The 70,889-nt window shown below is 38.7% G+C and overlaps 7 protein-coding genes and 1 long non-coding RNA gene across 13 annotated transcripts in view; 5 read left to right on the top strand and 3 right to left on the bottom strand.

Moving 5' to 3' along the window:
• Nucleotides 1–901, bottom strand: part of LOC131321145 (uncharacterized) — a 2,687-nt gene extending 1,786 nt beyond the window's left edge. Inside the window, exon 1 of the mRNA XM_058352152.1 lies at nucleotides 787–901. Within this exon, the coding sequence (XP_058208135.1) occupies nucleotides 787–901 (115 nt within the window). The remainder of the gene's footprint in view (nucleotides 1–786) is intronic.
• A 1,355-nt stretch (nucleotides 902–2,256) lies between these two features.
• LOC131318699 (uncharacterized) lies at nucleotides 2,257–7,294 on the top strand. Of its 6 annotated transcripts, none has more exons than XR_009197791.1 (7): nucleotides 2,257–2,529; nucleotides 3,159–3,245; nucleotides 4,341–4,444; nucleotides 5,811–5,898; nucleotides 6,138–6,195; nucleotides 6,311–6,408; nucleotides 7,098–7,294. XR_009197791.1 is itself a non-coding variant. In XM_058348635.1 (4 exons), the coding sequence occupies exons 1-4, from the start codon at nucleotides 5,781–5,783 to the stop codon at nucleotides 7,105–7,107; spliced, it is 306 nt and encodes a 101-aa protein (XP_058204618.1). In that variant the 5' UTR covers nucleotides 4,497–5,780; the 3' UTR covers nucleotides 7,108–7,294. The 6 variants fall into 6 exon arrangements, 1 of the variants encoding a protein (XP_058204618.1); XR_009197789.1 differs by having other exon boundaries at nucleotides 3,159–4,228; XR_009197790.1 differs by lacking the exon at nucleotides 2,257–2,529 and having other exon boundaries at nucleotides 3,021–3,245.
• A 6,224-nt stretch (nucleotides 7,295–13,518) lies between these two features.
• Nucleotides 13,519–18,257, top strand: LOC131318698 (phenylalanine ammonia-lyase-like). Its single transcript, XM_058348634.1, has 2 exons — nucleotides 13,519–14,194; nucleotides 16,334–18,257. The coding sequence occupies exons 1-2, from the start codon at nucleotides 13,806–13,808 to the stop codon at nucleotides 18,081–18,083; spliced, it is 2,139 nt and encodes a 712-aa protein (XP_058204617.1). The 5' UTR covers nucleotides 13,519–13,805; the 3' UTR covers nucleotides 18,084–18,257.
• An 18,583-nt stretch (nucleotides 18,258–36,840) lies between these two features.
• Nucleotides 36,841–38,088, top strand: LOC131321144 (uncharacterized). Its single transcript, XM_058352151.1, has one exon. The coding sequence runs from the start codon at nucleotides 36,841–36,843 to the stop codon at nucleotides 38,086–38,088; it is 1,248 nt and encodes a 415-aa protein (XP_058208134.1).
• A 2,247-nt stretch (nucleotides 38,089–40,335) lies between these two features.
• On the top strand, nucleotides 40,336–40,922 carry LOC131321143 (uncharacterized). Its single transcript, XM_058352150.1, has 2 exons — nucleotides 40,336–40,433; nucleotides 40,526–40,922. Exons 1-2 carry the CDS (start codon nucleotides 40,336–40,338, stop codon nucleotides 40,920–40,922), a joined length of 495 nt encoding a protein of 164 aa, XP_058208133.1.
• A 23,447-nt stretch (nucleotides 40,923–64,369) lies between these two features.
• LOC131318697 (uncharacterized) lies at nucleotides 64,370–65,653 on the top strand. Its single transcript, XR_009197785.1, has 3 exons — nucleotides 64,370–64,439; nucleotides 65,078–65,425; nucleotides 65,511–65,653. It is a non-coding gene; the product is annotated as an uncharacterized LOC131318697 (long non-coding RNA).
• A 1,877-nt stretch (nucleotides 65,654–67,530) lies between these two features.
• Nucleotides 67,531–68,112, bottom strand: LOC131321142 (uncharacterized). Its single transcript, XM_058352149.1, has 2 exons — nucleotides 67,757–68,112; nucleotides 67,531–67,671 (listed from the first exon to the last, which is right to left on the bottom strand). Exons 1-2 carry the CDS (start codon nucleotides 68,096–68,098, stop codon nucleotides 67,531–67,533), a joined length of 483 nt encoding a protein of 160 aa, XP_058208132.1. The 5' UTR covers nucleotides 68,099–68,112.
• Nucleotides 68,113–68,994: 882 nt separating this feature from the next.
• LOC131321141 (uncharacterized) lies at nucleotides 68,995–70,295 on the bottom strand. Its single transcript, XM_058352147.1, has 2 exons — nucleotides 69,827–70,295; nucleotides 68,995–69,707 (listed from the first exon to the last, which is right to left on the bottom strand). The coding sequence occupies exons 1-2, from the start codon at nucleotides 70,293–70,295 to the stop codon at nucleotides 68,995–68,997; spliced, it is 1,182 nt and encodes a 393-aa protein (XP_058208130.1).
• Nucleotides 70,296–70,889: the final 594 nt, after the last annotated feature.

The following is a 70,889-nucleotide window of genomic DNA, read 5'->3' as shown; positions in this document are numbered from 1 at the left end:
GCTGAGTTACGCCAAATTCGATTAATTCTTAGATTAATTCGGGCAAAGGAAGTTTGGTTGTTTGAATTTGGAGAATTTTTTAAACTAAGAGAAATAATTAAATGGAAAGTTTGTAACGATTGGAGAGAAAATCTAGGGTTTGAATCCACCTCAACCGCATAACTCCAACATGCATAGGCGAGATTAATTATTCGAATCAGAAGGGATTATTATTAGGGCTTGCAAACCCTAGCAATAATCTTCTAGAAAATAATTGAGTTGTTAAAAGGTATAGATTATCCCATAGCATGAACCGTCTCAGAAGTACGGTGTAGCCGCCTAATGGCACAGCCCGTCTTACGAGTATAATCTATCTCAGAATTCCAACCACAATCGATGAAAACCATTGTATAACTCGTATTTGAAAGCATGCATACAAATACTCAATAGATTAAAACCATCAAAATCATTCCATTCAATTGAAAGGGAAAGGGTTCTTAGTTATACAATCGATCCGAATAATAAACCTACAATTCATACATAAAATAGAGTTACTTGGTGCGAAGTTTCATCTTCCCCCTAGACAAGGGATTTAGCCGGCCATGAAAACGTGCGTAGCTTTTTCCTCAGCCGAATGGTCCCTTGTTCGCAGCCCTGGTCCGTCCTTCGTTCTCTGTTATTCCTGAAGTCCCCAATAACGAAACTCTCTTTTTCCTTTTATAATGCTGCTGCCGATTATATTTCCATAAAAGAAAAGACTTCTTTTCCTATTGCAACTCCTCGCTTTTATGGTAGTCCTTTTCAAACCAATTTCTTCCTTGTATATGCACTGAGCCAACCAATACAAGTATAAATCATATTGTATTGCTACCAATTGCACTTCCACAGCCACGTGCACAGTAGGAGCATTTATAGGGCCCATCTCTATTGCTATTTTATTTTTCCACCACCGAATACTAGCCAATTAATCTTTACGGCAACTCTCCATAAGACCTTCCAAACTGCACGTTTTTGCACCTATCGGTCTCAAGGCCTGCAAACACTGTAAAACACTAAATCACGTCAAGTAACAATGTAAACAAACCAACAAGGCATAAATTAGAAGGATTAAATGGGTGCTTTCAGCACCTATCACAATCCCTTCCGCTGGCCTTCGCTGCATGCATCCACACCCCGCAGTGGCGTAGCCAGGATTTGGATTTAGTGGGGGGCACCATATACCATTAGGCTAGGGAAATTTAATTTCCTTTGGGCAAGATGTAATCAAGTGAAATGCATTTTGTATGTCTATAAGTAAGTTTAGCACAAAATCAACCAAATGAATGAAATTTTAAGAGTAGATATATTAAAACTCTTCTAATATTATAAAGCACCATAGTAACCATTATACACTAACACTAACCAAGAGAACCTTAAGCTATGTAAGTGTGAAAGTGAAAGAAAAAAAAAAGAATCAATAAAACAACCAGATAGATGAAAATTCATAGAGAAAACAGAAAACCAGTACTCATCAATGGCTAAAAAATAGCATATGCATTAATACATGGAACAGATTTGTAGGGCAGTGCTTTCATAAAGGGAAAGAAAACATGAAGCATTACTCTTACATAAGAGACATATAGTAGTATATAACTAAAGGGGATAAACTAGAATAGTTCCTAAATATTGTAGGCCAATCTGTAATTATTAAAAGTAGAATGGGGGCACATGCCCCCACTGGTCTTCATGTAAATCCGCCACAGACGCCCCCGTCTTTGTTAATTTTGACGTACCCATCTAATGGAGCTACCCATAAACCACTGCCCCGAGCTGCATTACCACTTTGTCGATGACTCACTGCCCTTTCCCTGCATCCATCGATTGATCGAACAAATTTCGTTCTTTATATATATATATATATATATATATATATATATATATATATATAACAAGGGAGGGATTTTTTCCAATATAATATTTGTTCCCAAACAAATCTCAACCCTCCATTCTTAAAAATCCAATGGTCTAATTTTATCCCTCTCACAAACTAACTTTTGGATGGCATTTTCGTAAATAGTGTGTCATACTGGGGCTAAGAACAAAAATGGCATTTCAGGAAATATCAATAAGATTTAGGGCAATTCTATAAAAGTGGCAAATGGCATTTTGGTAAAAACTCTGCTTTTGTTTTCAAAATTTGAAAAACACGTACATATTCCTAAAATTGCTTTTACTTTCCCCTTTCTACCTTCTCTCTTTCTCTCTCTCCGAGGAACAGAGTTCACCTTCTCTCTCTCTCTCTCTCCGAGGAACAGAGTTCACGGAGAAGGTCTCCGGTCTGAACGAATGAGGAGCTCACCATGGTGGAGCGCAACCTCCTCTCCGTCGCCTACAAGAATATCATGGGCGCCCGCCGCGCCTCCTGGCGCATCATTTCCTCCATCGACCAGAAGGAGGAGTCCTGCGGCAACGCCGTCCATGTTGCCGCCTCTAGCCCTCCTCGATCTACGAGCTGCTCGATTCCAAGCTCATCCCGTTCGCCACCTCCGGAGACTCCGGAAATCACTTTTGGTAAGTTCTACGAAATTATTTTCTCAAGTTTTGTGATTTTTATTGTTACTCAGGCTTTGGAGTTCTGTAGTTTGTGGTTGTGCTAAAGTGCATGGTCGAAATTTTTGGCTTCGGAGTTGTGTAGTTCGTGGTTGTGCTAAAGTGCATGGTCAAAATTTTTATTGTTACTTGCTCACCACATGTTTGGTAAAAGTCCACAATGGAAGCAATTCCTGAAATTGACCACATGGTGGATAGATACAGAGAGATAGTTGATGAGCACATAGTGGTTATATTTTCTTTCATTCGAAAATTTTGAAATCGAAGGCAATCTGGATTGTGGCTTTCAGTCAAGGGCCAATTTGAACCCATACATATACTCTTAGAAAACTACCAATTAAAAAAAAAGTTCCTTAGAAAATCCATAACTGTACCAATACTCTCATGTAGGCAGGTAGAATGTTACTTGGAGCCTAAGTAGGACTGGCTGTGAGAAGCTATAGTCATTCTATTTTGCTTTCTACAATCTACTTTGATTAGTAAGCTGTAAACTAGAGTATTGTCCTTGAGTATTAATATTAGTTCGTTGGCTACAAGTTTCTTCGTTTGTGTATTTTGGTTAGGTTATTCTAACCAGTTTGTGCATACAGTTTTCTTCTCTTAGCAAGGACAATGGGAATTTGAATCCTCACGCTTTAGGAAATGGAGAAAGAAATGGTGTGGACACCATTGAATAGGTAAGTCAGTTGGTTCATTTGTTTGAGAGATTTTAGATGTGAAGTTTACTTTTAATTTTTGGTTGTTTGCTTTGGTTTCTTTTATCATCGGCCTTATTACTCAAAAGTATAGATTGACACCATTGAATATAATTCCCAAAGCTGTGGATGGAAAATCGAGTGCCACATTGACTTTCATATACAATCAATCATTACTTCAATTTTTTTTAAACTTTGAGTGCAGAGTGCATCTGGTCCATTTCCCCTTCTCCTTTGTCTCCCATCGGCATGGGAGCGAGGTCAAGGAAGGACTAGCAGAACACTCTTCTATCTCCTCTTTTTCTCCATATCTACTTCTTCTCCTAATCTTTTACGGACACCACCATACCTACACTGCCCAAACTGCAACATTGACTGTTGAGTTCGTTTTACAGATTTTGGGATTTGGAATTAATTGGATGTATGAATTGGGTGTATGAAAAATTTTCTTTTGTGTAGTATCGGTCTGTCTTGGCTCTGCGTTTGTTTGCCGAATTCGCATGATTTTCTCTTTTTCATGTTCATCATTGTAGGGTCTTGGTATTTGTGAAATTTTATTGGGAATAAAGAAATGAGTCGAAATCCCTTGGGCAAATATGAATTTTGTTAGTACTTTTGTTGGCTATTTTTTCATTTCTTTTTTAGATCTTTTTGTCCCCTCCAAGAGTTGATTCTTTTGTGCATTTGTGGCCTTCTTGAAGTTGCATTAGACATAAACAGTTCTAAGGGAGAGAATGCGTAGTATATATCCAAAAGAAAATTCCTTTTCTTTCAATCTTGACTCTCCAATTCTACACATCCAAGGGTCCAAAAAATGTCCCTCTCACAAACTAACTTTTGAATGGCAGTTTGGTAAATAATCTGTATTTTTTAAATGTCAAAAGAAGGAAGTGGTTAAGGGCTAAGATTGAAACCAGGAGGCTTCATGGTTGAGGTTTCAAAGCCCTAGCTATAGTTTTTGTGAGGTTTGAATTCTTCTCCTTATTTTTTCCGTCTCTTTTTTCAGTTTAAGGAGTTTTATCGTTCACATCCAGCATGGCATGATCTTTTTTTTTATCAGAAATTGGTGGTTAACAGGGTGTTTGGCGAACCATCAATCCTGCCAAAAGTCGACCACTTCTGTTGCTCTCAGAGGAAATCGTTGGGTGGCCAAACCCATGCATTTCAAGAGAATCTAACAGGTATAGCTTTCCTATTAATTAGATGATTTTGTTTTACATCTAATGGCTCATTTGATGTTCCATTATTGTAGACTTTACATTGCTACTTCTGAATCATTGGGTATCGGCTTGATTTACTTGCCATGGCCCGTTAATGTACAGAAACACTTTCACAGTTTTTGTATAGTGATTTGTGCTATACTTTGTAGCAATTTTCATGTTCGGATTTGAGAATAAAAAATCATCATTGGGTACACATTAGACAATGCAGACCATAATGGTGGTTATGCACTGCACATTCTTCTAAACAAAAATCATCAAGTTTCTTTAAAATGTTGATAATAGCGGTCATTATACGAGCTAATTTTTGTTTGTCCCAATTAAATGTACTGCATAAGACCTTAAGCAAAGAGGAAGAAACGGCTTAAAGAAGACACAACTTCTAAGATAAAGTCATTGGTCGATGAGGTAAAGTGAGGTTGCACTGGCCTTTATGTCCATGTTCTTCTGGTCTGTTCTTTTGCTATGGGAATATTGACCTAGCAGATCTTTGCAACATATTGTATATTGTTAGTCTTACCTCTTAAGAAAGGTTTCCTCTCTTGAGCAATTTTGTGACTTTGTGGAGGTTTTTGATGTGGGAGGAAGTGCATAGGTAGGGTTTTTCTTTGTGTTCTTTCTCTCCTTTAGATGGCAGTCTACAGCTATCGCAATTATCTAAGATTCTAAATTGTTGGAGGGCCTATTTGTTCTGTCTATTAGCACTAGCATAGATTACTATCTGTAGCACTCCTGCATATACAACATGCAAAAATTCAGTGAAAGAGTTGGTGTGCTAAAATTACGACAATCCTGCGTAATTGTGTTCTTTTCTTGAGGTGTTGAATGGCTTTTTTTTACCGATACCTTCTGTTGAAGTCTAGGTGCACTAATCATCAGAGATTTGGAGATCATGTATAATCATTGCTCTCTTTTTGTGTTATGGTCTGTGCCCATGGATTACTTTTGTGTGCCATATTGGAAAAAGAAAGAATCATTTTATGGCATCCTGTGTTCATATTACTCCAACATTGCATTTTGGTTGTACCTTGCTCAGCTTTTGGAATAAAACTTACATTCTCCATGCCAAATGCTTTTTGGTAATGATTGATGAGTCAAAGTCAAACCGCTTGCTAATTCATATCCCGTGGGACTTTGGTATAGGGGAAGTATGAACAAGAGAAGAGCGGTCGGATACATTTCAACAACTAAAACTGAAGGTTGGAGAGATCTTCAGTTCTTGACAGATCAAGCTTGAAGCTCAGCTTGCATTTTTTCCTTATGGTCTTAGCTACTGTGCTTTTACTATTTTTAATGAATGACTTTTTGTCTTTTGGATATTCTGCAGATATCAAAAGAGGAAGGTAGATTGAAGAAGGATGAAGAAGAGAAAAAAGAAAGTGTGAGCATGAGGAGCAGTGGGTGCCTTCAAGAAGGTAATTTTTTGAATCCTTCAATTTATATTTTCCAACACGGTCGTCTTTAAGATTCCTAGCTATGTTCTTTGTTCAATTTATGTGTCCTCGCTTTTGTACAGTAGATTGGCATATTAATATGCACTTCACTTATTGCATATCGTGCTTAATGAGCTTTCTGCCCTTGGCTTTTAATTTTTTTTAAACTTTATACACTGGCATGACTAAAACACGGAAGCACTTTTCACTGTAAACTGTAGACGAAGGGCTACAAAAGGCTACCAAAAGAAAGTCAGCTTCATCCCCAAATCTGAAGCAGTAAGCCATCTACATTCTCATCCTCCCCCTCGCCGTCTCCATAGACGTTCTCTTTTGTTGTCTTTCCATTTCCTTGCTTTGTTTATTTCAATTTTTTCCTTTTTTCTGTTTACAGTTAGTATTGCCGATTGCCATGGTCTTCAGCAGTATCTACCCGTGCATGTTGAGGAGGCATTGCACTTGCGAGAGATCGAATATGCAAGTCGAAAATAGGTATGGTTTTGGTTTTTAATACAAAAGTTTTTTATTTAGACATGTATGTAGTCGCTCTTGAAACAAGATTTCTGAATAGTTAACCATCCATTGTTATATGGATTTAAAGCACGTCTAAGCTCCACCAAGTAATACTTCACAAAACTTCAACCTTTTGTATGTTCGAAGTGCCTGACAAAATGTAGAGCATTCTATGCTTTAGTTGTAGTGGATTCAAAACGGGGTGCTGTATGATCTCTTTAGTCCATTCAGGGAGGTCCGACGAGAAATCCAACACTGTGGTCCTTTTTAATAAAAAATTCAACATTCTTTTAAATTTAATGGGCACGCCCATATGTGTCGTCAACATGGTGCATGTCTCCGGAGTGTCCAACACGTGACATTTGTTAGTTTAGCATATTTTTTGTTAACATGGAAAGCGTACCTATGCTAAGACTTGATGTGCATTCGAGCCGCTACGGATTGTATGATTTTTCTGTAAAAAACACGAGCATTAGCCTCAAAAGTATAATGGCCCCATTGGCTTTCTATAATACACATCAAATACACAAGATTGATTTGCATTCTTTGACTCTGGCAATTCTTCTATGAAGTATAAAAATAAAATTCATATTTTGCCTCTCATCTTAAGCTTGTATTAGGTAACCCTTCTTACTGACATAAATATGATTTTTATTTTATTTTTTCAGATGTCAATGATTTTGGAGATGGAGCTATTGGGTCCTTTGTTAGACTGATGAGGTCAATAGTAAAATAGAGTAGTTGGTTTAGATTGGTACGAGCCATAGCACATGCAATTGTACAGTTTCTTTGATTTGTATTCCCTAACTTAAAAAAAATTGCTTGATTGAATTGGAATTCAATGCACTAAATTTTGATGATCCTATGTAGAATTTTTGAGAATTGAATGCGCCAGGGTTGTTGGTCAGTGCATTTGAATTAGTGTCTTCAGGCATAGGCCCATTTGCTATTAGAATTATATCTTAGTTAGCATTCTTTGGGGGGGTTTGATGAATGTGTAAGTTTTTTGTATCTAACTTAATTGATGAATTGTTCGAACTGCTCTATGCATATTTTGCGGGGATTAGGGAGGTTGAAAGAACAAATCGTTATGCAGTGATTTAATTTGCTTAGATTATGATCATTTTTTTTTTTTTTTTGTGAAACTTAGATAGCTCTTTTTTTGTTGTTGACATCTTCGAAATTCACTGAATTTTCAAATTGATTAGATGTACTCTGTTTGAAGCTTATTTAAAAAATCTTTTCTTGAAAAAGACAGGTTTGCTATTGGGTTGGTTAGAAGCATATAATGGTAATTCAATTTAATTGTTTTCAAAACGTGTTGCGCCGTGCCTTCAGGCACGGGCTCATCCACTAGTATATATATATAACAGGCTACAACATTAGTAGCTAACACCACATATTTTTGCATTGAAAATGGTCGTCTAAGATTAGTCAATGTGCGTATAAATTGGCCCAGCCAAACACATGAGTTATAAATGAAAAGAAACAGAAAGCACCACAAATTTTGTTAGTAACAAACCCCATTAATGAATTGATTCGTCAGAGTTACGTTCGCACCGTAGTTGCACATACGTAACCTGCAGGCCCAGCCAGAGCAAACATGCAATACTATGTACAGTATATACTCTCTAATCTTATTTTTGTTTGGAGTACTAATACTAATAAGTAGGAGTATTATGGTTGCTTCACCTACCCCAACAATTATACAAGTGGTGGTTGGTGGTGAGCATGACTTTTAAATACTCCATCTGCTTAATGGCTTGCTCTTTCTTGTCTTGGTTATTTTTTAAATATATACTATGTAATACTTTATACTATATGGATCGGTTTGTTGCATGCAATTGGTTTTGGTTTCATAAGGCCTTTCAACTTGCTTAATTAGTCAAAATTAACTGCGCGCTTATATAATTAATTAGTCAATATTTTCAACAATCATTGGGAAAGACTTCTTTCTTTCTATATATATATATGGGGTTCAATGCACATGAGTACGTACAGTACACTATTGAAAGTTTCAAAGTACAAAATAAAGAAAGAACTTATATATACTATATATATACATACAAGAAAATGGGGTGATTAATTAATACTATTTACAGTATTTCCCAATTATCTCGGCGGGTTTACTAATCAATTAAGCTTGCATGATCCATTGATATTCCTTGTGTTATATCCGGTGCGGATGGACTAATGGGCAAGTGTAGTCACTCAATCTCCTTAAAAAAATAATTATAATTCGGAAATTGCCCTAAATGTTGCACCTAAGGTATAAAATTTATCCTGAGCATTTAATTAATCAAATAGGACTTTCACAATATGCGGCTTCTGAAAAAACTGTTTGCATTTGGATGAGAATCAATTAATAAATACTAATATTATTACACTTATATACTAATTAATGAAAAGACATCTTAATTTTACACAACAAATGACTTCTTTATATATTAATTTTCTCAATAAGAAAAAAGTCATTCATGGTTGCTTTCATTCAATTTTATCTCTTATACAAATTGTTTCCGTACTATTAGGGAACAAATATATGTTAGAGATGTTCTTGGGTAAGAGTTTATTAATCCCATTCGTTGAGATTTCTGGCTATGTCGTCTCGGAACTTATTGCTCAGATAGTATTCAATAATGTCTCAATTGCGTATTTTTTTAATTCAGAAGATTCTTGCTTACAGAAGAGAAAAATATTGTGTAGAATTTAGGTGGACAAATGAGCATCCTTTCTAACAAATTGAATCGTAAATTAACTAATAAAAATAGGAACGAAAATGAAAACATAGCCAATTTTTTTTTTGTAAAATTAATTCAGTTAGTTGAAGGCAAACCTGGCCTCTATGTCCCATTCGAACTAGGGGATGGTGTTGTGCACCCGCCGCACTGTGCGGCATCCAACCCGTCCGTTCGGTAATTCAACAGTTCAAATCTTTTCTCTACCATGTAGCATCCGAGCGGTTTATTACCAAGATAAAATCTGGACTATGAAATTGTCGAATGAACAACTTGGATGCTGCATAACACTGTGTTGTGCCGAGGGTGCCTAGCACCATCAAATCATGCCATTGACAAATGAGTAGTGCTATACGTACCGACCACCACCATTTCAAAATCGTACCGATGGTCTCGCCAGGCCCACTCCGGCCATCGGACGGCCGATCCGAGCCGTCCAAAAATTCTAAAAAAATAAAACCGAGGGGGCTTACGGGTGAATCAACGACATCCGATGCATGTAGGGTGCTCGATCCAAACACCCCGTTTTCGCATATATATGTATGTGAATCAACGGCATCCGATGCGTGTAGGGTGCTCGATCCAAACACCACATTTTCGCATATATGCAAAAATGGGGTGTTTGGATCGAGCACCCTACACGCATCGGATGCCGTTGATTCCCGCGAGAGCCCTCTCGGTTTTTTTTAATAGAATTTTTGGACAGTTCGGATCAACCGTCCAATGGCCGAAATAGAACCGGCGAAACCGTCAGTACGATTTTAGGATGGTGATGGTCGGTACCAATATCTTTACTGATTGACAAATACTCTACTATCAGAATGGGAGGAAGCTATTGGGTAGAGAAAATACAAGATTTTGTGTGACAGCAAATACAGCATCCTACCAACCACAGATCATGTATGGTTGGAATGGGGTTGGTAGGTCTTCCACTAGGTGGAATGGATAATAGTAAACAAAAGCAACGCAGTGACTTTCTAGAGCCGTTTGCGAACAACTCAATTAGTCCTCAACTAGGCTCATACTTGTTTGGATTTTGGAGGAAATTTTTGAAAATGATAAATAAAGAGAGATAGATAAAAATAATAATTATTAGAAATTGTACGCAAGAATTTTAAGAGCCAAAACAAACAAACCCTTAGGTTCCTCAGGATAACGGTTGGGTGAACTCCAATCTCCAGCCTCCAGTTGCAACACAATGAAATGTTTATTTTTTACTCCCTCCATCCCAATTTAATAGTTAATCGTTCTATTCTAATCTGATTAAAAATTGGTTATATCTTTAAATCGGTAATTAATTTTATATACAATGTGGATTTTTTTTGATAACTCTCGATTAGTTCTGTAATACGAAGTTCTTAAAATCACACATAAAATATTATAAATTAAACATGACATGAACTTTCAAAAAAGACTATTAAATTGAGACGGAAGGAGTAATTACTTAAGGTGTCGAAACCAGTGGAGCCCAACTAAAAGAGAAAAGACAATAGGCTCTAATCCAGTTGGTATCTTCTGGTTCTTCCCATATGGGATAACAGGGTTCGAGCTCCTTCATGGGCGTTTGAGAGTTAAGATTATGAATGCATCCTAAACTCTTTGTAACTAACCTACTAACATCCGGCTAACCCCCACTAATGTATATACAATATTGGCAAAAAAAAAAAAAAACTAAAAGAAAAAAGCTTCGTATGAACTATATATTCCTACAAGAGTTGATCATAGAATGTAGTAGACTTTCAATTTGAGACATTAGAAGAAGAAATTTTTTTATTTCAAACATTAATCACCAGGCCAACATGTAGTATGTCTTGTAACCATAAAGGTTCTAGTTTTTTTTTTTTAACAGCTCGTGTTCCAATTGAGAATTTATTCTTTCCCTCGTCAGCTGAGACAACCCATTGAATTTTATTTTAAATGTTTCATAGAAAAACACGCATTCATATCTTTCATTTCTTCTCACTTTTAACCTAAAAACAAAAAAAATAAGAACATTAATTGGCTTCTGTTTTTTCTCTATAAAATCCAAGACAAGGAAGGGATTATTTTCAAAACTATTTCGATGATACTGAGATTGACTTCAAAAAGTATTTTCAAAATTATTTTCTTTAATATTAATTTCAGAAAATGTTTTACAAAAACTTAAAAAATATATATTTCCAAAACTTTCTTATTTTCAAAAACTATTTTTGTTAAAAAATACAAAAAATAATAATTGAAAACTATCTTTTCTCAAAAAATAATTTCAAAAATGTTTTCAAAAAAATAATTTAACAACTATTTTTTTCCCAAAAAACTGTTTTCAATTTTTTTTAAGAATTTTTTTTTCAAAAACTAGTTCTGCAAAAACTTTTCCCATATTGTTTTGTAATAAAAAAATTTCCAAAAATTGTTTTTAAAAATTGTTCTTTTTCAAAACTTTCCTTTTTTGAAAAATGTTTTTCAAAAACTTTTTTAATAAATACTATTCCTTATCCCATAAGTAATTCCATGCGAATCAAACATGGGATTGAGTGAAATTAGCGATAAAATTAATTTAAGACAAATATTCTAGGAACTATCAATCCTAGGACTATTAATCCCATCTTTTTCAGTCCTCGAATCAAACGCCAAGTATACTTTTTATCACTTACAAAAAAAATATATATATTGAAATTTTCTAGACCATGCACCTTAACAACAATGCACGTGCAAAACAACTGTGCTAGGACCACCACATGGGCCACACTGTGCGCCGTGTGGGGTCCACAAGTCTGGGCCCCACAAAAATCCAGAAAAAAACCCATAAATTTTAAAATAATTCTTTATGGAGCCTTGTAAAAAATCAGTTCTAACGGATATTAGTAGGTATATTTTATGAATTCATAGTTTAGCCCTTACAAATTCATAAAATATACATGCCGATATCCGTAGAGCTGATTACTTAGAGGGCTCAATAAATAGCCCCTGCGAATTCATAAAATATATATATTAATATCCTTTAGAGCTGATTTTTTTACAGGACTTCATAAATAAGTATTTTAAAATTTATAAATATTTTTTTTAATTTTTATGTGGGGATCAAAATGAGCCCCACACGGTTTGTGGTGGCCCATGCGATGGACACCATGTGGTCCTAGACTTTTTGCGTACAAAATTGGTGGGAAAAATGGATAGTGATGACTTGTTGGTTTCGTGCAACAAACCCCATCGGCGACCAACCACCCCTTCCCCCCACCTTGTTGAAATCCCACTTTTTATTTCCTACTCCTATTTTTTTTAAGGGAAAATTTTAAAATAGCCCCCAACCTTTATACCAAAATTCAATTAGACTCCCAACCTTTTAAAAACTTCAATTTTACTCCCAACGTTATATTCCGTTAATCAAAACGCCCCCTTCCGTCCGAATGACTAACGGATTCCGTTAAAGGCTCGGTTAAATATCGTCCCGATCGAATTTTGATGATCCGAGCCGCTCAATATTTTCAAAAAGTGATTTTAAGGGTACCTCATAGAAATTAGCAAAAGAAAATGACCGCGAAGGGCTTCATCTGAATAATTTTTATTGAATAGTTCAATAAAAAACTACTAAAATCAAGCATTTTTTGGTCATATTTTTTGTTGATTTCTCGCGGGTATCCTTAAAATCACGTTCTAATCACATTGAGTGGCTCGGATCATCAAAATTCAATCAGAAAGGGGGAGGTGCAGACCGAAGCAAAATCCGGACGTCCGGACTTGAACAAAATCCGGACCGATCCACACCTCCCCTTTCACAATTGAGTTTCGATGATCCAAGCACTCAATGTGTTCAAAACGTGAATTTAAGGGTACCAACTAAAAATCAGCAAAAAAATAGACCGGAAAGGGCTTGATCTGAACAATTTTTTTATTGAACTATTCAATAAAAAAATTGTTCGGATCAAGCCCTTCCTGGTCTTTTTTTTGCTGATTTCTCATAAGTACCCTTAAAATCACGTTTTGAACACATTGGGAGGCTCGGATCATCGAAATTCGATCGGTACGCGATTTAACAGAGCTTTTAACGGAATCCGTTAGTCATTTGGACGGAAGGGGGCGTTTTGATTAACGGAATATAACGTTGAGAGTAAAATTGAAGTTTTTAAAAGATTGGGAATCTAATTGAATTTTGGGGTAAAGGTTGGGGGCTATTTTGAAATTTTTCCTTTTTTTTAAAGGCCCTTTGACGAGTAATTCCGCTGATGTTGGACCCCACCGAGCAGTTCCACGTGTCACCATCTTAACCATCGAATATTTCAATGAAAATCCAACGGCCTCGTGCAGCTTTCAACTAACATTTTCGTTCGGCCTGTCCACCCCACCAAACACCCAAAATCTCAATGAGCTAATCCTCTCCTCCTCTATATAATTTCCCCTAATTTGTCCCCACAAAACTCAGGAAATTGATCAGTTTTCGATTTCCTTCCATCTAAGTACATAACTACTAGTACTTTTTTGTGATAGTTCATGAACAAAAGTTAGCTTTACACTATGTAAATCTTGGATTCGTCGAGCCATTTTTGTCCAACCCATTCCTTATTTTTGGATTTCAATAATTCATTCCCATTTGGGTCTTCACCAAATTAATCCAACATTTTCCACTCGATCGGTACCTATACCTCCAACTGAATTTCAGCAATGGAATTTAGTAACGACCAATGTAGTGGTACTGATGACACCATCTCCTTGTGTGTCCAAGACCCATTGAATTGGGTTAAAGCTGCGGAGTCCTTAAAGGGTAGTCACTTGGACGAAGTCAAGTGCATGGTGGCAGAGTACCGGAAGCCGGTGGTTCGGCTTGGTGGCGAGACCCTAACAATATCACAAGTGGCTGCGATAGCCACCCGTGAAACTGAGGTTACAGTAGAACTCTCGGAGACTGCCAGGGCTGGCGTGGTGGCAAGTAGTGATTGGGTGATGGAGAGCATGAACAAGGGGACAGATAGCTATGGTGTGACCACTGGTTTTGGTGCAACTTCTCATAGGAGAACCAAACAGGGTGGAGCACTTCAGAAAGAGCTTATTAGGTAAACAAAGTTCTTCGCTCAAAAGTTATCATCATGAATCCATGATACCCTTTCTTTTCTTTTCTTTTCTTTTTGAGATGATGATATGCGAATTGATTTCTTGTATATAAAATTCTCATGCCCAATCACATGATCGTATGCATGTGATCAATTCATTTGAATCAAAATATAACTTGTCAGGACTTGTACGTAATTTCACGAGATTAATATTTGGAGTAATTATTTAATGATCTTGAGGCACCGCTACGTACATAGTGCCGTCCATACATTTAATATTTGTGCCATAACAACATGTGTACGTTGACAAGGATGTTAGTGTATTACGTGACCGATAGACTGCCAAATAATTTTTTCGATTAATTGACAACATTATCTGGCAGTAATGAATTTCTGCATAAGATTATTTCGGAATGGTACTATACAGAAAATGTTAATTAGAGGATTGTTGTAGGGACAGAGTCGATCGTTATCTGGGTTGGTGGTTTCTTAAGGATCAACCAGGTTAGAATTTTGGTAGTACTGCGTATCAATTTAAAAATGAATTGTTTACCTTTTGTGGTAGTTTGATGTGCCTTGCATGCCAAATACTAGTAAGGTTGTTCGGCTAAATAAGCAAAATGACTTCTTTTTTTTGTCGTTATTCAATTTTTTTTTTACATTTGTTAGTTTTTTGTCAATTTTTTTTGCTGATTATTGCTTTGTCATGACAAGAGGAATCTAAAAAGTAAAAAAAAATTACTATCGAAATCAATTTTTTTTAAATAAAGACGAAAAAATTGGCTTATTTTTGTCTTTATTCATAAAAATTAGGTTTCGAAAAGGAACAAAAAACAAGGTCACTTGGCTTATTTAGCCGATTACTTTTGTCCTCATGAAAGAGAAAATTCCAATATTATTACTTGGCTGTGATCAAGGCACCAAAAACATCTCTAACAATACCTTATAAAACCTCAAAAAAAATATTACAGCTAAACGTGCTTCCCGTTAGCATTTGCCAATAAAAATGAGTATAATAAAGTAAAGGAAATTCCTTTCAAAAAAAAAAAGGTAGAGAAATTTATTTTATGTTCAACACCCGCTTACACACAATCACAAACAAACGCAAAAGGAAAGAGAGAATCTATTCTTTCTAATATACGAAGGGAGAATCCCTTTTGGTGTAACCATCTTGTGAAATTGTCACAAAAGTATTTTCCACTTTTGCCCTCCAAAAATAAGTTCTTATAGTTTTTCCAAATTCATAATATTCCAATATTTTGGGCAAAGTGGTAATTTCACTGTGCTCAATCCAACCATCGCAAGCCCCACGTCTACCTCTTTACTATTTTGAGAAAATAACACCCATTTTCGCTCATGGAGTGCCCGTGAAATTACATAATTGTTTTTTGAAGACTTTAAGAAATGAAATTAATGCAATAAATTCATAGCTGGGCTCTGGCTATATGGTTTATTGATTAGTCTGTGTTTAGATAATTAATGTTAATGTATAGGCCATATCTTTATCCTTCTGGGTCTATATATAATGACAAGAGTTAAAATTCTTTCCACCACATTCCACCTTTGGTTTTTCACCACAGTCCGTTACGGATCCCACCAAGCATTTTTTGTTATAATCTGAACCGTTCATCTTGTAAAGCCCACATAATAGTATGTGCACGCAAAAAAATGAGCTTGGTCGGACATCAACAGATATATTAAAAATTGAATTTTGGTTTAGGAAACGGACTGCCATAAACAATTTAACTTCAAAATCTATGACCCTCCATTCTGTAAACCAAAATTCAAGTTTTGATATACCTATCGATATCCAATCAAGCTGATTTTTTTCATAAGTATACTACTTTATGTGTTCTACAAGATGAACGGTTCAGATTGTAACAAAAAAGTCTTATATATAAGGCCCACATACGGTGGTGGAATCCCATGATTTTCACCTACGACTGATAGAATTTACACTCTAATGAAAAACGATAATTTTAGTTTGTTTGTGGTCCAATCCAACCTCTATCTCTCTCTAGCTGAAAAAATTACAAGCACTTTTCAGTTTCAACAGATCACATGATTGATGGTTTGTACAGTACTCCTTGGTAACTAGTAGTATTTTAATCCAAAAATCAATGTGAAATTTTGGTGCACCAGGTTCTTGAATGCCGGGATATTCGGTAACGGGACGGAATCTTGCCATATCCTGCCTCGTTCGACGACACGGGCCTCAATGCTGGTGAGAATCAACACCCTCCTTCAAGGGTATTCGGGGATTCGATTCGAGATGTTAGAAGCTATGACCAAATTTCTTAACCACAACATCATCCCGTGCTTGCCCCTCCGGGGCACAATCACAGCCTCGGGCGATTTGGTCCCTTTGTCCTACATTGCTGGGCTTCTAACGGGAAGGCCCAATTCGAAGGCCGTTGGGCCCAATGGAGAATCGCTCAATGCCGTTGAGGCCTTCTGCTTGGCGGGTATTGATACCGGTTTTTTTGAGTTGCAGCCCAAAGAGGGTCTTGCGCTGGTGAATGGTACCGCGGTTGGGTCGGGCCTAGCTTCCGTGGTTCTTTTTGAAGCCAACATCCTCTCTGTCCTCTCGGAAGTTTTATCAGCCGTGTTCGCAGAAGTCATGCAAGGAAAGCCCGAATTCACGGATCATTTGACCCATAAATTGAAGCACCACCCGGGCCAAATCGAGGCTGCAGCTATAATGGAACACATTTTAGACGGCAGCTCTTATGTCAAAGAAGCCCGAAGGCTTCATGACATTGACCCGCTCCAAAAGCCGAAAAAGGACCGATACGCCCTCCATACATCTCCCCAATGGCTCGGGCCACAGATCGAAGTCATCCGATCCGCAACCAAAATGATCGAAAGGGAGATAAATTCCGTGAATGACAACCCATTGATCGATGTGTCCCGTAACAAGGCCCTACACGGAGGAAATTTCCAGGGTACCCCAATAGGGGTGTCAATGGACAACACCCGACTTGCCATTGCGGCGATAGGCAAACTCATATTTGCACAATTTTCGGAGCTCGTTAATGACTTTTACAACAACGGTTTGCCCTCGAATCTCTCTGGCGGGCGTAACCCCAGCTTGGATTACGGGTTCAAAGGTGCCGAAATAGCGATGGCGGCTTATTGTTCCGAGCTCCAGTTCCTAGCTAACCCTGTAACCAATCATGTCCAAAGTGCAGAGCAACACAACCAAGATGTGAACTCATTGGGCTTGATCTCATCCAGAAAAACAGCCGAGGCACTTGACATACTAAAACTCATGAGTGCGACTTGGTTGGTAGCCTTATGCCAAGCAATTGACTTGAGGCATTTGGAGGAAAACCTAAAAAGCATAGTAAAAAACACAGTGAGTCAAGTGGCTAAGGGGGTTCTAACCTTGGGTTCAAATGGAGAACTTCACCCCTCAAGATTTTCAGAGAGAGAATTGCTCAAAGTGGTGGACCGGGAGCACGTATTCGCGTATATAGATGACCCGGTGAGCTACACGTACCCGTTGATGCAGAAACTCCGACAAGTCCTGGTGGAGCACGCTATGGCGAACGGGGAGAGGGAGACAAATCCCGCTACTTCGATTTTCCAAAAGATTTGCGCGTTTGAGGAGGAGCTGAAGACCGTCCTGCCCAAGGAAGTCGAAACTGCACGGTGCAATGTGGAGAGTGGAATGGCAGGTATTGGAAACAGGATCAGGGAATGTCGGTCGTACCCGTTGTACAAGTTTGTGAGGGAGGAATTGGGGACGGGATTTTTGACCGGAGAGAAGGTCCGGTCACCGGGAGAGGAGTTTGACAAGGTGTTCTCAGCCATTTGTGAGGGGAAGTTGATTGATCCTTTGCTGGATTGCTTGAAGGAGTGGAACGGTGCTCCTCTGCCAATTTGCTAATTAATTAATTAGGATATATACGTGACAGTCTCTACATTATTATGTGCACATTACAATTTACTAGTGCAATATTTGTTGTTTTTTTTGTCAGATGTAAAACTTAAGTTATTTGACTAGTTTGTACTTGAAAATATTTTATCTCAATTTGTGTAAGAAGTGTGTATTTGGTCACCCTATAATATTCTTTTTTCACTCAAGCCCCGTTTGATAACAGTGATAGAAAGGTAGGATTCGTAAGGAGATGAGATTAGGATTGAGATTGATAATGAGAAGGGATTAGTAATGAGTATGTTTGTTTGAAATGAGATTGGATGATGAGATTATTAATATCATGTTTGTTTGAGATGAGATTAGATGATGGGATTGGATTGATCGAAGAAATTGGTATGAATACCAAGTCCCACGGGGTATTGCTAATACCCCCTAATGGCCGGATTGTACATCCCAATGGACTAATAGTCCGAACCCTTTTTTGTTACCATACAGAGTATTAATACTCCCATGGGATTAGTATTCCAATCTCAAATCCCAAACCTGTTATCAAACGGGGCCTCATTATCTTATCGAACTTTCCTTCAACTATCCTAGCTTGATTCATTTAGAGTTTTGCTCAAAACCCATTTTGGTAGGGATATCTCTCTCTCTATACTTATGTGAAGGTGTAGTGTGTAAAAATGTGTTTGGATTGTCGTACTATAGTTGAGTGGAGCTCGGTTGAGTTTGTAAAGTATTTTCCTGCAAACCTAGGAGGTACTAGTACCTCCCTTTTTGTGGTACCTGTACCACCCGGAGAAAAGCATACAGTTTTCTTCTTATGTGATGTATTTATGGGATTGTGTTGGTACGCGTGTTCTTGATATTTAAAGATACACGGACGTGATTTGATTGAGGATGTTGATTGACTTAGGCTTGTGTAAAATTAGGACAAAGTTATGGTACACAGGGTATACCGTATGTCTAAATTATGGCAGTTTGTAATTTTCATTATGACGATTTTTGGTTTTCTAATGCATATTTTTTACGCTAGTTACGACTTCTACTTTAAAATTTACCTATTGAACAGGTCATTAGTAGGTTATCCATAGTTAAAAAATATTTATGTAACTATAATTATTCATACCAGAAACCATAATACTTGTACTCCAACCAAATATATGTGTACAATATCACAAATTAAATAATGCTACCCACAAATGTTATGATAACACCATAAATTGACATTATCTTACCACAATGAGTTGTACCAAAAATTCTTTGACACGTATGATATTTCATAACAAAATCAAAATATGTCGTACCAGAATCAACAATTGTTATACCGAAACAAAATACATGTGTAAAATACCACAAATTCAGTAAAATAACCAAATTTGTTATGATAACACCTAAAATTGTCATTTTCTTACTACAACGTGTCGTATCAAAAGAAAACATATTTAAATACTACAAATTATATAACAAATCATAATTGTTATGACAATACTATAATTTGGCATTTTCATACCCACAACTGTCATAGCAAAGGAAATTGATTAAAATATTCCGTAACAAGACCAAAATACCACAAATTCCGTAATATAACCAAATTTGTTATGACAACACAATAAATTGACGTTTTCATACCTACAACGTGTCATATAAAAAAAAATCAATCGAAATGTTCAGTTAAAGATAGTTATAATTAGCAAAATACCAAACCACAAATTCAGTAATATAACCAAATTTGTTATGACAACACTATAAAGTGATGTTTTCATACCCACAACGTGTCGTATAAAAAAAATTCAATCAAAATGTTCAATTAACGATAGTTATAATTAGCAAAATCCCATACCATAAATTCAGTGATATAACCAAATTTGTTATGACAATACCATAAATTGACGTTTGCATACCCACAACGTGTCGTATGAAAAAAATTCAATCAGAATGTTCAGTTAACGATAATTATAATCAACAAAATATCAAACCATAAATTCAGTAATATAACCAAATTTGCTATGACAACACCATAAATTTAACGTTTTCATATCTATAACGTGGTGTATAAAAAAATTCAATCAGAATATTCAATTAACAATTGTTATAATCGGCAAAATACCATACCATAACTAAACGTCAGCGAGTATATTTTTAGAATGATCGATCGTAACTGCTAGAATATCAAGTCATACAATATTCAGCATTGTCACCAACATTAGATATCGACAACTGCGTAATCGAAAAAATTTAATGTATCCAAATACAAGAATGAAGTTGATCGCTTATCATTAGACCCTTAATCAGACAAAAAAAATCTTTTTATTATTGAATTTAGGTGCCGATGAAAGGGCTTTCTAAACCCTGTCGAGCCAAAAAATTACATGGATTATTTAATCAACAAATATAACGAAATCAATGGTTTTGAACGTCATTATTGTGTCGCGGTTGTAAGTCAACCGTACATTCAGTTACAACATAAAAATTGATTTTATATCAAGTATATTGAATGCACAATTCTAAATGTTCTTTTGGTTCGACACATTGTGGTAAGAAAATGCCAATTTTTTGTGTTGTCATAACAATTATGGTTATGTTATATAATTTGCAGTATTTTACAAATGAGGGAGAGTGAGAGAGAGTCATGGAAGAGAGAATAACGTATTACATATTAAGCCAGTTTTTCATTTTATTGATTGATTTAATAAATGGGTGGTCCGGATTATTCATTTTTAAATCCAAAGGTTTAAAATCATGGTGCGTATGATACAATCCCTAATAAGGGGTGTATACCATAGGACTACCCGTAAAACTATGATCGAGTTTGATTTCGTATTGATGTCATGCCTAAGAAAATGTTGAATAAAAGGTTAAGCCTTGAAACAACACAACAGTTAAGCTTTGACGATTGATCGAATGATAAATTTAAAGGTTAAACCTTGAAAGAGCATTAAGGTTAAGCCTTGAAATAAACGTTTGGACGTGTAGGAACTTAATGGGGATTGAATGGTTTCATATATAAGTACTTGGCTTTATTGAACTTGTATTTCTTTATTTCTTTCCAAATTGTCGTGGCACTCATCTTTGCACAACCATATAGAGTCAGTTGGGATAATCTACGGGGCAAGTATGAGTGTACTCAACTCTTCATTTTTCAGGTACAAACTAAGAGACATGACTTAGAGTGCTTGGCGTGCATTCATATGAACATCTTTTGAAAGATCACTTGGAAAGTTTCAATGTCATCTTTCATGTTACATATTTTGGGAAGATGAAAATGTAACTTCACTTTAGTCCTCAATTTGGATGACTGTACTAAACTTAATACATTCCCTTTTGTCATCATTCATGATAATTTGGTTGTAAGTTATTGAAACTACTTTTGGATAGAACATTGGGTTTCAATGGAATGACATGGCATGGTCTTTTATGGAAAATTATGAACGAGTTTATCGGTATTTTATCTATGTAAAATGTATTGTATTTTTGTTGAAAATCGAAGGCATAACATTCACACACACACACCAAAAAAACACATTCTTATAGCTAAAAATGGAATTGTTACTAATTCGTTTCTCATAATAATCCAGTCTGCGTATTTTAGAGGTGGTGTACTAGCTAGCAAGTAAGGTGTACTAGTTTCACATCTGCTTTTTGCCGATGACTCCGTTGTCTATTGCCAAGCTACTAACCAAGATTGAGAGGGCTCCGCCAAATATTGGGAATTTATGAAGATGCATCGGTTCAAAAAATTAATAAAGACAAGTCCTCAGTTTTCTTCAGCCCAAACACTTCTCTCTCTGTTCGATCTGGGTTCTCTCTCTGCCACGGTTGGGATTTCAATGGAAGTCAAAGATGCAAAATATTTGGCACTTCCTATCTTCCTTGGGAAATCCAAACCAGAATTTTCTCGTTTATACAGGACCAAACTCTAAAGAGATTATTAAGGGGATGGAGCGAATCACGGCTAAATTCAGCTGGGCGTGAAACTCTCATTAAGTTAGTCTTACTGGCTTCACCATGTTATTGTTAGTAATTTATTTTAATCAACGGGTATCTGTAATCTTAACGTGGGGAGATTAATAAGTATTTAATATCATGGAGCTCGTAATATAATTGAGATAAAGACGGGAGTGCAATTATAATTCTGTAGTGGGGTGAATTATAATTAGTGAAATAAGAAATAAAATCCTGGCAGGATTAAGTTTTCTTATTTACACTGGGAGCCCAGACTTATTACTCTTTAGGTCCATATCATAACCCTATATATACACGTTATGCTCTCTAAGTCAGTTGGATGTTTTTGTTTTATTCAGTAAATAGAGGCAGGCTTAAAGAGAGCAAACAAATCACGAAAGAGTCCACACTTAGTTTGTGTTCTAGATGTGGATGGAATATGATAGAAGATCGTAAGGTACGGTCGAGCAGTATTCGTGGTTTATAGCAAGGCGTGCTATAACAAGTTCAACCAGCGTTCGTGTCGCAAAGAGTTGAGGTAGAACCCTAATTCCGCTTTATAGGGTTTTAAAATTTTTGTTGTCTAATCTGTACGCGTCATTACTGGGTCTTGGGGATTCAGTTTCCCAACAGTGGTATCAGAGCAGGCTGTAATCACGTGTATGGATTAAACAAGCCATGTTGTCCGTAGGTTATAGAGGGTAGAACGTAGAACTGTACTAACCCTTGTTTTGCAGCGTTCTTACCCAGCTATTATGGTCACATGATTTTTATTGATTTTATGTGATTGGATCCCACGATAATTTTTTTTCGTGGTTATTGTTATTTATTGGCTGCCACGATTATTTTTCGTGGTTGTAATAATTAACGTAGCATGTGAACTCCAATGGAGGCATAAGATCGATGTTTGTATGTTTCTTCGATTGTAATAGCATTCGACGGTTATTCGGAGATCGAAGATGGTAGATACAAAAGATACAAGTTGTTTGGCTCGCAACAGTTTTTTTCCAGATTCGTAGGGTCTGATTGCAGGGCTATTTCGACCTAGTAAACGTTGGAATTAGAAAATCTGTTCTTCACGAAAGTTGTAGATAGTTGAATTTCGAATCCAACCCAATTTGAATCACTTCAATTGGAGGTCGAATGAAGAAGATATGATCAAAATACTGAAGGTTGTGCAGTTTACGCGGGAATACATCAAATCCAAATTTTCTTGCCTAAGCACGGTTGGATTTTGGTTTCCTTGATTGATTCAAACTATCTAAGTCTTCTACACAAGTATAGCCAAAGGATTTCAAGTTTGGAAGGACTCCTTATTGCTTAAGGATTTCAAGTTTGGAAGGATTCCTTGTTGCTCAAGAATTGCATCTTTGACCATAATAGTTGGGATGCATATTTTATTATGTTTCCTTATTTATGTTTATGCATGTTTTCATGAGTGTTTGCATGTGTGATAGTTTACCATATTTGGACAACATGGTAATATATGGCCGTTGACCTAGATCACGTTTTTTGCAAACTCGAAAATTTGATAACCCTCACAAATTTTTTAAGGGAAAAAAGCTGAAATGGTCCCTGTAGTTAAGTGTTTGTGTCAACTTAGTCCCTGTAGTTGTAATTTGCTCGATTTACACTCTGTACTTTTCATTTTGTTTCAACTTGGTCCAATTACTAACCGCCGTTAGTTCGCCGTTAGTCCTTTTAACAGCAAAATCAAATGGCTCCCTTTTTAGGGGTTAAAATAGTAATTCTCTCATTTTCCTCTTGCCCTAATATTAGGGGTGTGCACGGTTCGCGTGGGTCGGGTTTGCTCCCGAACTCGACAAAACATGTCAGGTAACAAATGTTTTAAGCCCGCAAACCGAATCGAAAAGGGGTAAGAACTGTCCGCGAGCTTGGTTCTTTACGTTGGGTCGAGTCCGACCAAAAACTGAATTAATCTTTATGAATTGGTCGGGTCGGGTAAGAAACACACCAACCCGGACCCCGAACCAAAATCTGATTTTTAACAGAAAATAAACCTGTACTCTTCTGAACCACATGTTCGACCCCACCTGAGACCCTTCGAGTCAAGTCGGGTCGGGTCCGCGGGTGAATGGATTTTTTGCACAGGCCTACCTAATATACCTCTGAACCAAAACACAACTCATTCTTCCATTCTCCATTGATAAGGAGGCACTTGAGAAGAAATTTGGTTATAATTTTCTGCAAAAAGTTGCCCTCCAATTCCGCATTTTTATGATCAGCCATGAGGCAACATAACCACTGGTATTGTTTACCTGTTCAACTTGTGGACAAATACTGAGATGTCTTATTTTTCTGCATAGTACTAAAAATGCATATAGAACCATGTCCAAAAGTCACAACAATATATAGATCTAAAAGTCACAACAATATAAAGAACCATATCCAAAAGTTAGAATATTACATGAACTAAGGGGTTGTTCGGCTAAATAAGTCAAGTGACTTATTTTTTGTCCTTATTCAATTTTTTTCGCATTTGTTAATTTTTTGTCAATTTTTGAAGATTATTGCTTCGTTATAACGAGAGGAACCTAAAAAGTAAAAAATTACCATCGAAATTCATTTTTTTAATAAAAACGAAAAAATTGACTTATTGGCTTATTTTTGTCTTTATTGGCTTATTTTTGTCTTTTTTTTAAAAGAACTAACGGCGGACTAACGACAGTTAGCAATTGGAACAAAATGAAAAGTACAGAGTGTAAATCAAGTCAATTACAATTACAGTGACCAAGTTGACACAAACACTTAACTACAAGGACCATTTTGATTTTTTTCCCATTTTTTAAATAACTAAGTGGGAGAGGGAATTTATTTTGGATAAATCTCATGGTCTCCATTGCTAGTTCGTAGGTGATATAATTAATTTTGTGTGTTGGTTTCAGAACCTTCCTCCCTATTGGACAAAATTAATTATGGCATCATCGGTACAAACTTCCTAAAGGGATAGCTCTAAGATAATTGTTGTGTGAATTACTTCTCCATCAGAGGTAATTCATAACGGAACAATGGGTCATGGGGCTAGGTAATGGTATACACTTAGCTGTAAATAATAGTATCCTCACCATCTGAGTCACTATTATTATTTATAGGACCGAAGCTATATTGGCTATTTAATTTTACTTTGCATGGTATAGTGTCTAGATAATAAAATTAAAAGATTGTGTCTATCTACACGAATTATAAAGAGTAGAAGACTTCCCATCGAGGCATACTCTTCACGGTGTGTAGAGTTGCCAATGTTTTTCTTTTAACATGTGGTTGAGGAAACCAATATTAAAATGAAATTCAAAGTTTTTTATTGCCCTTAATAATTGATTGTTATATTATTTGATTCTCAGATTAAAAAATGGGCTCTTTCAATTCACTTGTCTTTATTCTCAAAGAAAATAAACTTACTGGATCGAATTATATTGACTGAAAAAGGAACTTGGATATTGTGTTAACTGTTGAGAGACACAAATTTGTATTGTCTGAGGTGTGCCCTCCTAGACCTGATGAGAATGCCATAGAACAAGAACCAAATTTTTATAAAAATTGATGAGTATCACCCATGTTGAAGGGACCCCGATTATGGATCATGTTCTGAAGATGATAGCTCTTCTTAATGAACTAGAGATTCTTGGAGCTGAAATTAATCGGAAAACCCAGATCTATTTCGTTCTTAACTCACTGCAGTCTGAGAGTTTTAAGTAATTTTGCCTGAACTATTATATGAACAAAATGCATTTATCTTTGGCGAAACTCCTTAAGGAACTCCAAGCAGCTGAGGGTCTTTTGGTTGTGAAGAAACCATCATCAGTGTCAGTGGCAGAGAAGGTTTCTACTTCTAAGCTGAAAAGCAAGAAGAAATAGAACAAGTCTCAGAAAAAAAGGTTGTGGAGGCAGTCCATGCGCCTCAAGGTGGAGTGAAAAAGCCTAAGGGCAAGTGTTTTCACTGCAAGCAGCAAGAACACTGAAAGAAGAAATGTCTATTTTATCTTAATAAAGTGAATAATCAAGATAGATCTTTTCACTAGTCGTTGAATCATGTTTAGTGGTGTTATCTACCAGTACCTGGTGTGTGGATACATGAGCCACTAAGCATGTTTACAATTTGTTGCATGGGTTCCAGGAAACCAGAAGACTAGGTGATTGAAAGATTTATCTGCACATGGGTAATGCTACGAGAGTGACAGTAGTTGTAGTAGGAAATGTTTTTTTAAATTTTAATAATAATAGGAGTTTAATTTTGAGAGATTGTCTTTATGTTCTCACACTTAGAAAAAACTTGGTTTCAGTTTCTAAGTTGATTAAAGATGAATATTTGGTTTATTTTAGTAACTTTGTGGTTATTAAGTTAAATAAACGTTTTATCTATTCTGGTTCATTGATGGATAATCTCTACTTTATTAATCCTATATTTCCTACAGTGCAACTGCATGAATTGAATAACACTAATAATTTACCATGTAAGAGAAAAAAAAAGCCTTCTAAATTGAACCAAAAGTATATTTGGCACTTATGTCTTGATCATATTAATCTGAATAGGATTTTTAGACTGGTCAGGGATGAATCTTTAGGTTCATTGGAAGTTGAGGAACTTCTAGTCCGTGAATCCTATTTAGAAGGTAAGATGACCAAGAGACTTTTTTATCAGTAAAAGGTTACAAAGCCAAAGAGCCGTTGAAATTGGTTCATTCTGATTTTTGTGGACCCACGAATGTCCAAGCAAGAGGTGGTTTTGAGTAGTTCATCATTTTGATTGATAATTACTCAATGTTTGGATACATTTATTTGATGCACCTTAAGTCCGAATGCTTTGAGAAATTCAGGGAGTATAGGGCAGAAACGAAGAAGTGTCTGAGTAAAATGTCTTAAGACACTGCGATCTGATCATGGTGGTGAATACCTCTTGGGAGAGTTTAGGGAGTACTTGTTAGTTGAAGGGATTACATCCCAGTTATTAGCACCAGGTATCCACGTCAAAATGGTTTAGCAGAAAGAAGGAATATGACTCTTATAGATATGGTGAAATCAATGATGAGTTATTCAGATTTACCAATTTTCGTTTTGGGGACATGCACTAGAAACAACAACATATATTCTTAACTTGGTACCATCAAGTCAGTACCCATCTACACCCACAGAACTATGGATTGGACGCAAACCTAGTCTGCAGCATGTTCGGGTTTAGGGTAGTCCAGCACATGTGCTGAATGGGAACGCAGATAAATTGGAATCGAGGACAGAAGTTTTGCTTGTTTGCGGGGTACCCTAGAGGAACGAAAGGTGGACTGTTTTATAGTCCTACGCATAAGAAGGTCATTGTTAGCACTAATGCCCGGTTCTTAGAAGAGGACTATATAATAGACCACAAGCCTAGAAACAAGATTGTTCTAGATTAATTGAAAGGAGAGAGACCGACAAAGACTTCTTCAACACTAATAGTACAGGAGGTTACACTGCAAGAAAGAGTTGTTGACACACCGGTACCTCATCATAGTGGGAGGATTGTTGTCCCACCCAATCGGTATACGTTCTTGAGAGAATCTTATGATACGATCCCTGAAGAACAACATGCTGAACCCTGCAACTATAATGAGGAACTAGAAGATAAAGATGCAAAATTTTGACAAAAGACTATGAAATCAGAGATGGAGTCTATGTACTCTAATCAGGTCTGGGATGTTGTAGAACCACCTGAAGGGATTAAACCCATTGAGAATGTATCTAGATAATGGAACTGGATAGATTCATAGCAAAGGGTCAAGAGCACATGTTATGTAAACTTAAGGAGTCTATTCGTAGACTCAAGCAAGCATCTAGATCTTGGAACATCCGTTTTGATCAAGCAATCAAGTTGTTTTTTGGTTTTGATCAATGTCCGGATGAGTCATGTGTGTACAAGAAGCACAACGAAAAAGTGGTGGTGTTCATGGTACTATATGTAAATGATATTCTGCCAATCAGAAACGATGTGGGAATGTTGTCTTCGGTAAATGTGTGACTATCTAGCCAGTTCGATATGAAGGATTTGGGAGAAGCCAGTCACATTGGCTTATCGTAAGCTACTTATATCGATGAGATCCTTGCTCGTTTTAGCATGTAGGATTCCAAGAAAGGGTTCCTCCCTTTTTAGATATGGAATCAACCTATCCAAGGATCATTGTCGTAAGACACCTGAGGAGATGGAGAAAATGAAGGCAGTTCCTTATGCCTTGGCAGTAGGAAGCCTTATGTATGCTATGTTGTGTACTAGACTTGATATTTGCTTTGCCGTTGGCATGGTTAGCAAATTTCAGTCTAATCCAGGGCAAGAACATTGGACTACAGTGAAACATATACTCAAGTATCTGAAAAGAACTAAAGATCATATGTTGGGGTTCCAGTCAGATAGTCTGGTACCTCATGGGTACACAGACTCAGACTTTATGTCAGATAGGGATTCCAGAAAGTCTACCTCAGGATATGTGTTTACCTTGGGAGGTGGAGCCATAAGTTAGAGGAGTATCAAACAATATTGCATTGCTGATTCTACCATAGAGGCAGAGTATGTGGCAGCTTCTGAAGCAGCCAAGGAAGCTGTTTGGCTTAGAAACTTTTTATTGGATCTGGAAGTGGTCTCTTCAGTACAATCAGCCATTACACTCTATTGTGACAATAGCGGTGCAGTTGCTAATTCGAAGGAGCCAATGACTCATAAGAAAGGCAAACACATTGAGCGTAAGTATCATCTGATTCGAGAGATCGTACAGAGAGGTGATATTGCTATGACCAAGATTGCATCGGCGAATAACCTGGCAGATCCTTTTACAAAGAGCTTACCAGCTAAGACTTTTGATAGTCACGTAGAGGGAATGGGAGTGAGATGCATGGCAGTATGTTTTTGAGTCTTAGTGGGAGTTTGTTAGGAGATTATGTAAAAGTTATGTTTTTATATGATGGATTAATATTTAATTATTAATCAGTTTTATCCATTTTTGATGAGAATCTTTTATGGGCAATATTTGCATAATATTTTTGTATGTTGTGCATGTGTGTCTTTTATTTTACAAAGTAGATATCCGGTGTGTAGAGTTCGGCTTACACACAGAAGATCAGATCATCGGTTCTTGTGAAATATAAGATATGATTCATAGTCTTAGATGGAACTGGACACACCATCGGTAGGACTGTAGTACAATGTTTAGTAGGTCTGTCTTGACTACAGGGAACGGTCTAGTTCTAACTCATTGTGCTAGTACACTTTGTGTGTATTGAACGAGACCACATTGAGGTAATTGTCTTTATACTAACTTTATAAGACAATTGGAACCTCATTGTTATTATGAATGCTTATGCTCTTAATCCAAAAATAATTATTAGAGGTGTATATTTAATGTTGTTGACTTTGATTCATTAAAGAGTGAGATCTTTATACGGTCAATAGTCTCGGTGAGTTGGGTCGCAACATTATGTATATGACAACTATTAATTATTAATGGAATTCATGTCTTGATAGGGATTGATGATACCCCTTGAGTAAGCTTATAAGTTTCGAATATGTCAAACCCTGTAGGTGAATTTTGTATCTAACATATCGAATAAGTTAAGCGGATAGTCTCAAGTTAAGATGTTGATTAAGTGAGAGATTGCTAGTAATTTATTTTAATCAACGGGTATCTGTAATCTTAATGTGGGGAGATTAATAAGTATTTAATATCATGGAGCTCGCAATATAATTGAGATAAAGATAGGAGTGCAATTATAATTATGTAGTGGGGTGAATTATAATTAGTGAAACAAGAAATAGAATCCTGGCACGATTAGGTTTTCTTATTTACACTAGGAGCCCAGACTTATTACTCCTTAGGTCCCTATCGTAGCCCTATATATACGCGTTATACTTTCTAGGTCAGTTGGATGTTTTTGTTTTATTCAGTAAATAGAGGCAGGCTTAGAGAGAGCAAACAGATCACGAAAGAGTCCACACTTAGTTCGTGTTCTAGACGTGGAGAGAATATGATAGAAGATCGTAAGGTATGGTTGAGTAGTATTCGTGGTTTATAGCAAGGCGTGCTATAACAAGTTCAACCAACGTTCGTGTCGCAGGGAGTCGAGGTAGAAACCTAATTCCGCTTTATAGGGTTTTACAATTTTTGTTGTCTAATCTATACGCATCATTACTGGGTCTTGGGGATTCAGTTTCCCAACAGTTATGCTGTCATGTTTTCAACTCCCAAGAACGATCATGAATCAAATCTCAGCTGCGATATCCAATTTCTGGTGGGGTTCCAGAGAAGGCGAACGAAAGATTCACTGGGTTAAATGGGATAATCTGAGCAGGTGTAGAGGTTAAGGAGGTTTGGGCTTCCGGGATTTAGATATTTTCAGTAAGGCGTTACTAGCAAAGCAAGGGTGGAAGCTAGTTTATGGTGAGCAACCTCTTTTTCGACAGATTTTCAAAGGGAGAGATATTTTTCTCGTGCTTCGTTTTGGCAAGCGAATGTGGGTAGTCAATCGTTTTTTTTTTTTTTTTGATCGGCAAAAGATGAATTTTATTAAAAACGGAGAAAGGGGAAAGAAATCCAACAAATAGTTGGACAAGGACCGGAAGAGCATTGCATGGGCCAATGACTTAATTCATCAAGGCTGGAGATGGCAAATTAGATCCAGCGAGGAGGTTCGTATTTGGGAGGATCCATGGCCATCCAAAACCTTCCCTTACATGGCCAACCGGAACACACCGAGGAGGAGGGGTATCAAACGGGTTTATGATCTAATAGACAATGCCACTAAAACTTGGAAGACTGATCTGGTAAAGGCGCTCTTTCTCTTTAGAAAGGTTATCTTCTCGCGACTAGGGTTTCAGGGGAGGCCTCCGCCTCCCCCCTTCTCGTTCTCCGCCTCCTCTTCTCCTCCCAGTCTCTCTCTCTCTCCTACGGCCCTCTCTCTTTTCCTCTATCCCGTTTTGGCTTGTCTCTTTCCAGTCGGGACTTTTTCGTGTTGGGTGGGCGGCGGTGGGCTCGGGGCCATTTGGCCTCTCAGCCAGTCCAGCGGCTCCTATCGAACAGTTTCCAGATTTGGTTCGGTTGAGGTGGCGTCGGTGTCTGGTGGTTGGGAGTGGTGGTTTCGAGTTGAGGAGCCAGAATAAGGGTTAGGAGTTGGGGGTGTTTTGCTTTTGTTTGCTGTTTCCGGTTAGTCCGGCTTGCCTCCGCAGGTTTCCCCCGTTCGGACCTATTCCCGGTCTGGGTTTCCCCCAGATCCGGCGGGTGTGGTGGTGGCTGAATAATCCACTGATTTTCGTTCTAGCGTGTTGGTGGTGCTATGGATAAAGGCTGGAGCATGGTCCTGGAGCCTTGTTTCAGCCTTGGGGAGACGAAGACGCATAGGAGGATTGCAGCAGACAGCGTCGTGGTCGTGTGAGAGCAAAGGCTTTGCCCATAGTGGTTTTCGCTCGTGCCAAAGGGGGACTCGCCGGAGATGTTGATCTCATTCGCTTGTGGCCAAGTCCCGTCAATGCTTCTGGATGCGGAAACTGAAGGATTTCTCTCGACCGAAGTGTTGGCCGGCGTGCTAGTGGATTAGTCCATGTTTGCTATAATTTCTATTTTGTTTGTGTTCTCTCTTGTTTCCTTGGTTTAGTATTGTTTGTCTGAGCCTGCCCGAGGCGGGTGGATGATAAGTTGCTAGCTCCTTGTGAACGACCCTTTGAGGCGGTGAGAAGTGAGCTCCGGCTCGTGCTTAGCTCCTCGTGAACGACCCTTTGTATGTTTTATCCTCTAAGATAGGCCGATTTAGTTTTCCTTATCATTGTAATTGGAAGGATTCGCTGTATGTTGCCTTATTGACTTTAATGAAATTCACTTCGGATAAAAAAAAATCTGGTAAAGGAATGCTTTAACAAGGAGGATGCTGATTTGATCCTTTCCATTCCAATAAGTACGGAATGCAGACGTGATCGAAAGATTTGGCACCCATCTCCAAATGGCCTTTTTCGGTCAAATCAACGTACCATTTGGAAAGGGAAAGTTTATTAGTGCAATCTCAACTATCCAAGAAGCCCAAACAAGTTCAGCCGTGGTAATGCCGTCGATTTGGAAGTGCTTGTGGGGACTGCCTATTCAACCAAAAATCAAAGTTTTTGCCTGGAAGTGTTTCAACGGAGCCTTAGCAACCAATTCGGCTTTAGTGGGGAGGAAAATAAGGTCTAATCCTATATGTTCATTGTGTGAAAAAATGGAGGAATCTGTTTGTCATTTGTTATTTAGATGTGAATTTGCTGTAAGGGTTTGGATTCACTCGCCATTTAAAACTAAGACCAAAGGATTTTAACGATTGTAGATACATGTCTGACCGGTGGACTTGCATCCAGAGCAAGCCCAACTCCCAGCTTCATCTATGGGACTGGGTTTGGTATATTGTTGGTGGATTTGGAGAATGAGGAATGTGTTTGTTTTCAACGGGAAGAGATGGACGACCGTTGAGCCAGCAACTCCATTTCAACCACTGGAACATGAACTCGGCCAAAGGTGGGTCTAATTAAGATAAATGTGGATGCCGTGGTTTCAAAGAGGAACAATATGGTTGGGACTGGTGCTATTGCTCGAGGAGATAATGGTGCGGTGCTGGGCCTAGCAATTAAAGTACATAACGCCTTGAGCTCGCCCAAGATTGCAGAGGCTCTAGCGATTCGGGAAAGGATTACAGTTGGGAATTACTCCAAACTTTCCAAAGGTGATTATTGAATCGGATGCGGAGGCCATTATTAAGAGTTGTTCGGCTACTATGACTCCTGCCTCAGACATTGCAGTGTTGATTCAAGATTGCTTGGCTTTTAAGGACTCCTTCATTTCGTGTGATTTTCAGTTTTTTAAATTAACGTGATTGTAATCGGACTGTACATTCGAGTGAAAAAAAAAAAAAAGCTCTTTGTAGTGGGATGTCCTGCTCTGCCCCCATGGGATTCTATACTTTCTGATATTTAGGGTTGTTTCACCCTTCAAATGAATAATATCATTCCACTTTGACCACAAAAAAAAAAAAACACAAGAGTAATTTTTCTGACATTTTAATTGTGTATGTCTCTCTCAAAAGATAATTAGCTCCTTGTAAATTGAGGTATGGATCTTAAAAATAAGCATATACGTTTGAAAACAAAAAAGTACTAGTCCTAGTGCACGTCGGACATCCCACTATAATATAAGCATATACGTTTGTAGTGGGATGTCCGTTTGTAAACATTTTGCATTTGTTTCGGTAATATTGTTTAGTTTATTTAATTTTTCTATGAAAAATAATCACAACTCTCTGTGGGTTCGACCTTGCTCTTCCATTCCAATACTTCGATACGATTCATGCACTTGCGAGTCAAATAAAATTTCACAATACGACACCGCACCACAGCTCTCTACAGTAGGGTTTGTTTTGTCAATGATTCAATGATACTTTCCATTATCTTTTTAATAATGTGTTAGATTTTTGATTTATTTACTCGATCCTCAACCTTTTGTTGAAAAAAAAATTAGCGAATGGAAGATCCCAATCTCATCCTATAGATGACCTTTCGTGGATAGTATTTCGGAATTTTACGGCAAGCACTAAGGGGGTGTTTGGTAACCTTTTTATTTTCAGTTTTTGGTTTTTATTTTCACTTTTTTGAAAATTAATATAAAAAACTTGTTTGGTAACAAATTTTTACTTTTTTGTTTTTATTTTCACTTTTAAGAATTCCTGGAAATTATGAAAACTAGAAAAGGGAGTTTTACCCAATTTTAAAAACAGAAGTTCAGCCTTGTCGATCCCAATCGTTTCTCTCTGGTGTTGTTCTGGTACGCTCCTCTCTCTCTCTCTCTCTCTCTCTCTCTCTCTCTCTCTCTCTCGTATCTCTCTCTCCATAACTCTCTCGTCTCTCTCTTCCCCTCTCTCCCAGTCTCCTGCAAAACCCTAGATGGATCCCTTTGGGTTTGTGTGTTTGGTCTATTGATATTTATTCCTCTTTATGAAACTAAAATTCTGCAGTTGTATATGTATAATCTATGTTCTTTTTGTAGATTACTTGAAGAATACAAGCTTATTCAATGTAAAGACCCGTAAATTCGTAAAATCTATTTAAATATTTTATAAGGAATAAAAAGGAGGAAATTGATTTGAAATAATGAGATTTGGGGTTAATGTGTTAAAATTGTATACTTGAAGGGAAAATGTGTGATGTGTGCATAGTGTATATGTGTGTGGGGTGAGGGGGGCAGGGAATTTTATTTCCCTTTTCTCTCCATCTCCCCCGTTCCTCTCTCCTTCTCTCGGCTCCCACTCTCCCACTCTCACTCTCACCAAATTTCACCCAAACAATTCAAAACCCACACAAAACTACCTCCAATCTTTCATTCCTACGCGTATTGGAGTTTGTTTCTCGTCGGATTAAGCTCGGAGGAAGCGTATTTCATCCGGTTTCAAGTTTTGGAGCTAGGGCTTGGAAAACCCTTAAAATTCGTCCTTCAATCTTGAGGTAGGGAGTTCTACCTTTCAATATATGTTTATGACTTGTCTCTACTACTTGATTTGTGCCATTGATCTTGGTTATTGTTGTTGATGTTGTTGTGGTTGAGAAACCCATGAAAATCTGCTCGAACAACTTTTGTTATCGATACCTTAGCCTTTGTTATCGATACCTTTGTGTTTCAAAACCCAGAAAATCACTTGTTATCGATACCATTTACCATTGTTATCGATACCCTTTCGTCTGGAACTATTTTTGACCAAATGGTATCGATACCTTTGTGTTAGGTATCGATACCTGTTGCTTATCTCCAGCTTTTGCTGTTTTGCTTCGTACTTTACCGTTTTGGTTTCCAATCACTTCCAACCCATTCAAACACTTCCCGAATGATCCCTAACTTGATTACTTGTAATCGAAGACCTCGTTGAACATTCCCATGACCTTAATGCTCATTTGAACTTGATTTCACGAAAATCATTTTATAAATCATTGTTGGATTGGAAAGGCATGAATGTGTTGACAAAAGGATTTTGAACCTTATGGACACGACAAGAACATTTCAGGACATCCCGAATGGGTAAAGTGTCTGGCAGAGGACATCGGGGTCCTTTAATTGGCCCGATTTGAGCTATATGCTCGTATTTGATACTTCAGGACATCCCGAATTGGTAAAGAGCCTGGCAGAGGACATTGGGGTCCTTTAATTGGCCCAGTTGGAGCTTCGGCTCATGACACATGTACGAGACACGTTTTGGCATATGGTGTTTTCAAAGTTTGTTCAGTAAGATACATGATTGGTTTTGAAAATGAAAGGTTGGAATTGAATTACTATGGTTGCCCTTCTATTGGTTTTGAGTTGCCATCTTTCATTCTGTGACCGTTCATGCATTTCATATGCATACATTGTTAGATTAGAGCTTTCTACTGGGCTAGTCTAGCTCAGACCTTACATTATCTTTCAGGTACTAACCTTAGGCAGTAGTTGCATGCTTGGAGTGCTTGGGCGTGGACATGATTGTCGAAAGCTAACCTAAAGAGTTACTAAGTCATCTTTGTGATTTTTCTTTTGGAAGATGTTTTCGTAACTCTATTTGTAAATCTTTTGATTAAAGAATATTGTACCTTCTTAAATCTGATTTGATATTTTGTACTATGTTGATTTGGGCCATAGAGCCAATGATGTACTTTTTGGTAAACATTTGGACGTTGAAATGTAACTGATGGAAATGAGAATGTGAAACTATTTTGGGGTATCGTACGGTTTATTGTGAGGTTTTATCCATGAAAATCCATTATAATTATGTTGAAAATCGAGAGCTTGACAACTTGGTATCAGAGCGAAGGCCTAGAACGCCAAGAGACCGTGGGGAGACGTTTCGTCTCATGGGTTCAAAATGTCGCACCTTCTAACATAACTTGTGCATGCTTGTGTGACTAACATCTATGTGACTACTTGACATTGCATTTTTTTTCTCATCGTAGAGTAGTGTAGAGTTGTTAACCCGTGTTGGGAAGTTGAGGCTTGACCTCATGGTAATAGTGTTATGATTAATAGTTTTCTTTCTTATATTATGTAGTAAGATGCCTCCGAAGACGCGTGTTAAACGAAGTGGGGCTGGAACCCGGGGTGGTAGAGGTCGTGGTCGTGGTCGTGGCCGTGGGGTGCCACCTGAGGACGAGGTTAGTCAGCTCGAGGAGAATCCTGGTGGAAATCCGGGGGCTGGGGTCGGTCGAGGTGCAGGGGTACCTCCTAATCAAACTCAATTTGCTAGGGACCTCGTCGCAGCACTTACAGCTGCAAATCTTCTAAACCAAGCTCCTAGGGAGAATTTCGAGGATCACGCTATGGTGGCAATGAGGGAGTTTAGTCGTAGGAACCCTCCGATGTTCAATAGGACTAGTAGTGACCATTTAGTAGCTGACCACTGGCTGGCTCAGATCCGTAAACTTTTTAGAGCCTTCAATATTACTGAAGATAACATTCGGGTAGGCATCGTGGCCGTTCAATTAGTTGGGGAGGCCGGCGAATGGTGGGAATCCGTCCTAGAGAGTAGAAAGGATGCAAGGAGGGCGACAAGGACTGCTGCTCAAGTGAACGAACCAGATGTTGAAAATCTGACGTGGGCTGAGTTTGAGACACTCTTTGAGGATCAATACTTTGCGGAAACCTCACGTGAGAATTTGAGGGATCAATTTGAGAAATTGGAGCAGGGTAATATGACTGTATCGGAGTACGTGCAGAAGTTTCAGTCCTTGTCTCGTTTTGCTCCGAAGTTGGTGGCAATGGAAGAAAGGAAGTGTTGACGATTTGAGAAGGGGCTCCATAACACTGTGAGGAGAATGGTGATAGCCCAACATAAGATGAAGTTTTCTGAAATGGTGGAGTGCACGAGAAGTATTGAAATTCCGAAGGAAGCTCAACGAAATGCAAGGGCTTGGAAACCAAGTCAATCAATGGGAAGTTTGAGTTCTTCTTCGGGTAGTTTTGGGAGTCAAGGGCGGAAGAGTCAGAGAGAACCATCTCAGCAACCACCTAATCAATCCAACTTTAGGGTGCCTTCTTCTTCGGGAACTCGGGGTACCTCATCTAGACCTTCGATTGTGTGTTACAGGTGTAACCAACCAGGGCACGTCCGTACTCAGTGTCCTCAGCTTCTTAAGGCATGTTATAATTGTGGTAAGACGGATCATCTTGCTTGGAGTTGCCCTCAAGGGGCGGGAGCGCGTAGTGAGTCGGGCTCGGTACAGCAGTCAGGGGTAGGGCGTGGTGTTGGCCAGCAGTCTTTTCGAGGTGCTCAGAGGCAACAGCAGCCTCATTTCCGCCAGACATCGTCAGTTCAGAGTTTTGGGGTTGACCGGGGAGCGAGTTCGTCCGCACCTTCTCAAGGTTCCGGTCAAGAAGGAGGTTTTGTGCAGGGTCAGGGTACCCAGGGGCATGTTTTCAACATCAACACTAATGCTTCACCTTCAGTTTCTCAGGCCCCAGAAACATCGGTTGTAAGGGGCACTTTTCTTCTATTCAATTCTTTCGCTAGGGTACTATTTGATTCTGGAGCATCACATTCTTTCATTGCCACATCATTTGTATATGCATTGGAGTTGGACATCGAAAATCTTGATTCGCCGTTGTTTGTCGAGACACCATTAGGGGGAAAGTCATCTTTAAGCCGTATCTGTAAGGGTTGCGAACTCGTTATTTGTGACCATCACTTCGTTTTTGACTTCATCGTGCTGGACATGTTGGGTTTCGACCTCATTCTTGGAATGGATTGGTTATCTACATTCCACGCAACGATCGACTGTTTTAAGCATCGTGTTCATATATGTCCGCCTAAGGGTGTTTGTTTCGAATTCCATGGGGAGCGTCGGGAACCTTTAGCACCGTATTTGTGTGGGTCTCGGGAAAGGGAGTCGGCTTATGCTATGTTGGCGAGCTTGACGTTAGATGAGGATATGTCTACGCGTGGGAAGTTACCTCTAGTGGTTCGCGAGTTTCCTGATGTGTTTCCTGAAGAGTTACCCGGTTTGCCTCCCGAGAGAGAAATCGAGTTCACGATAGACTTGCTTCCAGGCACCGCTCCTATCTAGATTCCTCCTTATCGTTTCACACCCACCGAACTTAGAAAGTTGAAAGTTCAACTGCAGGAGTTAGAAAATTTGGGGTTTATTCGTCCTAGTACATCACCGTGGGGAGCACCGGCCTTATTTGCCCAAAAGAAGGACGGTTCACTTCGTTTGTGCATCGATTATCGCAAGCTTAACCGTGTGACCATTAAGAATAAATATCCCATGCCAAGAATTGATGACTTGTTTGATCGACTCCGAGGTGCCACTTGCTTTTCCAAAATTGATTTGAGGTCTGGTTATCACCAATTGAGGGTTCGTAGAGAGGATATTCCTAAAACTGCTTTTTGTACTCGCTATGGCCATTACGAATTCATTGTAATGCCATTCGGTCTGACAAACGCTCCAGCTACTTTTATGGATCTCATGAATCGTATCTTTCGTGCTTACCTTGATCATTTTGTGGTTGTATTTGTCGACGACATTCTTATCTATTCATCCACAGAGGAGGAACACCAAACTCATCTTACCATCGTTCTAGAACTCCTAAGGGAACATCGTTTATATGCTAATCTTAGTAAGTGCGAGTTTTGGTTACCCGAAGTTAAGTTTCTGGGTCATATGGTTTCGAAGGGAGGAGTATCCGTTGATCCGGGAAAGATAGAATCCATTATGAACTGGCAGCAACCGAAGAACGTGTTTGAAATCCGAAGCTTTTTGGGGTTGGCCGGATACTACCGTCGTTTTGTTCTCGACTTTTCTCGTCTAGCGGCACCGATGACTAGGCTAACTCGAAAGGGGACCCGTTTCGTTTGGAGTGACCCGTGTGATACGACTTTTGAGGAATTGAAGGAGAGGTTGACTACTGCACCTGTTTTGATTGTGCCCGAACGTGGAATTGGCTACTCCGTGTATTGTGATGCTTCTAAAGAAGTATTGTGGTGCGTATTGGTGCAAGCAGGGCTAGTGGTAGCATATGGTTCGAGGCAATTAAAGACTCACGAGCGGAACTATCCTACTCATGACTTCGAACTTGCGGCCGTCGTCTTTGCTTTGAAGAGTTGGTGTCACTACTTTTATGGTGAGAAATTTGAAGTCTTCTTCGACCATAAGAGTTTAAAGTATCTCTTTTCTCAAAAGGAGCTTAACTTGCGTCAACGTCATTGGATGGAACACATAGAAGATTACGATTTTGAGCTGCATTATCATCCGGGTAAAGCGAATATTGTGGCGGACGCGTTGAGTAGGAAACCGATACATTTAGTGAGCTTAGCCATACGTGAGTGGAAGATGGTGAATGATTTAGGCCATTATGCTTCGCACTTCGAGGAGGTTCAGGAAGGGGTCACGTTATGCAACTTGACCGTGCAATCGACTTTATCGACTCGAGTAGTGGAAGCTCAACAACACGATGAAGAAGCTGAGGAATTTCGTACCAAATTCCTTAGCGGTGAAGCTCGAGATGGGTGGATGATTCACGCCGACCAAAGTTTACGTTATCAAGGGAAGTTATTCGTACTCGTTTCGTGTCGGGAAGAAATCCTACGAGAGTTTCATCATTCACCGCTAGCCGTTCATCCAGGAGGAAAAAAGATGTATCATGACTTGCGTAGGCAATTTTGGTGGCCGGGAATGAAAAGAGATGTTGTGATCTTTGTGTCCAACTGCCTTACATGTCAACAAGTAAAAGCCAAACATCAACGACCTGCGGGAGAACTACAACCGTTACCGGTGGCCGAGTGGAAATGGGAGAATGTGACGATGGATTTTGTTACGGGTTTGCCGAGATCGCCAAGGGGGCATGATGCCATTTGGGTTATCGTGGACCGTTTCACCAAGACCGCTCACTTTCTACCTATCCATGTTACCGATTCCAATGAGACGCTTAGTCGTTTGTATATTCATGAGATTATTCGACTTCACGGGATTCCCGTATCCATTGTGTCCGATCGAGATCCGAGATTCACCGCACGTTTTTGGCAGAGTTTGCAGGCCGCTTTGGGCACGAACCTCTTGTTTAGTACCGCCTATCATCCGCAAACCGATGGTCAATCCGAGCGAATGATTTAGATTCTGGAAGATTTGCTTCGAGCTTGCGTTATGGATTTTTGGAGAAATTGGGAAGACTATTTGCCATTGGTAGAATTCGTGTACAACAATAGCTATCAATCGAGTATTGAGATGGCTCCGTATGAAGCATTGTATGGGAGACCATGTTGATCACCCGTGTGTTGGACCGAATTGGGAGAGGCTACGTTAGTGGGGCCGGACATGATCAAAGAGACTACTGAGAATATGAAAACGATTCGCCAACGACTTTTTGAGGCTCAAAAGAGAACAACCGAACAGGTTAAGGTGATTCGCCAAAGGTTGCTAACCGCTCAAAGCCGACAAAAGAGCTATGCCGATCGTCGTCGTCGCCCATTATCATTCGAAGTGGGAGATCATGTGTTTCTCAAAGTATCGCCACGTCGAGGCTTGTCACATTTTGGGAAGAAGGGAAAGCTTTCACCGCGTATATCGGTCCATTTGACGTTATCGAGAAAATCGGGGAGGTTGCGTACCGTTTGGCCTTGCCGCCAAGATTATCGAATGTGCACGATGTGTTTCACGTATCTATGTTAAGAAAGTACGAACCGGATCCGTCACATGTGTTAGAATGGTCCGAATTTGAATTGGAAGCCAACGCATCTTACGGAGAAGAGCCGATATGTATCCTGGATACGCATGATCAAGTGTTGAGGGGTAAGACGATACCACTAGTGCGAGTGTTGTGGAAGAGTCAGGGTAGCGAGGAATCGACGTGGGAACGAGAAGATGAAATTAGGGAGAAGTATCCGTACCTATTTTCGGAATGAATCGATGTGAGTGTTTAACATCGAGGTATCATATTATTTGACCTGTTGCATATCAATGTGGCGCATGACTTAGATGAGTAAGATTATTTAAATTTCGAAGACGAAATTTCTTTAAGGAGGGTAGGGTGTAAAGACTCGTAAATTCGTAAAATCTATTTAAATATTTTATAAGGAATAAAAAGGAGGAAATTGATTTGAAATAATGAGATTTGGGGTTAATGTGTTAAAATTGTATACTTGAAGGGAAAATGTGTGATGTGTGCATAGTGTATATGTGTGTAGGGTGAGGGGGGCAGGGAATTTTATTTCCCTTTTCTCTCCATCTCCCCCGTTCCTCTCTCCCTCTCTCGGCTCCCACTCTCACTCTCACCAAATTTCACCCAAACAACTCAAAACCCACACAAAACTACCTCCAATCTTTCATTCCTACGCGTATTGGAGTTCGTTTCTCGTCGGATTAAGCTCGGAGGAAGCGTATTTCATCCGGTTTCAAGTTTTGGAGCAAGGGCTTGGAAAACCCTTAAAATTCGTCCTTCAATCTTGAGGTTGGGAGTTCCACCTTTCAATATATGTTTATGACTTGTCTCTACTGCTTGATTTGTGTCATTGATCATGGTTATTGTTGTTGATGTTGTTGTGGTTGAGAAACCCATGAAAATCTGCAAAAAATCTGCTCGAACAGCTTTTGTTATCGATACCTTAGCTTTTGTTATCGATACATTTGTGTTCCAAAACCCAGAAAATCACTTGTTATCGATACCATTTGCCATTGTTATCGATACCCTTGCGTCTTGAACCATTTTTGACCAAATGGTATCGATACCTTTGTGTTAGGTATCGATACTTGTTGCTTATCTCCAGCTTTTGCTGTTTTGCTTCGTACTTCACCGTTTCGGTTTCCAATCACTTCCAACCCATTCAAACACTTCCCGAATGATCCCTAACTTGATTACTTATAATCGAAGACCTCGTTAAACATTCCCATGACCTTAATGCTCATTTGAACTTGATTTCACGAAAATTATTTTATAAATCGTTGTTGGATTGGAAAGGCATGAATGTGTTGACAAAGGATTTTGAACCTTACGGACATGACAAGAACATTTCAGGACATCCCTAATGGGTAAAGTGTCTGGCAGAGGACATCAGGGTTCTTTAATTGGCCCGATTTGAGCTATATGCTCGTATTTGATACTTCAGGACATCCCGAATGGGTAAAGAGCCTGGCAGAGGACATTGGGGTCCTTTAATTGGCCCAATTGGAGCTTCGGCTCATGACACATGTACGAGACACATTTTGGCATATGGTGTTTTCAAAGTTTGTTCAGTAAGACACATGATTGGTTTTGAAAATGAAATGTTAGAATTGAATTACTATGGTTGCCCTTCTATTGGTTTTGAGTTGCCATCTTTCATTCTGTGACCGTTCATGCATTTCATATGCATACATTGTTAGATTAGAGCTTTCTACTGGACTAGTCTAGCTCAGACCTTACATTATCTTTCAGGTACTAACCCTGGGCAGTAGTTGCATGCTTGGCGTGCTTGGGCGTGGACATGATTTTCGAAAGCTAACCTGAAGAGTTACTAAGTCATCTTTGTGATTTATCTTTTGGAAGATGTTTTCGTAACTCTATTTGTAAATCTTTTGATTAAAGAATATTGTACCTTCTTAAATCTGATTTGATATTCTGTACTATGTTGATTTGGGCCATAGAGCCAATGATGTACTTTTTGGTAAACATTTGGACGTTAAAATGTAACTGATGGAAATGAGAATGTGAAACTATTTTGGGGAATCGTACAGTTTATTGTGAGGTTTTATCCATGAAAATCCATTATAATTATGTTGAAAATCGAGGACGTGACATTCAACCATTTTGAGGAGAAGGTACGGACTAAATCTATGTACTTGTGTTGTTACTTCTGCTAGGTTATGATATTGGTTCTGGGTCTTTCTTTCTTTTTTTATTGCTTCATTGTCATTTGCGCTATGTATGTTTATCAATTGGCTGATTAATCAACCGTGTAGGTAGTTCATCGCAAAAAATCGAAAGACCACTGCCTTTTACTTTCTTAGTCCAGATTCAGGGTTGTGTGGGTTTCAAATCACCCCTCCCCATTTTTTGTACCCAGCCTCTGTACCACCTCTAGAATCGTGACATATGTTCATTCCCTCATTATACTCCAACCCTAACACTGGTCCAATTAATCAAAGCCAGTGCTTCCCTCATATGTTCATTTCCATGAAATACATTCTGATTGATATGAGTTATGTGTCAAATAATGGCCTGGGCTTTTATTGAATTGCTTTTTTTCTAAGCTTTTAGTTGATCTTATGGGTACTTCTTAATCTACTGTTTACTTCCAAGTAAAATAGTTACAGTCTACATTCAACCCTAATCCGTAGGAGTTCAAAATGAACTTTATTTGTTGAACTACATTGTATATGCACTCTCTCAGTGAACAGTATTCCCTATATCTACTATTTAGAAAATTTTACTGACCTCCCCTAAGGTTTCTGACAAATGCAGGTACCCCCTGAGGTTTCTGAAATTACACTGACATCCCCTACTTTTGCTGACAATATCAATATACCCCTTTCACGTTAACTTACCCTAGATGGCATTAACCCCACTATTAAAAAGACCAAAATACACTCTAATAAAAAATAAATAATTGCACAAAGTCCTTACTTTTTATACCACTATCTTACCTTACAAATTTCGTAAATAAAAAACACTAACAAATCAACTTTTTATCATACATCAATGTCCATAATCGAATAATAAACACAGTGCAAACATATATAGATTTATTTTCATTGGCAGTAATCGATATAAGCACGGGAACATGATTATAGTTATGTATGAGTTTTTTTTTTTTTAAAGGTCATTTTTTTCCTTTTTAACTAACCTATTAATCTAACTAAGGGTGCGTTTCTGCTATATAATTGGACTACAGATAATAGCAATAGTGAAGTTGTTTACGCTAAATGGTATTTTAGTTCATATATTTTTTAGGAGAATGACTTTCTTAAAAATTTGTGAAAACATGAATTTTAGTTCATTTAATTAGCAAAAACGTTCTCTAAAAGTATTAGCAAATTTTTTTTTTGTAAGTCGGCCTATGTATAGTCGTAATAAGAATGCACAAGATGAAATCTTGTAGTTAGTTTAAGATTTTCTCTTGTTGGTTATGAGCAAAATGCTCAAGGAGAATAAACAAGCTTGCCCTTTTTTTTTGTTTTTTAAATATCTCAATTGACTTCTTGACGGTTAAAATCAAAGTGCAAAAGAGAATAAAAGAAATGTACCTGGGACTAGATCGTGGGTCTGTTTTTCTTTTCTTTTCATTTTTTAATCCAAAGATCCTGGGCCTGATATTACCAGTAATTTTATCGTCCGCGTATTATCCCTATGTGGAGCTTATTTTCATGTGCATAGGTGAGTGTCATCCCAACGCCTTGTGGATTCGTCAATGGATAACCTGGTCGTTGAGGTCTTTGTAGCCAACAAAGGGCTTTGGATGTTGGGATTTTGTAACCTCCGGGCAATTTTCTGTTCTTTTTGAGCAATGAATTGCTTGTTATCTTCAGTCACAAAAAAACACATCTACTAACTTATACCACTCTTTTTTTAAATAATCACGTGCTCGAGTCAGCTTGCGCGCACCTCGAATAATTACAAGACCTTGAAATAACAACTCAATAGGAGTTGATAGCACATATATAGGAGGTGTCGAACCTGACCATTGTTATCCACATTAATTACACAAAATGCTTTATATATATTAACATGTCCTTAAAATATCTATACATTAAAAATAATCCATATGATATAAAATTGATACCAAATCTATACATTAAAAATATCTCCAACTGTCACACTTCGCCCCGCAAACGTCACGCAGTGTGAACCCAAGTCGGTATAGCCACGTGACATTCCACACAAAGACTAACAACAAACTATAAAACCAAACAGAATACTTATTACCCTAAAACATAAAGGAGTCAACTTATCAATCACAACCTCGCATAACTAAAGCAAACCACAACTTCTATTACAACACATTAAAACAACCGACAACTTAATTACAACCCACTACTCAAGCGCTCAAACACTCACACTCTTAATTACAATTTATATAAAATCAACTTCTAAATAAACTGCCTAAAACCCGCTTGACCATCACCATTACTCAAAACTAGAATTGGTTTCGTACGGTAGGTATTGGGTTTGCATTGATACAATTAAAAAAGTGCAGAGTCTAATTTGTTTCACGGGTTAAAATTCTAGGGTATACTAGTACTAGTGCATGCCCGTGTCTGAAGGCACGACGCAACGCTTTCTAAACATAATTTAAATGAAATATGAAGCACCGGTTGTTTTTGATTAAAAAAAAAAAACCATTTTTTTCGAATTTTTTTAGATAGAACGGTTGTTTTTAACTCCATCTCATATGGGGTGAATTCCGTATATGTATGTCTCACCCCATATGAGAGGACGTTACAAATAACCGTTAAATGAAAACTTTGATCTGGTTTCCCTCTTTGTAATGTTCAAAATTTAAAAATAACACAGAGAATGTGGAAGGTTGGTCCTTTTTTTTTTTTTTTTTTTTTGGGGGGGGGGGGGGGGGGGGGAGGGCGAGAAAATCACAGAGGACTACAATGTAAATAAATTTGAAATCAAAACAAAATTGCAAAAGTAAACCTTGACCCAAAGTTAAACAATCCCGTGATAGATTAGACAATAGTGGGAGTTTTGCAATCGAAATAACCATTTAAATTGAGAAAAAAAAAATGGAGTCAACCTTGTTTCAAATCAGCTGCGATTGGGAGTGTGTGTAGAGAGAGAAGGAGGAGGAGTCATTGATCTACCCTTAGATTTGTGACCAAAACTAATCTAGAGAAAATATTCATTCTCGAAGAAAATCACAGCGCTAAGGAGGGGTGTCGGCTTTGGAAGCGGAGAGCTAGAAAGGAAACGTAGAAGAGGAGAGAGAGAGAGAGAGAGAGAGAGAGAGAGAGAGAGAGAGAGAGAGAGAGATCTCAACTTTGAACATAAAATCTAATTAGTGGCAATTATGCAATTAACACTGTTTGAGAGAGAGAGGGAGAGGGAGAGCCGTAGGATTTATGGGGTAAATTAATGGTTAGGATTTATGTAGGACATAAGATTCAAAAACCGTTCTCCCTTAGTATGTAGATTATCAATTATCTACTAACTAGCGCATGCCCGTGTCTGAAGACACTGCTCCGAATCGGTGGGCAAAAAATTATTCTTGAATATCTCTCTAACCTCTTTAACGCAAAGGCCAAAAAAAACTCAAACATAGCATCCTCCTTCACTCATCAATATTGTTTTAAAAAAAAACTCAAAATAGTTCAATTTTTTTTTTTCGAAAAAACACATAGAAGAATTGTGTGTATTTTTATAAAAAGGATTGTTTCCTTTTCGCGTATGAATCCAAAAATGATTATTTCTTTTTTACTGTAGGAAAATCAACCTAAAATGAATCAACTTAAAAGCAAATATTAAATTGAATGTAAGGAAATCAAGTTTAGAGAAATCAATTGAAAAAAGAAAGGGTGTAGGTGTATATAATAGAAAATATTCATTCAATCCGACGGCTATAACCTTATCAGAAAGTACGATCGAACGGTTATAGATGCTTCTTTATTTGTATGCCTAGACATTTTTAAAGAAAATTGCTCAATTTTATAGTATAGATGCTTTGTTTGAAAGTTGAGGAAATTAAGAGAAAAGAAGAGAAAGGAAAAGGGAGCCGCTATTTGCAACCTACAATTTTCTCCATATAGCCCATTATCTTCATACAATCCATTTTCTTCATAAAACCCGTCTCCCATATTTTAAAATAAAATTTACTCCATTCAACCAACTAAAATCACCTAAATTTACTCCATTCAACCCACTCTCTCAGTCTCAATCTCTCTCTCCCGGCTATCAAAGCCCTAAAACAAAACCCAAAATTACACTTTACCACCAAAATCAAATCTAAATGTAAAACCTTCTCCCTCTCTGTTCTCTGTCATCTCTCTCTCACCCTTAGGACTGTAAATAAACTGAGCCGTTCGTGAACTGTTCAAAACTCGATTAGGTAAAGGCTCATTTAAATTCGATTCTTGTACTAAATGAACCGAACCCAAGCCTCAATTTTCTGGTCATTTCATAAATGAGTCAAACATGAACCGACTAGTATTCAGTTCGATTAGACTCGCGAATCTGAAGTATATGGATATCATGGGAGTTTTATATATGCACATAATGAAAATTGTAGAATTTGTACAAGTGTAAGCATTTACAATTACTAAAAAGTTATTTATTTATTTATATGTTTTTATCACTTTATATACCTATGAACATATTTATGGACATACTAAACTTTTTATTTGCATTTTTAGACATGTATACATGAAAGCATAAATATATGATGTTATCGGCTCTTTAAAGCTCGTGAACAAGCTTGAATTCGACTCAAATTGAGGTAAGATTGGCTCGGTTTGGGCTCGTCAAATTTTTATTGAGTTCGGCTCGAGTTCAATTAAGTTCGCTAAAAAAACTTAACAAATGACTCTAAACATTCTAATATTTGGCTCGATTCGGCTCGTTTATATCCCTACCCTCCCTCCCTTCTCGTTGTTCTTGTAACGACCCTGATTTTTGGTAAATAAAAATTTCGTTAAATATTTAAATTTTATCTTAATTACTTGGATTTGCTACTAAAAATTTCTTTTTAATTTTTATAATCCGTCATAATTAGATTTGAAACTTATAAAATTATATCTTTCACGCCGAGCAATCTAGTCATTTTCTAAAGACAAGTATGCTTGTAGAAGCACTCGTATTTTTTTCTAGTGAGTTAAAATAAAATCTTTAAATTATATTTCTTGGCTAGAAATCCTACTTGGCAAGTAGAATTAGTTTCCAACCAATTCGTTAGAAAACCTTAATTACCGTTTCAATCTAGTTACAATTTCCTAATCCTAGATGGACCTTTTCGACCGTCTTGGAGCCTTTTGAACCCCCCGAACCCTAATTGAACCCTTAGACTTTAGGGGTAATCATTATACCCCATGACAAGTCATTTCAAACCCTAATTATGACCAATATTCTTTTACCCCTTGGTCCATAATTGTTAGGGGAATTTTTGTCCCTTGGTTAATAGACCTTTGACTTACCAATAAGCATGACAAGACAAGTCATACAAAGAATCCCATCATTTTGCTTCCAAGGGAAGCAAGACTAGCTTTGCCATGCATGCACGCCTATGTTCTAGTCTTAAAATCCTAGACTTACTTTCCTAGATTTTCTTGGATGTATATAGATACAAGTGAGAGAGAGAGAGAGAGAGAGAGAGAGAGAGAGAGAGAGAGAGGAGGCCGGATGGAGAGAGTGGGGTGGAGTGTGTGCATGAGTTTTGATTACTTACACAAGCAACCTTTATAGCCTTAAGCCTATTTTTTTGACTACATGCCAACCCATTCTAGTCTTCCAAAGTACAAAGCTAGGCCATGATTATATTCCTTCTTGCAAGCAACCTCCCCATAGACTTGACAAGTCCAAAACCCTTCATGATGACCTAAGATTTGGCCTACAAATGGAAGTGACAAGTCATGGAAGACTTGGCATGCTTTCAAGCTTGATTGGACATGACAATGGAGCAAATCCATGGGGAAAAGAGAGGAGAGGGGGGGGGCCGGCCATATGGAGGAGGGAGGGAGCCAAGACTTGTGCCTATAAATAGCAAGCTCACTTCAAGTTCAACTCACCCCTTCACTCCCTTGCTTACATTCCTCTCCAAACACCATTTCCAGTTCCAGTCAGCTTACTGCCCTCCACAAATCTTCATTTTTCTCCTGCTTAAAGTAGTTTTTAGAACCAACTCCCTTCAAGAAAGTTGTAGAGCACTTCGAAACCTTCAAGTTAGACCCAAGAACCACCCCAATCGATGAAGAAATGACAAAGATATCGGCATCCGAAGTTCAGTAAAAATCTCGGATTTCTATTTCCAGACAGCATACTGTCTTCTCCTTTATCACCATTTTTCTCCTACCTAAAGTAGTTTCTAGGATCAACTTCCTTCACGAAAGTCGTAGAGCACTTCGAGAGCTTCAACTTCGACCCAAGAACAATCGTATTCGGCCAAATATTGACCGAGTTTACTGCCATCCAAAGTTTGGTCCAGATTTGCAAGTTCACCGCCCGTAGAAAATCTTCCAACTAGCTTATTCGGCCCCGACTAAGTTTCGGATCAAGGTAGATAAATCTCTACTCATTTTTCCTAGTATAACTTTAGTTATTTTGCTTATGATAAGGCAAGTTAAAGTATTAGGAATAAATAGCAAGCTCGTTTTACAAAATCTTGAAATGACATTACGATCATGTAGATTTTCTCTACTCACTTCCCTAAGTATACGTAGAACCCTAGTCCAATAACTCTACGTATAGTATAGAATCTACGTTAGAAAGTAGCATGTTCTTGATTCAAAGTATCAATATCGTAGATAAGATTATCTATTGTTTGGTTTCAAGTAAATAAGCTTATCGTTTAAAATGCATGATTGTCAATAAGTTTATCTCACTAATGGAGGTATGAACATGTTGGATAAATGACTTTGTCTTGAATAAACATATGTTGTATTGAATTTCTCAAAAAGTAAGATATAACGATTTTCGAAAGATAAGATTTTAACGCTTGAATTGAAGTATTCATATTTTGATCTTTTCGAGCATGCTTAGCAATATAGAATTGGATGATCTTGTTAGATTACAATGAATGATTTATGGTTGCGTATGTGAAAGGTCCTACCGCGGAGTCTATGCATGAGAACGAGACACGAAAATCGAGAAAATAGAAACATGACACCTAGGGTGTGGTTAACAAGAAAAATGTGTTTCGAAGGAGGAAATATTTTTGAAACTACATAATGACCGATTTTGATGGCATTATGTGAGATGTGTGTGTGTGAATGTGTGCCAATGGGAACCCGGGACGGCAGAACCATTGTGAGGATACTCGGGAACCCGGAACGGCGGAACCGAGGTTGGGTGTGTGGCTTGGTTATCCGCGGAGAGGAGCCAATGCAAATGTGTGCCAATGGGAACCCGGGACGGCGGAACCATTGTGAGGATACTCGGGAACCCGGAACGGCGGAACCGAGGTTGGGTGTGTTAAAAACGGATTTTTGAAAATGTTGATTTGGTGATGAAAAGTGAAAATGGAGACACGGTCTACGATGAGTTGCATAGGAGAAACACAGAAAAAAAAAACATGGACACCAACGATACTTGAATAGTGAATGTGGATGTGTGATTGTTACTATTCGTCGTATATGATTTACTGTTTGTAAGTTATGAGTTAGTGGGTAGGGTTTACTCTATTGAGCGTTGTAGCTCACGGTGTTGCCTTTTTGGTGACCCTGACATATTATATGGGTGGCGACGCCGGTATAATGTGTCAGATTTCTTAGATGAACAGGATAAGATGTACACCATGGAAGCTTTTGGAGCAGAGGAGCTTGCTAGGATGGAAGAGCAAGCAGAGTAGTATTAGGAACCCTAGTTTCCTTCCTTGTTGAATAAATGTACCTTTCCTTATGATGTATTTATGATGTAATAATGAGCCAGACTCTTTTTATTATATAATAAATGCCTCATTTAACGTACCCAAAATTGGGGGCGTTACAGTTCTCCATCGCCACCACCACACACCTTTGCCGCACCACCACTGCACCATCTCTCCTTCTTTGAGGTACGTCCTCTCACACTCTCTCTGTCTCAATCTCTCTCTCTCGGTATATACATACAAACAATACATTGTGTACATGCATTATGAAAATTTCCCCCCATCAATAGGTTGTGAAATCACTTGAGATAGTTTGTGAGCACTGTAATTGAAGCATGTGGCTGTCATGCGTTGAAGCATCACCCTAAAAGTACCAAAGATAGAAAAAATTCTTAAAAAATTGGTTTTCTTGCTCTTTAGATTCATTTCGGCAATTGATTGTCGAAACAATATATATAGTTTGGTAATTAACTCTTGAAAACATAGACTTATTCAAATTTTAACAACCAAATTTTCTTATATATTTTGGTATTTGCTTATCGAAATGTTATTTCACAAAATAATTTTTACTAGCCATACTAGATTCGGAACCTGAATGTTGAAAAGGGCGTTGTTAAATGGTACGTAATTACCGAAAAGAATTAGGTATTACAATAACTACTTATCGAATTTATATTTCACAAATATAGGTTCAAATAGTTCGATTTTTGTATTCAATTTTTTAAAACACTTTTTGGTGGTTAAATGTGGGAAAACACATTTTTTCTGGACCTAAAAATCCGAAATTTTGGGGGCAAGAAAAAATTGCTCGATTGGGGAAACTTATTGCTTGACGCGAATTCGGCTCCTAAGGTACAATGTTTGTCACAACACTTTTGTTCTCAACCATTATAGCATCGCTAAAAGAATTTGATTCCATTTCAATTTCGAAATCAAAACCTATAAGTGAGTCATCTTTACTGTTTTCAATGGAAGGAGAAGATGAGACCAGAGATGATGATGAACAGGGATGGATGGAGGAAGGATGAAGACGACTGTGTTGTGGGTTTTTTCAACAATGTCAACTATGGATTGAGGGGGGTAGCGGAGGAAGACAACTGATATTGGATTGTGGTTGTGTGAAGAAATTTTGTGTAGGATTTTATGTTTGTGTGTAAAAATTAATAAGGGTAGCTAGGTCATTTCACGTTCAGGTATAAGGGCAAGTAAGTCATTTTGTATTAGGGTATCTTTGTACTAGGATGAAAAAATTTTAATGGGTTGTACGGAGAAAATTGTGAATTGCGAATAGCGGCGAGAAAATTGAGGAAAAAAATGAGAGAGAAATTGTACTATTCACACTTTTAGATTTTTTATTTTATTTTCTCCCCTTTTTCTCTCCAAACAAAATAATGAGAGAAGTTTTTTTAATTTTTCCTTTCTTTTTCTCACTTTCCTCAAGTTTTAAACAAAGCAAGTTTTTCCCCAAAATTCTTTGTAGGTGCTCGCACATTAATTTCTTCTCTTTGGGTCCATTTGATTAGCGAGAAAAGTGGAATGAAAAGTGAAAATGATAGAAAGTGAAGTGAAAGAAAATAAAAAAGAAAATTTATTTATTTTTTCTCACATCCGTTTGATTAGAATGAAAATTTTGCAAAAAAATAATAGAGAAAATAAGTTATCTTTGTTTGGAGGGAATAAAATTGGCGAAATTAAAAGAGAAAAGGTGGAGGGAAAAATGATAAAGAAGAAAGTTAGAGTAATTGTTGTTAATTTTTTCAGAATTCTCTACACATTTTGTGAGAAAGAGTAAAGCAAACAAGTTTTCATTTTTGTAAGAAAAAGTAAAGCAGGAAAGCTCTCATATTTTAGAGGGTTACATGAACGTTCACTTTCTGCCATTTTCTAGGATATTATGTCTTGTTTTTTTTACTTTTTCAAAAGTATTTTTCAAAAGATTTATCCTACTTTCAATTATTTCTCTCTCCACTTATTATCTCTACTACTCTCATGAATTTTTTTCAAAAACTCTTCCAAACAAAGCATTAGTGCCATTTTCTAGGATATTATTTCTAAAGCTATTCACAGTAGTATAATCAAAAGCCAATTGTTTTTAAAGTTAACAATGTTGGTGCAAAAGATGGCTCACAATGGTATAATCAAACTTAGCAACAGTCTTAGAAATAATCAAATTTTGGGCTTTGGATAACCAAAACTAGCAACGTTTTTCAATAATCAAAATTGTGGACTCCATACCACATAAGTTAACTAATTCCAAAATTTGTATACACGCGTATTTCAATTGGTAATTTTTTTTTATCTTCTTCGCCTACTCTATATCTTCTTCACTTCACCCATAAATTATTTCTCTTTTTTTCCCTCAAAAAGTGAAGCTCATATTTCTCGATCATCTACAATTCAACCCATTATCGCCGGATTAAGGTATTTCACTCTTCTTTCCCATTTCTATTTTTTTTCCCAAAAAAATTCATAATAGGAGGGAAGAAGATCACTGATTTTTCCCCAAAATTAAGAGAGAAAATTGATATATTTTTGTACAAAAAAAACGTAAATGAAGGGAAGTGAATGACAAAAAACAAAGGGGGAAAAAGAGTGAAATTGTAGTGGACCCTTATTTTGGTTTTGGACTAGAAGTGACTATTGTGAATTTCAACATTGTTAAACTTAGCAACCTCTTAAGAATGAATAATCAAAAGCTGATGTGTCAACTTTTGATTATCCTTTTTTGATTATACCACTGTGAATGGCCTAAGAGCATCTCCAACGAGAGATGTCAAATCCTACGTGGACATGTTAACGGTAACATTTGACACCAAAATTCAATCCAACCCAACAGCCTTCTTTGATGCCAATTCCTGCGTGGATTTGAAGACAAGCTGTAACGCCCCCCAATTTTGGGTACGTTAATAAGGCATTTATTACATAAATAAAGAGAGTCTAGCTCATTATTACATCTTAAACAAAGGGTACATTTATTCAACAAATGAGGGAGCTAGGGTTCCTAACTACTGCTCCGTCTGCTCTTCCATCCTAGCAAGCTCCTCGGCTCCAAATGCCTCCAAAGTGTACAGTTCTCCCTGTTCATCTATGAGGTCTGACACATTATACCGGCGTTACCACCAATATAATATGTCAGGATCACCAAAAGGTAACATCGTGAGCTAAAACGCTCAATAGGAAAATCCTTAACCCCAACCTTAAACTTACAAACAATATATAACAATGCATAACAATCACACATCCACATTCGATATTCAACTACCGTTGGTGTCCTTGATTTTCTGAGTTTCTCCTACACGACTCATCGTAGACCGTGTCACCATTTTCACATACCAATCAACATTTCCCAAAATCCTTTGTTTAACACACCCAACCTCGGTCCCGCCGTTCCGGGTTCTCGAGTATCCTCACAATGGTTCCGCCGCACCGGGTTCCCATTGGCACACAATTGCATTGGCTCCTTTCCGCGGATAACCAAGCCACACACCCAACCTCGGTTCCGCCGTTCCGGGTTCCCGAGTATCCTCACAATGGTTCCGCCGCACCGGGTTCCCATTGGCACACACTCACACACACAACTCACATTACGCTACCAAGACTAGTCATAATGTAGTTTCAAAATATTTCCTTCCTCGGAACACATTTCCTTCATTAACCACACCCTAGGTGTCATGTTTCTACTTTCTCGGTTCTCGTGTCTCGTTTTCATGCATAGACTCCGCGGTAGGACAAAAGTATACATGAATCATTCATTGTAATCTAACAAGATCATCCAACTCCATATTATATCACAAGTAATACAAGCAATTCATAACTCGAATGCTTCGAATCAAATGGTAAAGCTTACATTTTCGAAAAATCGTTCATTCCTTCTTTTTGGAAAGTTCTAAACAACATATGTTTATTCAAAGTAACAAGTTGATTATCTCAACATGCTCATGCTTCTATTAGCGATAGTACGTTGGTATTCCAAACATTACCAGCAATATATAACCTTATCTACTAGAGAAAATAGTTAGGGATGTTCTAGTTATAAGAGTATCCTACATTATACTGGGGATGGAGGATAAGGAGATCCTACCTTTCTTCTTGGCGGTAGTGCGGCTACGGAAAGTGCGGCTACGGAAAGTACGTCGGTGATCGAGCAGAGTAACTTCCTACGGAATGCTTATGGTAGCTTCGAAAGAGAAAGGTTCTCTCGAAACTAAGTCTTGACTACTACTACTATTACTTTTGGATCGAGAGGGTGGTTGGGTGGCGGTTTATTGGCGGCTTAGGACGAGTTTCTTGAAGAACACAAGAAGAACTTCAAGAACAAGAAGGACTAAGCAAGAACAAAGGAAGAATACAAGTTTTTTCTAGAGAGAGAAGTTGCTAGGTGAAGGTATGAGCTGAATGGCATGAGGGTGGCTCTATTTATAGCCAAAACCTTGGCTCTCTCTCCCTCTCACAAGGCCGGCCCCCCTCTCTCTCTCCATATCTCATCTTTTCTTGATTGAAAGCTTGATGGGTTAGGCTATGTATGGCTTGCACAACTTCTACCTGGTTTTTAGGCATGCAAGGCTAGGTTTTTGTACCTTGGATTGGATTATGGAAGATTTGGTGGAGGGAATGAGGGTTTTTACAAGATTTGGTGATTATACTAACATAAAAAGACAATTGTAGGATAGATTTTGGCTAGGGAGAATATACAACCATGGATTTGAAAGGATGCAAGAAGATCATGGTGGTACAACCCTATCTTTCTTTCTTTCCTCTCTCTCCCTTTCTCTCCCTTTCGGCCCACCCTCTCTCTCTCTCTCGGCCCTCCCTCCCTCTCTCTCTCTCTCTCTCTCTCTCTCTCTCTCTCTCTCTCTTGTACACTATATATACATATTTAAGAAAGGTCAAGTATAAAAGTACATGGGTACAAGATTTTCAAATCAATTAACCCATTAAAGAATTCCAATTAGGCACATGTTCCTTTAAACTAATAGATTATGTACTATAGGAAATCAAGACTTTTATATAAAAAAATTCACAAGTACACATGTCCATATATTTAAATATATAAAGAAGTACCAAGTATCTAATAGAATATAAGGTTAGGATTCTCTTATTAAAATAATCATGAAGTACTAGTACTTAAGTATTATTAAAGTACTTTTAGAAATCTAGAGATTAGATTTACCCTTATATTTTAATGCATATAAGCACATGGAAAATCTATAGAGGGATTATTTAATAGATCCATGTACTATGTTGGAAGATTAGTGCTATCATCCAATGGATAACATTTTTCCTAGTAGTTATTATCCAATGGGCAATGGTTTCCCTAGCGGTTAATAACCAATGGATAATGGGGAAAAAAGATATCTAATAAACAATACATATATGTCCTTTGCACATGTGAATATACACCAATATAATACTATATCCTGTACTAATCAAATATTCTAATGAATGGCCTATTGTCTAATGGACAAAAATTACCCTAACATTTATCGCCCAATGGGTAATGGTCCAAAGGTAACTAAATGGATTGGTAGCTAGGTCTCTCTAACTAGTCTGGTTAGAAGCTAACTATACTGGCCAAGAAATATAATCTAATAAACGAAAGGGCTAACATCCGAATAGAATTCAACGAGAAAATTATAAGGCCATTCAAGAGAAAATAAAGGATTTCGAATAAACAACGAGATTTTTATTCACTAAAAATCGGAGTTGTTACAACCTATCCCCCTTAAACAATTTCGTCCTCGAAATTATGTGTACGCTCGGATTTGAACAGGTGAGGGTATTTTGCTTTCATGGTTTCTTCTCTCTCCCATGTGGTTTCTCCAGATCCATGGTGCTTCCATAGAACTCTTACCAATTTGATGGTCTTGTTCCGGATTATCTTCTCACTTCGGTCTTGAATCTCTATGGGTTCTTCTTCATACGTCACATCTTCCTCGATAGTGATGTCCTCCCAATTGAGAACATGGGTGGGTAAGGCGAGGTACTTGCGAAACATTGAAACGTGAAATACGTTATGCACTTTATCTAACTGTGGCGGTAGGGCTAGACGATACGCAACCTTCCCAATCTTCTCTATAATGTCGAAGGGTCCGATGTAGCGTGGTGACAATTTTCCCTTTTTCCCGAATCTGATGACTCCTTTCTTTGGTCTAATTTTCAGGAACACGTGATCTCCTACTTCGAAGGTTAATGGTCGGCTCCTTCTATCCGCATAACTCTTCTGTCGGCTTTGAGTGGTCTGGATTCTTTATCGGATGGTCTTGACCTTCTCCGTGGTATCTTGTACTAGGTCAGGTCCAATTATTCCCGTCTCTCCAACGTCTGTCTAGCAAATTGGGGATCGGTAGGGTCGACCGTAGAGAGCTTCGTACGGTGCCATCCCAATACTTGCTTGGTAGCTGTTGTTGTAGGCAAACTCCACCAATGGTAGGTGCTGCTCCCAGTTTCCGGAGAAATCCAAGGCACAGGCTCTCTGCATGTCCTCCAATGTCTATATTGTCCTCTCCATTTGTCCATCTGTTTGGGGGTGGAAGGCTGTACTAAGCCTTACATCTGTTCCCAAAGCTTTCTGCAATCCCTTCCAAAAATATGATACAAAACGTGGATCCCTATCAGATACTATCGAGATAGGTACTCCATGAAGGCGTACGATCTCTCGAATGTACAACAGGCTCAGTTGCTCCACGTTCTCTGTCATTTTCACAGGCGGAAAATGCGCAGATTTGGTGAGTCGATCCACAATCACCCAGATTGCAGTGTTGGATTTGGCAGATCTTGGTAGTCCAGTCACGAAGTCCATTGAGATGTGCTCCCATTTCCAGGTTGGAATTGGTAATGGTTGAAGGTCTCCTCCAGGTTTCTGGTGTTCAGCCTTGACTTGCCGGCACACTAGACAGGTAGACACGAATCGGGCTACGTCCTTCTTCATTCCTTCCCACCAGTACGTCCTCCGCAGGTCATGATACATCTTTGTACCGCCAGGGTGGACTGTGAAGTTCGAATGGTGAGCTTCTCGGAGCACGGCTTCTTGAAGAGCTCCGATATTAGGCACAAACACTTTCCCCTTGAATCTTAGGCTGTTGTCCTTCTCCATTGTCCATCCTGGTAGCGCCTTTCCTTCTCGGATTCGATACCGGATGAACTCACAGTCCTGCTCATAGGTTTGGGCCAGTAATATTTCTCGGTGAAGTGCTGGTTCCGCAACTAGAGCGTACAATCAAGCGTTCCCATTTTCTGACGACGGTTGCAGGTTGAACTCGTTGAGAGTATCTACCATCTCCCATTCCTTAATGGTTGTTTTGACCTTTTGCGCCTTCTCCTTTCGGCTTAGAGCATCAGCTACCACATTGGCCTTGCCAGGGTGATATTGCAACGTAAACTTGTAGTCCTCCAAGTATTCCATCCATCGACGCTGCCTCAGATTCAACTCCTTCTGAGTGAATAGGTACTTGAGGCTCTTGTGGTCGGTAAAAACTTCGAATTGTTCTCCCCACAAATAGTAACGCCAGATTTTGAGGGCGAATACTACTGCAGCTAATTCTAAGTCGTGGGTGGGGTAATTCCTCTCATGTGGTTGGAGTTGTCGTGATCCATAGGCTACAACCTTTCCGTTCTGCATCAGCACACATCCCAAGCCATCTCTTGACGCGTCGCAATTGACCGTATAATCTACACCTCGCTCGGGAATGATGAGTACTGGTGCACTAGTTAGTCTCTTCTTCAGCTCCTGGAAGGATTTCTCGCAGGCTTCATTCCAATCCAGCTTTACTCCTTTCTAAGTCAGCCTGGTCATGGGTTTGGCTAAGGTCGAGAAATTTGGTATGAATCTCCGGTAATATCCCGCCAATCCTAAGAAACTCCTGATTTCAAAAATTGAGGTGGGCTGTTTCCAGTTCAGCATGGCTTCGACTTTACTTTCGTCCACCGCGATTCCTTCCTTGGATACTACGTGCCCCAAGAACTTAACCACTTCTAGCCAAAACTCGCATTTACTTGCCTTGGCGTAAAGTTGGTTATCTCAGAGTACTTGTAGTGCTATTCGAAGGTGTTCCTCGTGCTCTTCTTTATTGGCAGAGTATATCAAGATGTCGTCAATGAACACCATTACAAATTTGTCTAAGTAGGGTTGAAAGATCTAGTTCATGAGACACATGAATACCGCCGGAGTGTTAGTCAATCCAAACGGCATCACTACAAACTCGTAGTGCTCGTATCTAGTGTGGAAGGCTGTCTTGGCGATATCTTCATCTCGGATCCTCAACTGATGATAGCCTGATCGGAGATCAATCTTAGAAAAGAAGGTTGCTCCTCTTAACTGATCAAATAGGTCATCGATCCTAGGCAGTGGGTATCGGTTCTTGACCGTAACTTGGTTCAACTTCCTATAGTCAATGCATAGTCGCAGTGTTCCTTCCTTCTTTTTCACGAACAATGTAGGCGCTCCCCATGGTGATGTACTTGGCCTGATGAACCCTTTGTCCAGTAGCTCTTTCAACTGGATCTTGAGCTCATTTAGTTCTGCGGGTGCCATACGATATGGTGCCATCGAGATTGGTGCTGTCCCTGGTTGGAGTTCTATAGAGAAGTCTATCTCTCTTTGGGGTGGTAAGCCCGAAAGTTCTTTAAGGAAAACGCCGGCGTACTCACACACGATGTGCGGTAATCCCAGTTCCATCCGATCGGTTTCTTCCATTTGGAGACTAGCTAGCCATCCAAACAGTTGATTCTGCCACCTGGATCTCTTCGTCGTCGAGCTTGCCGTTTGTCTATCCCCCTTAAAACGGAAACGAATCCCTTCTGGGGTGTAAGCTGTCACCGTCTTTTGATGACAACCTATGACTGCTTGGTGAGCCGATAGCCAGTCCATCCCTAGGATTACGTCGAAGTCTGCCATGTTGATCACTCTGAGGTCGCAGGTCAGGCGCAAGTTGGCTACTTCTATCTCGCACCCTCTACACACTAGATTAACAGCTATACTCCCCCCCAACGGCGATGTTACTCTCTCGCTCATACTTAGGGGTTCTGTTTCTAGTGCTAAAGCATTTACACAGACAGTGGATATAAAGGAATGCGATGCCCTAGAATCAAATAAGGCTTGTACGCAGGTACTATACAATAGTAGCGTACCTTGGATCATGGAGGGTTCCTGCTCCTGCTCCTCAGTCTGTAGTGCAAAGATACATCCTCCAATGCCCTGCTGAGCCCCTATGGGCTGCTTCCCCTTGTCCTGCCCATTTTGTAGCTGCTGCGGCGGGTTCCCGGGGCTTGGCTTCCCAAATCCAGCCTGTCCCAGCTGCTGAATTCTTTGGCTTCCAAAATTCACATTCCTTCCCTTCTGGAGTTGGGGGCATTCCCGCTTGTAGTGGCCCATGGCTTGACAGTTGAAGCATTACACGGATGCTTTGTTTTGACCGACTCTCTGCGGTTCACCACGCCCTGGTGCATTAGTCTTCCAAGGTTGGTTGCCTTGGGTCGGGGTAAAGGGTTTGGTAGGGCAGGGTCCGCCGTTGTTGGAAGGTTGAGTTCGGATAGGTCCGCCAGTGTTGCTTGTTGCCTTCCTCCATCGGGCTTTGAAGTCATTTTCCTCACTCTCCAGTCAAAGAGCACACTTCACGGCACCGGCATAAGTGGGAAAGGCTTAAGACACCACAGCCTTTCTAGCAGTTGTCAGCCCCCATTCAAACCTTATCGCTTTCTTGTCCTCCGTTGCTATGGCGGCTAGGGCGTAGCGGGATAGTTCCTCGAACTTGGCCGCGTATTGGGTAACTGTCATCGTTCCTTGTTTCAGGTTTAAAAACTCTTGTTCCTTGACCAAACGAAGAGGGGTGGGGAAGTACTTGTCAAGAAATAGGGTCTCGAACTCGGCGAATGTCATGGTGGCTATGGCATGGGTTGCCTCCATCAGATCCCACCAATAATGGGCCTCTCCTTTCAGCTGGTACGTGGCTAAGGCCACACGATCTCCATTTCGGGTAATCTCCAAGGTGTTCAGGATCACCTTAACTTCCTTCAGCCACGGTGGGGTTGGTATCTCCATTGAAGGTCGGAGGTCGGCGTTTGCAAAATTCATTCATTGCTCGGGTTCGGGTCATAGGTTCATCATCGCGGTTTTGGTTTCGGGGGTTGGCGTTTAAGGCAGTTACGAGTGCTTGCATGATTTGAGCTAGGTTGGGGTTAGTATTAGAGGATTCACCGTTCTCATATCCTAATCCACTGCGTGGGTTCACCATCTATGAGTAAAAATTGAAAATGGGGTTTTAGTCTACTTAAAAAATTTCCTTTTGTAAACGCAATTTATCATATAATATGCAACAGTACTCTTAAAACACGACAAGCTTTTCATAGATAAGCATAATATTATAATCATAAGCATAGAGTTCTACTATAAAACAAGTAGACTTAAAACAAGATTCCTAATACAAGTTGAAAATGATCCTACACAATCCTACTACATAATCCTTAACATCCTACATCCCGAAGGATTACAACGGTTACTAGATTTATTCTAGGTGCGCTTAGGTAGTATCCTTGGCCTTTACGAATCTTTTGGGGTCTCATCCTCCTCGAGATTCTCTTCATCTATAGGGTTTTCTTCCTCAGTCACCTTATTGGTGTCCCCTTTGTCACCGACTTCTTCCTCCTCATCACCAACCTCAAAGTCCTGCATCGGGGGTAGGACACCAAAGAACTCATGGAAGGCATACAAGACTGGGAACATTTCAGGAAACCAAGGGCCTTCCTCCACGGGATTAGGGGTGTTCTGCTGCACTCTTTGGAAATCTCTCTTCTATGCAAGTACAGCGGCAATGAAGTCGGGATCTTCCAATTTGTGGGCCGTCAGGGTTTCTATGGTATTTCTGGGTTGGTAGGCTTCGACTAAAAAATCGACTAGATATTTCATCTTTAAGCAAAAGTAAAAACTTTAATGGGGTAAGGATGATTTGGTACCCAATTAGGTTTTAAAAACAAGTATGGAATCATAAGCTAAAAGGAAACACACAACTTCATTATTTAAAGGGGTGGATACAACGTAGATGGCTTATAATAGCCTAATCCTACCGCTTCCTATTTACAACAAACGATCCACCACTTCTTAAACCTTCCTAACCAATCTAGAAGATATTTGGGAATTCAACCCGATATGCACCAATGTCGGTCTCATAAGGTGGTGGTGGTACATCTTCGGAGTCAGCAGTTATGTCCATGACTTCGGGCTCCGCTCCTAGGAATGCTAGTTCCTCCTCGTCAGATTCTTCACCCTCATCTCCCCAAATCTCTAAGTCCTCGTCGTCGGACGACCAATCTGAATTTGGTGCTTGCATCAAGTGCTGCCAGTCCGCTCCGTTTATTGGAGGGTCGTTGAACTCCTCGGGGTCCTCTTCAGGGTCTTCGTCGGGATCTTCTTCGGGTTCTTCCGCAGGTTCTCCCTCGGGATCCTCCGCAATCATGTTAACGGGAGGTATCATTGGAACTAGGGCGAGGGCTGCTTCAACATCGTTTCCCTCAATTAGGAACACATCATTGGGGGGTGCTATTTGGACTAGGACAGGTACTGCTTCGGCATCATCCAACTCTTCCTCATTTTCGGGAAATACTAGGGTGCCATGTTCTTGGTAGAAGTCGTTGGTGTAGGGGAAAGCGTAGGGGAAATAAGGGTCTCCCACTAGTTGATGTGTCATGGTTCTTATGGTGCTTGCAAGCTGGCGAGCTTCAGCTAGTAGGTTGATTTGGTAGGTACTCAAGGGATTCATCTACAAGGACAGAGTTTTAAACCTCAATTAGTAACGTCCTATGACAGAGTAACACTTAAGAAGATTTGAATCTAAGTTCCACTTCCGATCCTTGATTTAAGTCATCATCCAATTTTTTGGGAATTCCCAGCTCGGTGGTACTGCCAATTTCCACACCTTGCTTCAATCCAAAGATTGTTTTGTCAGAATTCCACCCAATTTGGGACGGTAAACTTAAACTCAATTCACGTTTGTGCAACGGTCAAACTATCTCATGGTTCTACCCATCCTACCCATGGCCGAGGTTTTGAACCTAAAGCTTTGATACCAAGTTGTAACGCCCCCAATTTTGGGTACGTTAATAAGGCATTTATTACATAAATAAAGAGAGTCTAGCTCATTATTACATCTTAAACAAAGGGTACATTTATTCAACAAAGGAGCTCGCTAGGATGGAGAGCAAGATGGAGTATAGTTAGGAACCCTAGCTTCTTCCCTTGTTGAATAAATGTACCTTTTTGTTTATGATGTAATAATGAGCCAGACTCTCTTATTTATGTAATAAAATGCCCTATTAACGTACCCAAAATTGGGGGCGTTACACAAGCCTTCTCATGCCAACTCTAACAACCTTCCTCCTCCATGCCAAATTTCAAAAAATGACAGTTTGAATAATTTAATTTGACATAAGAATTGACATTAAGGGTTGGAGAGAGATAGCTTGATGTCAAATAAATAGAATTTGGCATAAGGGTTGGAAAGGAAGGCTTTGATATCAAATTGGAGATGCCAAAATGCCACATCAGCCTTCAAAAAAAATTGACATCCCCAATTTGATGTCAAGGGTCGGTGGTGTGCTCGCTGTATACTTTTATGGTTTATCAGAGCTCTAGGATGAATGCCCTTGTGGTTTTCTCTACAAGGTATACTTCGATGCTTTCTTTTGTCACTTCTTTTGGTCTTTGGACTTAAAAAGAACAACATTAGGAATCTGCTATTTCTGTGTGGATGCTCAATTGATCATAAAATCTGCTTAGTTGTATGTTCAACCCACTCACTGGTCTATATCCCTTGTTATCTCCTATGTACTGGATAGTTTTTCATTTCTTAGCATGCTGGCTTATACTCTATAGCCTTCATTTTTAGACAAGTAGATTCTTAGTGGTAAATGAACGTCCTTTTAGTTATCTATGCACAAGCTAATTGGGGATGAATGATCATGAGCAGATGTGTATGTTTTATCTCTTTTAATATTCTGTTACTTTATTTTGTTCTTTTCAATTGATCTTCTTGATTTATTGTACTTAATTTTTTTTAATCAGCAGTATCTTGTAGTTGTTTAGGAAAAAATATGATCATATTTAGCACTTGTGCATTATGTTGAGGTTTATATATCAAAATCAATTGTACGATTCTGCTTCCATGGGCATGTTGATGTATTATGTTTCTTGTTGTCATGTTGTCATAAATGAAATATACTGCTTTTGGCAACCAAAAAAAAACTTTGTTCATGGTATACAACTATATTGATACGTTGGCAAGAAAATCCTTTCATTCCGTAAAATTTGTATATAACAAAAAAAACTTTGTTCATGGTATATATGTTTTTTTTTTTTTTTTGCTAAGCTGATACAAGAGGAATGGAAAAGAAAGACAATAGACATAGAAACAAACAAAAACAAGGGAAATGGCTATGGGGGTGTTTGGTAACCTTTTTATTTTTCAGTTTTTGGTTTTGATTCACTTTTTTGAAAAATAATGTAAAAAACTTGTTTTGTAACATATTTTTACATTTTTGTTTTTATTTTCACTTTTAAGAATTTCTAGAAATTATGAAAACTAGAAAAGGGAGTTTTACCCGGTTTTAAAAACAGAAGTTCGGCCTTGTCGATCCCAATCGTTTTTCTCTGGCGATGTTTTGGTACGCTCTTCCCTCCCTCTCTTTCTCTCTCGTCTCTCTCTTTCTCTCTCCCTCTCTCTCGTATCTCTTTCTCCATAACTCTCTCGTCTCTCTCTTCCCCTCTCTCCCAGTCTCCTGCAAAACCCTAGATGGATGGATCCCTTTGGGTTTGTGTGTTTGGTCCATTGATATTTGTTCCTCTTTATAAAAGTCAAATTTTGCAGTTGTATATATATAATCTATGTTCTTGTAGATTAATTGAAGAATACAAGCATATTCAACCATTTTGAGGAGAAGGTACAGACTAAATCTATGTTCTTCTGTTGTTACTTCTGCTAGGTTATGATATTGGTTCTGGGTTTTGCGTTCTTTTTTCCTTGCTTAATTGTCATTTGCGCTATGTATGTTTATCAATTGGCCGATTAATCAACCGTGTAGGTAGTTCATCGCAGAAAATCGAAAGACCACTGTGTTTTACTTTTTTAGTCCAGATTTAGGGTTGACAGGGTTTCAAATCACCCCTCCCCATTTTTTGTACCCAGCCTCTGTACCACCTCTAGAATCGTGACATATGTTCATTCCCTCATTATACTCCAACCCTAACACTAGTCCAATTAATCAAAGCCAGTGCTTCCCTCATATGTTCATTCCCGTGAAATGCATTCTGGTTGATATGAGTTATGTGTTAAACAATGGCCTGGGCTTTCATTGAATTGCTTTTTTTCCAAGCTTTTAGTTGATTTTCTAGGGACTTCTTAATCTACTGTTTACTTCCAAGTAAAATAGCTACAACCTACATTCAGCCCTAATCTGTAGGAGTTCAAAAGGAACTTGTTGAACTACATTGTATATGCACTCTCTCAGTGAAAAGTATCCCCTATATCTACTATTTAGATTTGTTTTTGTATCATTGTTTGTTTTTTTGTTATCAAAAGTAGGAAATGGCAAACAATGAGGTTATGGAGGTTAGTGGAGAAAGTTGTGACGGACCATGGTCAACTAGAAATGAGAAAATCTTCATTCGACTCATGGACGAGGAGATTAAATCAAACAAAAGTAGAGAAACTGGCACTTTCACAGCAGAAGCTTGGAAAAGGATTAAGAGTGAGTTGAAAAGGCTAATCGCATACGATTATACAAACGAATAGGTGAAAAAAACGTACTTCGTGCTTCGCATTCTATTCAACACCTTCAACTCATTGAAAGCAAACTTCGGTGTTGGTTGGGATAGCACACTTCTGACCATTACTGCTCCAAACGATGTTTGGGAAAGACTTTTCAAGGTAGGAATTTGTTATCGACGGTTCACTTTAGTCATGATAGAAGATACTATTATATTTCAACTCACGTATAATAATACCATGATAGGTTAATAAAAATGCGAGGAAATTCAAAAAAAAAAAGAGGATGCCATACTACCATGCGTTGTGCCGCATATTTGCGGACACGTCTGCCACTGGAGTGCATGCTCACCCTTCAAACAAAGTCCCCTTTGGTAGTGATAATTCAGATCCAAAATTCAAGATAATCGATGAGCCAGAAGTTGAAAGTGCTGGTGGTTCAAAGACCAAGCCCAAGGCTAAAAATAAGGAGAGAGATTCCATTGCAGCAAGCATTTCAAGTGCCTTAAGCATATTTGCTGAAAACGGAAAGAGGAGGGTTGATGTAATGGAAAAGAAATTGCACTACTCTCATCCCGGCTGTAGTGGGGTGAGTGAAGTATGTCCATAGGGGAAATGGGTATTGGCATTCTTGCTGCCGCAATGAAAGATTGCCAAGCATTGCTTAATACGATGGAGGACTTGGATGAAGATTCGTACAATAAGGTTTTGGAGAAGCTGCATGGTGACGTTCTTTGGAGGCAAATTTTCTTGGATATGCCTAAGAAAAGGAGAATCGCTTGGATCAAAAAACTTTGGACAATCTTAAATTCCAAAAGGACTTGAATTTTTGTTAGGTTTTTCATAAGTTATTATAATTATGTTTTATGCTCCTATGAGGTTGACGTTTGGACGCTGAAATCGTATTTTTCTTTCTAGAACTATTTTTGAGCTGAAAGTCTAATGAAAGTGTTGTTATCTAGTGGCTGGTATGTAAAAAAGTGTGTGTGTGTGTGTGTGTGTGTCTTTACTCTGGAACTACTGCGTTTCTGCTGCATTTAAGACTGTTTTTTGAGTGATATTTGTGTTATATTTATGTTGTTATGTTGCTGAAACAAAAATTTTTGCAATATGGATCCTATATCTAACTTCGACGACAATTCCAAGGATGAAGAGGTGGTGGTTTTGCTAAGTTTGGCACTATATGAATACTATAACATATACATAGACCATAGACCATGTCGAGTATCAATGTTAAGAGGCCATGACTACGTCTTAGAAATCCCCAATGGTCACGAAGATAGGTGTAATCAAAACGTTAGAATGAAGCCTCAAGTGTTCATTGCCTTTTGTGAGGCGTTGAAATTACATGCAAACTTGAAACATTTGCGATACTTGACACTCCAACAGACTTGCTCTTGGATGACACCTATCTTTGTGACCATTGAGAACTTCTAAGATGTAGTCACGGCCCCTTAACATTGATGTTCGACATGGTCTATGATATATGTATATGTTATAGTACTCATATAGTGCCAAACTTAGCAAAACCACCACCTCTTCATCCTCGGAATCGTCATCCTCGGAATCGTCGTCGGAGTCAGATATAGGATCCATATTGCAAAAATTTCTATTTCAGCAACATAACAACATAAATATAACACAAATATCACTCAAAAAATAGTCTTAAACGTAGCAGAAACACAGTAGTTATAGAGCAAAACACACGTACACACACACTTTTAGACTTTCAGCTCAAAAACAGTTCTAGAAAGAAAAATACGATTTCAGCGTCCAAACGTCAACCTCATAGGAGCATAAAACATAATTATAATAACTTATGAAAAACCTAACAAAAATTCAAGTCCTTTCCGGAATTTAAGATTGTCTAAAGTTTTTTGATCCAAGCAATTCTCCTTTTCTCAGGCATATCCAAGAACATTTGCCTCCAAAGAACGTCACCATGCAGCTTCTCCAAAACCTTATTGTACGAATCTTCATCCAAGTCCTCCATAGTATTAAGCAATGCTTGGCACTCTTTCATGTCAGCAGCAAGAGCGCCAATACCCATTTCCCTTATGGACATACTTTCACTCACCCCACTACAGTCGGGATGGAAGCCCTGCAATTTCTTTTCCATTACATTAACCATTCTCTTTCCGTTTTCAGCAAATATGCTTAAGGCACTTGAAATGTTTGCTGCAATGGAATCTCTCCTTATTTTTAGCCTTGGGCTTGGTCTTTGAACCACCAGCACTTTCAACTTATGGCTCATCGATTATCCTGAATTATGGATCTGAACTATCACTACCAGAGGGAACTTTGTTTGAAGGATGAGCATGCACTCCAGTGGCAGATGTGTCCCCGGCACAACTCATGGTAGTATGACATCCCTTTTTCTTTTTGAATGTCCTCACATTTTTATTAACCTATCATGGCATTATTATACGTGAGTTGAAATATAATAGTATCTTCTATCATGACTAAAGTGAACCGTCGATAACAAATTCCTACCTTGAAAAGTCTTTCCCAAACATCGTCTGAAGCAGTAATGGTCAGAAGTGTGCTATCCCAACCAACACCGGAGTTTGCTTTCAATGAGTTGAAGCTGTTGAATAGAATACGAAGCGTGAAGTACTTTCTTTTCACCTGTTCGTTTGTATGATCGTATGCGGTTAGCCTTTTCAACTCACTTTTAATCCTTTTCCATTCTTCTCCTGTGAAAGTGCCAGTTTCTCTACTTTTGTTTGATTTAATCTCCTTGTCCATGAGTCGAATGAAGATTTTCTCATTTCTAGTTGGCCATGGGCCGTCCCAACTTTCTCCACTAACCTCCATAACCTCATTGTTTGCCATTTCCTACTTTTGATAACAAACAAACAGACAATGATACAAAAACAAAGGGCAAATTTCATTGACCTCCCCTGAGGTTTCTGACAAGTGTAGAGACCTCGCCTGAGGTTTCAGTAATTATAGTTACCTCCCTTGCTTTTGCTGACATTGTCAATACGCCCCCTTCCGTTATTATTCCGTTATAAATTTAATAGAACCGGAGGATTCATGATGACATCAGCATTAAACACAACCACAATGCCTATTTTACCCTCCATTGGTCAACCCTTCCAACTGTATGTTTCACACTCCATCCCTCTCTCCCCCTCCTCCCCGTCTCCCAATCTAACATTTTACCTGGAATAAAATTTTTAGTTTTTGTGTTCAAGAAACCAAAACTCCATTATTCACTAGCTTATCACAGTAATCCAAACTCAAAAAAAAATTTGAATTTGAATTAATTTCCTTGACCAACAAGCTCATTTGTGTGGAATCTGTTCATTTGTGAGGAATCTGTTTGGGAAAAAAATTGAAGCAAATATAGCCACAAAGAGAGAAGAGAAGAAGATATAGGGAGTTTCCCCACACCCTACCCGCTATATATCGTCTACATTTCAGCCCGGCTGAAGTCGAATTCCATAAATTTAAACTCAAGACAATGTTTATGCAAAGATATATCGGTGCAAAAACGTTGGATTAAAATCATCTTATTTTTGACACAAATAGATCGACTTGAATGATGTGCGAGATTTAACAAGGTTAAAGTTGCTCCTAAATTTGACAATAAAGTTGGCTTCATCAATTTTTGTAGCAATTTTAACTCACAAGTGGAAATGAAACTTACTAAAAAAATTTGCCAAATAATAATTATGGTAGCCAATTGTGGTGGGTTGTAAATCCCAGTTTTTTTTAATAGAATTTTATTGATAAACAAGAGTGGCATTACATAAAATAGAGACCAAAACTGCAAGGGGGAAAACCACCCAATTTAGACCTAAGCTAGAGGCTTGAGAGGAGGCAATCCAATGAGCAGCCTCATTTCCTATCCGGGGGGTCCAGTTGAAAGAAAGCCTCAGTTCACTAGCAAGCAAACAAATATCACAAATAATTGCCAAAGCTTCCCAAGGAGGAACAAGTTCTGAAACACTTAAAGAAATAAGCTGCGCATTATCATTCTCAATGCAAACAGAGGAAAGGTTCAAAGCTTTGGCGAAAAGGCATGCTTCATGAAGAACAGAGGCCTCTGCAAGGAAAGCCGAAGTAGATGAGATCCTGAATCTTCTCCCATCAACAAGATGACCACGATTATCTCTCAAAATAATTCCACCCCATCCCCTCTTGAGATCCCTGGACCAAGAGGCATCACAATTGATTTTCAGAGAACCAACCCCAAGAGGGATCCAATGGGAAGAAGGTAAAGGTAGGGAAGAATGAAGCGACTGATGGGTAGAGCAAGTGGTCTCAGTAGCTGAAATAAATTCATCCCATGCTCCCATAGCACGAGCAATAGTTGAAATAGGGGATTGTTTCAAGGATTGGAACACAAGATCATTTCTGGCCTTCCAAATAAACCAACACAAAAAGACTGCTTTAGCGAAAATATCAGGCTCCAAATTCCCTTTGTCAATCTCTTCTTTTATTCTCAAAGACCATGCCAAGATAGAACCAATCTCACTTGGAAAAAAAACCCAGCTAGAGAATTAGCAAAAAATACTTTCCTTAACCACTTGTAAAGAAAAAGGATGTGCTCACCTGATTCAATAGCTTTCCCACATCTTTGACAGATTGGCGAGGCTGCACATTTTCTTTGTACCAGATTCTCCTTAGTAGCCAACTTGTTACGACAGGCCCACCACCAAAAGTGCTTCAATTTGGGAGGGATTTTGAGGTTCCACAAAAAATTCCAAAATGAAGGACCAGGAACATTAGACATGGATGGACGCTCGGGTTTAGAAACAATGTAGTCAGACCAAGCCTTGTGGTAACCCCTCTTGACTATATACTTCCCACTAGGGTGAAGACCCCATACGACCGAATCTGCTCCTCCGAGTTTTGATATGGGAATATTAGCCACCGCTTGGACTTTTTCTTCTGATAACACTTGTCTAAGCTTTGCAATTCTCCATTCACCCGAGGTGGGATTGATGAAATCAGCAACTTTTTTATTGGATACCCACAGAGGTTTTGTGGATTGAATGCAGAAAGGGAACCCACTTGTCATCCCAAAAATCTACTGAAGCACCATTTTGTATCTGCCAACGAACTCCTTTCATCAAAAGCTCCCTCCCTTGGAGAAGGCTAGCCCATGCCCAGGAAGGTCGAGAACCCTTTATCGCTTTAAGGAAATTGCCATTAGGAAAGTAAAGAGATTATAAAAGATGAGCCCAGAAAGCTTTAGGATTTTGAATGAGCCTCCACCCTTGCTTTGCCAAGAGGGCAAGATTAAAACTCTTGAAATCACGAAATCCCAAACCACCCTGACTTTTAGCTCTACAAAGATCATCTCCACTAACCCAATGAATCTTTGCATCCTCAAGAGCCGGACCACCAAAACCTTCTTACATATTTGTTAAGTTTATTGCAAAACTTTTGAGATAGGGAAAAACAGTCCATGGCATAGGAAGGAATAACTTGGATGACATGCTTAATGAGAGTTTCTTTGTCAGCAGCATTCAAAAATCTTTTGTTTTCCAGCCCTGCATCTTAGTAATAGCTTTTTCAATCAAGAACATATAAGCTTCTGATTTGGATCTCCCCCAAAAGAAAGGTAAACCAAGATACTTTGACTCAACTTCCATGATTGGAATATTCAGAA

Source organism: Rhododendron vialii, chromosome 3a (genome assembly GCF_030253575.1).
Source record: "Rhododendron vialii isolate Sample 1 chromosome 3a, ASM3025357v1".
NCBI classification, from domain to species: Eukaryota; Viridiplantae; Streptophyta; class Magnoliopsida; order Ericales; family Ericaceae; genus Rhododendron; species Rhododendron vialii.
Note: the sequence above shows the minus strand (reverse complement) of the source record. Positions and strands in the feature narration are given on the sequence as shown.

Bases quoted from the DNA above. Each gene is read 5' to 3' on its own strand.
- LOC131318699 (XM_058348635.1), top strand. From the start codon at position 5,781: ATGACTTTTTGTCTTTTGGATATTCTGCAGATATCAAAAGAGGAAGGT. The intron at 5,899-6,115 runs GTAATTTTTTGA...AAAACACGGAAG, and splicing joins CAGTGGGTGCCTTCAAGAAG to CACTTTTCACTGTAAACTGT. The intron at 6,196-6,310 runs GTAAGCCATCTA...TTCTGTTTACAG, and splicing joins TCATCCCCAAATCTGAAGCA to TTAGTATTGCCGATTGCCAT.
- LOC131318698 (XM_058348634.1), top strand. From the start codon at position 13,806: ATGGAATTTAGTAACGACCAATGTAGTGGTACTGATGACACCATCTCC. The intron at 14,195-16,333 runs GTAAACAAAGTT...TTGGTGCACCAG, and splicing joins CTTCAGAAAGAGCTTATTAG to GTTCTTGAATGCCGGGATAT.
- LOC131321144 (XM_058352151.1), top strand. From the start codon at position 36,841: ATGGTGATAGCCCAACATAAGATGAAGTTTTCTGAAATGGTGGAGTGC.
- LOC131321143 (XM_058352150.1), top strand. From the start codon at position 40,336: ATGATCAAAGAGACTACTGAGAATATGAAAACGATTCGCCAACGACTT. The intron at 40,434-40,525 runs GTTGCTAACCGC...TGTTTCTCAAAG, and splicing joins GTTAAGGTGATTCGCCAAAG to TATCGCCACGTCGAGGCTTG.
- LOC131321142 (XM_058352149.1), bottom strand. From the start codon at position 68,098: ATGGCAAACAATGAGGTTATGGAGGTTAGTGGAGAAAGTTGGGACGGC. The intron at 67,672-67,756 runs GTAGGAATTTGT...ATGCCATGATAG, and splicing joins TTTGGGAAAGACTTTTCAAG to GTTAATAAAAATGTGAGGAC.
- LOC131321141 (XM_058352147.1), bottom strand. From the start codon at position 70,295: ATGACAAGTGGGTTCCCTTTCTGCATTCAATCCACAAAACCTCTGTGG. The intron at 69,708-69,826 runs GTGAGCACATCC...TGAGAATAAAAG, and splicing joins TGGGAAAGCTATTGAATCAG to AAGAGATTGACAAAGGGAAT.